The 65,150-nt window shown below is 35.8% G+C and overlaps 3 protein-coding genes across 4 annotated transcripts; 2 read left to right on the forward strand and 1 right to left on the reverse strand.

The window, feature by feature from the left end:
* Positions 1-6,322: 6,322 nt before the first annotated feature.
* cip2a (cellular inhibitor of PP2A) lies at positions 6,323-33,794 on the forward strand. Of its 2 annotated transcripts, none has more exons than XM_059327420.1 (22): positions 6,323-6,422; positions 7,908-8,010; positions 10,834-10,981; positions 14,178-14,290; positions 15,737-15,831; positions 17,271-17,367; positions 20,612-20,734; positions 21,012-21,157; positions 21,617-21,692; positions 21,837-22,073; positions 24,891-25,053; positions 25,223-25,370; positions 26,104-26,203; positions 26,291-26,409; positions 26,884-27,043; positions 27,299-27,373; positions 27,551-27,661; positions 28,978-29,174; positions 29,791-29,904; positions 31,168-31,250; positions 32,114-32,253; positions 33,437-33,794. In XM_059327420.1, exons 2-22 carry the CDS (start codon positions 7,909-7,911, stop codon positions 33,581-33,583), a joined length of 2,694 nt encoding a protein of 897 aa, XP_059183403.1. In that variant the 5' UTR covers positions 6,323-6,422; position 7,908; the 3' UTR covers positions 33,584-33,794. The 2 variants fall into 2 exon arrangements, with proteins under 2 accessions (XP_059183403.1, XP_059183404.1); XM_059327421.1 differs by having other exon boundaries at positions 24,894-25,053.
* A 3,066-nt stretch (positions 33,795-36,860) lies between these two features.
* On the forward strand, positions 36,861-48,063 carry chrnd (cholinergic receptor, nicotinic, delta (muscle)). Its single transcript, XM_059327155.1, has 12 exons — positions 36,861-36,929; positions 39,222-39,367; positions 39,666-39,710; positions 39,817-39,926; positions 40,941-41,096; positions 41,709-41,818; positions 43,099-43,299; positions 44,275-44,386; positions 44,761-44,875; positions 45,697-45,907; positions 47,273-47,391; positions 47,881-48,063. Exons 1-12 carry the CDS (start codon positions 36,872-36,874, stop codon positions 48,061-48,063), a joined length of 1,566 nt encoding a protein of 521 aa, XP_059183138.1. The 5' UTR covers positions 36,861-36,871.
* A 2,976-nt stretch (positions 48,064-51,039) lies between these two features.
* On the reverse strand, positions 51,040-58,979 carry LOC131962416 (V-set domain-containing T-cell activation inhibitor 1-like). Its single transcript, XM_059327417.1, has 6 exons — positions 58,913-58,979; positions 56,376-56,702; positions 54,698-54,970; positions 53,181-53,486; positions 52,161-52,253; positions 51,040-51,146 (listed from the first exon to the last, which is right to left on the reverse strand). The coding sequence occupies exons 1-6, from the start codon at positions 58,977-58,979 to the stop codon at positions 51,040-51,042; spliced, it is 1,173 nt and encodes a 390-aa protein (XP_059183400.1).
* Between the last annotated feature and the right edge of the window lie 6,171 nt (positions 58,980-65,150).

Here is a 65,150-nt window from a genome sequence, read left to right on the forward strand (position 1 = left end):
GTTGAAGGAGAGGGTTTGGTCAAAGGTGACACCGAGGTTACGGATGTGAGGAGAAGGGAGAAGTTATGGGTTTGTTTTGGTGAGAGATTTGTGACAGATGATACAAACTCCTCCTCCTGACCTACAGATCCCTCCTCGCCCTCACCTGACCTCCTCCACCCCGACACGCCATCCTGAAACCGAAACCTGAGGTCCTCTGACCCAGATCTGCTCATCAACCAGCTGAAACCCAACATGCTGCCTCCCTCCTTGGACATTTTCAAGAAACTTCTCCAGCACCATCTCTCTCTTCAACATTATGGACTCAGCTAACCCCTCTCAACCCGTCATCAGTGCCAAAATTGTTTTTATCACCCTACTGAACTGTATTAGGTGTGACATTTCGGTGTGTGGGAGCCATTTCCTGACTCTCTCTTCTCTCTACTCTTGACTGTTACCTGTGAGACTCTCAGCTGTTGTGAGAAAAGGAGTCTGGTTGTTATCAGATGAGCATCATCAGCTTCAGACTTTAATGCTTAATGCTAGTGTGTGTGTGTGTGTGTGTGTGTGTGTATGTATAGATATATGAATGTATTTTCTGTTCTACTTAATCTCTTTTTCTATTTTTTTAAATTGGTAATAGTATTTCTAATTTGTTATATGTATTGGATTATCCCTGTGTGTGTGTGTGTGTGTGTGTGTGGGGGGGGGGGGGGGGGGGGGGAATGGGGGAAATAATCGAAAAGGACTTGTAAACTATACAAACAAAAGTCAAAGAAAATGGGTTTGAATGTCCTTTGAAATAAAAAAGATTTAACAAAAAAAAAAAAAAAAAGACTAATGCTTCAAAGCGGAAACTCCTGACCTATTTAAGGAAGTTCTACATGCAAATTCACCAGTCATCCAACTGTAGGAGAGTTTCAGAATCTCTCAGCTTTGTTTTTACTGACATGTTGTTTACCAGCATTAACAGTCATGCAGAGAGAGACGTGTCACTGAGGAGATAACCACTTAAACCACAGCTGAAACACAATCAAATGGGTTCTTCAATAATCTTTTTATATGTTCCAAGCATATAATGTTCTCAAACTTGTGCTTTCTGTCAGGTTTTCTCCTTATTTTTGTTTCTGTTTCTTCAGTTTCCCAATACTGTCAGTGAAAGACAAAAGTTTAGAAACCTCTGGATCCTTCTTTGTGTATTAGCTCACTTTGGATAAAGCATCTGATAAATAAAATTGTAAAACTAGCAAACAAGTCAAATTGTTGACTGTTTTCTGCAGTTGCAATTGAAATTTTTAATAATTCTTGTGTGCAATGTATATAATTATAAATATATATATTGTGAACAGTATATATATATATATATATAAATATATATACATATATATATTCATATAAACACAAATATATCAACACATTTTTTAATAGAAATATAGAAAATAAAAAATATATATAATCATATAAAAACAATGTATAAAAATATAGAAAATAGGAAGAAAATTTTAAATTATATATATTTATGTGGGGAGTTAAGGATGCCTCTTTTATGAATAAATGATACCTTGCACAGGGCATCAAATATGTAAATAAAAGGACTTTATCATAAATGCTATCCCTCCCATAATTCAGTTCTCACTCTTGGCTCCAGCATCCGTACAATGATTTGCGAGTGTAGACCATGTTGAGTTTGGTTTCGCGTATGTTGTACACAGGTAAAAGGGACGCAGCCCAAGAATACATTTATATAAAAAAAAAGCTAACCAATGAGAGCCTGCGAACATACAAAGACAGCATTTCAGCCGTGGCATACAGAGTACAATGATGTGTACGATTTCCCAAACCAGTAATGAAACGCACACTGCAAAAAAATAAAAGTTGGGTGAACTCAAAATTTCAAGGCAACAAACTTCGATAAAATTTTAAGTTGGACAATTCAACTAAATATTTTAAGTTTTGTTTTTGAGTTTGCTCAACTCTGAATTCAGATTTTTGTCAACTCAACTGTAAATTGTACTAACTTATAATTTTACATTGTAATAACTTTTAATCCTTACTTCTGCTAACTTCTGCAATGTGCTGAATTGGCACGATTGTAACGCCGCTATGAAATGTTAGCTAATGTTGCAACCCCAATGTTGAGTTAGCATTGATATGCTAATGGCTACTCTTGTAGCTGTAACAAGCAGCGCCGCTAGCATCAGTTAGCCGCTAGCATCAGTTAGCCGCTAGCTTTCACTAATGACCGAATTTCACAACAAAGAAATAAGAGTTAGCAGAACTATTGTCCCTTGTTGTGAACCCCAACTTAAAGATATAAGTAACAACAACTCACCAACTTGTTTTTGAGCAGACAACTGGCTTCCTTTGTTGTGCTAACTTACATTATTGCCCTAAATGTCAATTATTTATATTTCCAAGTTTTGGTAACTTAAATCACTGTTTCAGGCCAAAAAATACAAGTTGGCTTTTTTCTTTTTGCAGTGCAGAGCACAATAATAAACACAGTCCAGCTTCTTAACATAGACATGTCCTTGTCCTTGTTGTTGAGGTGAAGGTTTCTCAGGCAGTTGCAATGAACTTTGCTTTCATTAGTGCAACTTTGGTGCGCAGAGAAGGTCAGAGTTGCAGTTGTTCAGGATTCCTTGTGGGCAGGAGGCCTCAGAGGGAAGGAGGCCTGACCTCAGCAGGCTCTGCAGGAGATGAGGGAGGAACCCAGGGTCCCCTGCTGGAGGAAGCTGCTTCAGCAAGCAGGAGAGAAAGAGGCAGAGAAAATAAATAATATGTTAATACAAGCAGGAAACAACAGTTTAGCAGCTTAACCCACAAGAACCCACGGTGACACGGGTGTCACAAACACTTTAAATGTTCTAGTAATGTTCATGTATGTTTTCTTAAGTACATAAGTGTGTTTTTCAGTGTTTTACAGCCACAGTGGCTTGTTGAGAAGCCGTCCAATGAGGCAGTTTTATTTCTATTTATTTATTATTGATTTATTATCATTTTGTTACTTAAAAACAAATCTGAAATGGAATTAGTTGTCTAACATCACTATTCTGGTCACAATTATGATATATGTTATGGAGATGAAAACAAAAAGGCAAATGGTTATTTGTTTTATGTATTATTGATTTATTATTATTTTGTTACTTAAAAAAAGGAAAAATTGTGTCTCTGTAGGCAGAAAATGTGTCTAATTTATTCATTTAAAAATAAGAAATGTCATAAACATAAATACCATAAACGCCCAATGTAACGTATATATGTCACATCACAGATCTTTGACATTTAGGGGTAGTATTTCTTTAAAACATAAATGTGTTCTATGTGGTCCACTTGGTCTGTGGTATATCCCCCATAATGTTCCATTAAGGATTACTGGGTCTGGTCTTTCAGGATTTGAGAAAACCTTTCATCAATAAAACAAACTGCACTTTGTATATTGTTCAGCTCTGTCAGTTTTTGAGGTGAGGGTCAAACAGGAAACAAAATATCTGTGTGAACAAACCTCAAAATGAAACAAGTTCTCGTCAGCTCTTGCAAAAGTTGTGTTGAAGTACTGTGAGCTTCTTCCTTCCGTTCTCTCAAACCAGTTTGCTGCTCTCAGTGTTTGGACATTGAGTTTACATGAACGTGGTTTTGTTGTGCGGTCGTCTGTGAACTGGTGGTCGTCGCTTTATTCTTCAGCTGCAGTGCATCATTGTATCCGCTTTTATTCAGCTTAAGTTAAATACTAAGCAACATTTTTTCTTTTCTTTTTGTTTCTGCAGACATCTAGACTAAAAATCTGTGACATTTTCCTGACAGTGTTTATACTTTTACATGCGAAAAAAAAAGTAAAATAAAATATTTTTGTATGTATAGATAATCATATAAAAAGTATAAAAATATAGAAAATGTGAAATAAAAAAAATATATACATATAAACACAACTTGTGGAAATGTAGAAAATAAATACATATAAACAAAATATTTTATAACAATATAGAAAATGGAAAATAATATATATATATATATATATATATATATATATATATATATACATATATAAACAATGTATTAAAATGGAAAACATATATAAACCCATTTTTTAAATATAAAAATATAAATATAGAAAATAAAAATATATATTATCATATAAAAACAATGTGTAGAAATATAAAAAATGAATATATATATATAAATAAATAAACTATTTTATAACAATATAGAAAATGGAAAATAAAATATACATATATAATCATATAAAAACAATGTATAAAAATATAGAAAATAGAAAAAAATAAATATAAACATAAAAAACACTATGTTAAAATAGGAAATAAAACTATATATAATATGTTAATATAAGCAGGAAAAGGCAAACAACAGTATAGCAGCTAAAAAAAAACATGCCAAAATCTTCATACATTTGAAGGATTTACACAACGACTTTTTCATCAAACCACTTTGATGTATCATTTTCTGTTCGGACAAAAAGCAGACCACATCCTGTCTCTGCCTTCACACGCCTCCACTGCTTACGAGACACTTCATATTTCTCTGTGACTGGTTTTTATTACAGAACGAGCATCATCTTTGGACATTAATCTGTTTTTTTTGTCGCACAACTTATAAAAAGCTACATATTTGACGTGAATGCATGCGCCTGTTTGTTAAATCTGTGTTAGTTTGTGTGTAAACATGCAGAAGAGAAGAACAAAGACGCATAATAAAAGTGGAAAGATTCAGTGGTGGGTTTTAAGAGTGCATGGTCTGATCACAGTTTCCTCACACACATACAGAAGCAACTATTAACAGCTACAACAATCACAAAGACGCCCACCAGAATATCTTGATTTTAAATTTTGGAATGGGTCATATAAATCTCAATCCACTGAAATATATCTCCAAAACATTGTCATGTTATTGACATGGTACAAAACAACAAATTGCATGGATAATAACAATATGTATGTGTGAGGATAAAGAATAAGAACTGAGGGTTAATGGTGAAGATGCATATCAGGACCTTTGCTGAATCACACCATGTCTGTTTCCTGTCGCCAACTCTATTGCAGCATATCTAAAAAGGGCAAAATCATGATAACAAAGAAAACTGAATGAAGAACAGAAATACTTTTGTCTCTTTCAAATACTTTGTCCTCCAAAAAAGAGTTTACTTTTCAAACTGCAAAACTTCAGGATGTTTGTTTATTGTTAGTACGTTTTTTAAAATTAAAATTTGTTTTTTGGTTGTCCTCTAATACATGCAATTGTGTTGACTCTTTATTGGTTCTCACAGGCAGCTATTAATATGAATTAAATTATATTTATGGAATTAATATGCAAATGTCTCTTCTAATACAGATTGATCTGTAAAGTCAAATACAATCCAACTCCAGTGCAATACAGCCCTACAATAAAATTATTTTTGTGATATGAATACATTTTTTGTGTCAGACCTGCTTATTTAACTTAATTTCTGGGACAATACCTTCTGGTGTTGTTGTACTGCACTACAGCTAATATTTTAATTTTAATTTTAGAAATAAGATGGTAAAAAAACCCAACAATAATAAACTTATCTTTTTTGTGTGCATGAGTCTATATTTTATTTTATTTTTATTTTTTATTTTTATATAATATTTTTTCATATTTATTTTACATTATATTGTATTGTATTATTTTCTATTTTTTATTTTCTTATATTAATATTTACATTTAATTGTATTCTTTTCTTATATTTTATTTACAAATATTATTTCATTATATATATTTTTAACATTTTATTGTACTGTATTGTATTATTTTCTTATATTTCATTTTATTGTATTTAATTATAAAAAAAATTTCATATTTATTTTTTACATTATATTGAATGTTATTAATTTCTTAAATTTAATTTAATTTCTTTAATTATTTTATATTTCATATTTATTTTATTTTACATTGTATTATTTAATTTAATTTCATTTAATTTCATTTAATTTCATTTAATTTCATTTAATTTCATTTAATTTAATTTCATTTAATTTCATTTAATTGTATTGTCTGTACCGGCTGATTCTTGCTCCGCCCCTTTACGTTACGTGACTCGTGCGGTCTCGTCCAAGACATGCGAAATGGGGGAAATATCTTTTTTTGGTAATTTGTTTTACAATAGAAAACTTACATTAAACTATTATATATTGTTTGACTTATAACAATAATACTAATAATAAACTTCATGGTATGATTTATCGATCAATATAACTTTTATCGATGTAAATGTAACTTTTGTTCCCCCCCTTTTTACCCCAGATGGTCCGTTCCTTTCCCGTTCAAAGCTCGGAGCGGGAGGAGGTATATTTATCTCTATGAGAGGAGGTAGCTGTTGTTAACCGGTTGTTGTTGTTGTTGTTTTTCGGGGAAAAGAAGCTCCACAGGTAGTCTACACCTGCTAAACAAGCCCGAAAATATCAAACGTAAGCACTAAACGTTAAGCCACTTTTGAATTAGTTTAATATGCTGTTTTTGTGTGACTGTCAGATCGGCTAGTTAGCTAGCTAGCGTTAGCATATTCAAGATGGACGTCACTTTGCTTTGAAAACACGTCTCCCTGTTAAAATAATCGCCTCAGTCATTTTTCCAAGTTTTGTAGGAAACACAGAAAACTTCACCAAACGTGTAACATTTATTGATCGTTTCACTCAAAAAGGATGTAACAAAGGATGGCTTTTGGCATAGTAATAACACTGTGTGTAAATTATGTAACTTAAGAGAAATAAATGACTTGAGCAATTCTTTGAACATGCCTTTGTGACTTAAGCAAGATATGGTGACACTTTATTTTGAAGGTGTCTACATAAGAGTCACACAAGCCTGTCAGAAACATGACATGACAAGTATCATGAGCATTGATGTTACTTCAAAGTGTCATTAATGTTCATGACACATCCCATGTCATGTTTATGACACGCTCATGTCACTCTTATGTAGACACCTTCAAAATAAAGTGTTACCATATCTTGTTTAAGTCACAAAGGCATGTTCAAAAAAAATCACATTTTATTTTGACTTAGGCATAATGAATCCACACTTGACATAGGCCATTATCTTAACCCTCCTGTTGTCCTCGGGTCGAGGAAGGAAGAAGAGGGAAGGACGCAAAGGGAAGTAAAAAAGGATGGAGGAAAGAAGGAAGGAAAGAAAGAAGGATGGAGTAAGGAAAGAAGAGAGGAGGAAAAGGAGAAAGAATGGAAAGGAGAGAGAAAGGAAGGAGGATGGAGGAAAGTAAGGGGAGGAGGAGAAGAAAGGAAGGAAAAAATAAAGAAGAAAGGAGGGAGGCAGGAAGGAAAGAGGGCAGAAAGGAGGGAGGAAGGAAAGAAAGAGGGCAGAAAGGAAGGAGGAAGGAAAGAAAGGAGGGAAGGAAAGGGGGGTGAGGGAAGGGAAGAAGGAAGGAGGATAGAGGAAGGGATGGAGGCGGGAGGGATGAAAGAAGGAAGGAAGGAGGAAAGGAGAGGAAATCAGGAGGAAGGAAAGAAGAGAGAAAGGAAAGGAGATAGCGGAAGGAGGAAAGAAAAGAAGGGAAGGAGGGAGGAAAGGAAGGAAAGAAAGAAAGGAGGGGCGAGGGAAGGAAATAAGGAAGGAGGATAGAGGAGGGAGGAAAGAAGGAAGGAGGAAAGAAGAGAGGAAGGCAGGAGGAGGGAGGAAAGAAGGAGTAGTCAAAACAGATTGGGTCAATTTGACCCGGAAGGACGACAGGAGGGTTAAAGGGGTAAAATCACATGATCTGATCAGCTGAGGATGTAGGTGATTTTACCATAGGTGACCAGCGTCATGAGGAGGTGATTTAGGCAAAAAAACCCAATTTGGACAAAAAATTACTGAGGCGATTATTTTAACAGGGTGACGATTTTAAATCTGTTCTTTTTGCATCGCTGTTACCTAAAACTAGTTTTGCTCTACAGGATGGACATGACGACGAGTTTGAAGTCTTTGTTGCTGGCTATCCAGAAGTACAGAGACGGCAGGACGGCTCCAAACGCAGCGCAGCTCCAGAAACAAGTGGAGGTGAGCTCTGATGTCCCTTCATGACAGCTTCACTTTGAGCTTGGTTTATGATTTGGGACACAAATATTGATTGAAATGGCTCAAGAAGGCTGGTTAATCAGAGGTTGAACAATGTGCATCCTCTTACAATTAATTGGCATCAAGGGTGTAAAGGAGGACATATTTAACTATTAAAGTCCAAATATTCACCAACAAATCACAGAAATAGAGAGGATATCAGAAGGATCTCATGACCCAAATTTGGACAACATCCTGAACGTTACTAGGATTATACGTTACTAGAACATATTATAATATCACAACATGCCCACAATACAGTTATTGTATTATACTCTGTACATTGCAAGACAAACACCACGATAACTAAATAAGAAAATAACCCCTTAAAAGGGAAGAAGAGATTATGTATTTATTCACTGTATACTGAATGCTCGTGGTTAGTTTCAGAGTTTATGGGGACACAAATGTTGGTTGAAATGGCTCAAAAAGCTGGTAAATCAGAGGTTTAACACTGTTTATCTTCTTACAATAAACTGGCATCCAGGGTGTTACAAATGGAGGACATATTTAACAAATTTACTCCAAACATACACCAACAGAATACAGAAATACATTGGATATCAAATCAAAATTACTTTATTTATCCCCGAGGGGAAATTCAGTTAGTCTGGTAGAATCTCTTGAAGAATGAGACAGCCTGATGGCTGTAGGAGCGAAGGATCTTTTGTAGAGGTTTTGTGTAGCGGATGATCTGGGTATTTCAGGATGGCCTGGAACATGTTGACATTGCATCTCTCCACCACCTCCTCCAGTGTGTCCAACCTGGCTCCAACCACAGAACCAGCTCTTTAGACCAGTCTGTCCAACCGCCTTCATCTCTGTGTGTGATGCTGCCTTCCCAGCAGACTGCAGCAATAAACAACACACTACCACCACAAACTGATAAAACATCTGCAGCATCTTACTACAGATGTCAAGAGATTTGAGCTTCCTGTATACACCTAGATATAACTCCTTCTGCAGGGTTCGTTCGGGTGCTTGAAATCCTTGAAAATGTTTGAATTTAAATGCTGTATTTTCAAGGTTTAAAAAATGCTTGGATTTTGGATTAAGTGCTTGTAAATGCTTGAAATTCTTAATGTATTTCTCTTGCAATCTGACTATATCCATCTATAGACTATAGATAATCACATGTTCAATGTAAAAAATAATGAGTAGCCTATCTGAAATGAAGACCGTTCCTCCTAAAAGTGTAATACCATCACTGTTGGTATGGTTCAGTGAAACCTCCCCCTTTTAGTATGCTCGTACGGAGTTGGGTAAAAGGGCATTTGTTTACTCTGCACCTTATGCTGGAATATGCGCCAGAAAGAATGGAAATTAACTGAATTTGTTTCTTTGAGCACTTTTAAATCCAAACTAAGAGTTATTGAGGCCAATTCCATAACATGCACTTGTTTCTCATGACTTGTTTAAGGTCTGTATGCTATGTAAATATGTAACTGTATGCTGTGTTTGCTGCCTCTTGGCCAGGGCTCCCTTGAAAAAGAGCTTCTTAATCTCAATGGGATATTCCCTGGTTAAATAAAGGTTAAAGAAAAAAAAAAGTACTCATCTAAAACATGCAACTTACAACAGGTGTAAGATACTGGAAATGCTTGAAAATGGACCTCGAAAGTCCTTGAAAAATGCTTGAATTTGACCACTGCTAAAGTGTACGAACCCTGCTTATAACTCAACGAGCTGAAACAGTGTGCAACAAAATGCAAAGAGTCATAGCTTTGCTCCCCTTTGACACAAATACTCTGACATGTGCCAAATGTTTTAAAGAGGAAACAACTATGCATCACTCAAATATTTTCAATCTGAATGAATTAAGTTTATGAACTGACTTTCTTCCCCTGCTCTTTGTGCTGTTTGTTACTTCCCCTTTTGAGTTTCCTCACTAACGGCACCAGTCTATTACTCCCCTGACAGCTCAAAAGAAGCTGATCTGCCGACACCCTCCAAAGTATTTCGTACCCTACCTCACTTAACTTGCACTACCTGGACCATAATACACAAATCAGTTCAGGGAAATGCTTTTACTGTTGTTTATTGCACTTCACATTTGTTTACTTAGTGTTCATGTTAATGCCTGGTACAACTAAAGGTACATTTGTTTGGACAAATATAATGATAACAACAAAAATAGCTCATAAGAGTTTCATTTGAGAGCTGATATCTAGACATTTTCCAGACAATCATATAGACTATTTTGGTTTTCTTGACAATGATTTTGGTTATTATCAAGAAAACCACGGAAAATGTCTAGATATTGGCTCTTAAATTACACTTATGAGCTATTTTTATTCTTATCATTATATTTGTCCAAACAAATGTACCTTTAGTTGTCCCAGACATTAAAATGAACAAGAAATTGAAGAAAAAGGGTGGTCTAATATTTTTTTGCATGGCTGTATATCTGTATTTGCACTACTAGTATTTACAATTGTCTATAATTGCACTACATGTTTGTCTTCTGTCTTGCTCTGTATGTGTATGCATATGGATACTGCAGTCTTACCACAAACGTTTCATCCTTTATCTACTGGCTTGACAGCTTCCAAATATAGAAATTGTCTTCACAACTTCCCTTTAGAGACTATTAAGGTTAAGCTTATGGGGTCAAGTGAGAATAGCCTTAATGGTTAACATCTTGGTAGAGCTGTTGTAGCTTCACTGAAAGTTGATGAAATGTTGCACGCCATCCCTTTGTACATGTAGACCAGCACAGCCAGAAGTGTACCAACATGTGCATGTTGTGTTTGTGTGTGTTTACAGGAGGTGTCGGGCCTTAAATGTGACCAGCTGCTGTCTTCAGGTCAGGTCCTGCCCCGGGAGTGTGTGACTGGGCTGGTGGAGTTGGCTGGAAACCCCAACACCAGCCCGACCCTGACGAGCTCCATCATCTCCCTTCTTGCAAAACTAGGTACAAACTGGATACATATATATCATCTTACATGCACCAAAACCCAAATACTCTGGTAGTTTTTCCTGGTGCAATCACCCAGGAACAAGAGGCAGTGTTGAATCATTTTTGCAAAGTCCCTCTGACACAAACAATAGACTTCAGTTTAGTGCTGGGCGATACAGCCAAAATGTTCTACCCTGACATGTAATTTTATATCTTGCAGTGTTTCCCCTGCATTCATTCGTATTCGAATTACGTGCGCCGCTGCTGAAATTTCACACGATCGTTAATATCAATGTGCCACTAATGATTTCTACTCGCACTGTGTGAGCACGACGTTATTTTTGACTTGTTTCGAGTCATCAACGAGCACATCAAATCCTGTTGTACCCTTTTAGGACATCAACGTAATGGTAACGTTCAAGCTTATACACGGTCTATATAGCGAGTAGCGCAGGTAACATAACGTAACGTAACAGTGTAGCTCCTTAGGGCAGTGAGCAGCAGTGTTGCCAACTTAGCGACTTTGACGCTATATTTAGCGACTTTTCAGACCCCCCCGAGTGACTATTTTTCAAAAAAGCTACTAGATACAAATGACAAATTTTGCAACTTTTTCTGGTGTCATTAGAGACCTTCGGAGACTCTTTCTTATTCTTCTTATCGATCCCTCGGCCCCTGCAGCTCGTTAAGAAGAGCCGCTGGCCCCTGCAGCTCGTTAAGAAGAGCCACCGGCCACCGCGGCTCATTAAGAAGAGTAAGAATGAGTCGAAGCGGCCCAGTCCTCCTGCAGCAGTCTCTCCCAGCTGGCTATGTTAACATGATGTTAACCCGTTAGCGTCCAGTCTGCAAATCACGCATGCGTGAAGTCGCTGGTTTACAGTCCGAGTCTGTTTTGGGTCCCTTTAGCTGGCCCCGAGGCCGGATTAAGGAGGAGGGTTGGGACTGTGACAGGAGACCGTGCACTTGCAGTTCTAAACATATTTAGGGTGTTTTTACTCACTTTTTGTCTTCCCCACAACGTTATTCCTCTCTCCTACAGCGTCCATTACAAGTACATGCACACTGTCAATTATGCAAATTAGGCGATGGCGTCATTTAGTGACTTTTTGGACAGCCAATAGCTACTTTCCTTACTGAGGAGTTGCCAACACTGCTCATGGCCACAGACACAGCAGCACCACCGCTGAAAAAAATTCTAGGGGAAACACTGTCTTGATAACGATATATATTTGGATATTGCATCATCTCACTGCTGCTGGTAAAACCATCAAGTCAGCTTTTTCCATAAAAGCATTGCTTTCAAGGTTTTACTGTAATTCTTATAACGTCAGCAGGAAAGGGAGAATATTAGAATACCAGTAAATACAGTGTCTTTGCATCATGAAGTATTCTGTGGGTGAGGTGACAGAAAAACAAGTTCCTTGTTTTATCTGTTTTATCTCTTAGAAAGACCACTTCTGTATTTTAATACCTGTGTGGAAATAGAGAAGAAACAAGTGGGTGTGTGACGACTCTTGAGGCAGAACTGAACTGCCAGCTCATTCAAAACAAAATCTACAGTAATGGAAAAAAAATATTAGACCATTGTTTTCTTCAATTTCTTGTTCATTTTGATAGTTGGTACAACTAAATGTACATTTGTTTTGACAAATATAATGATAACAACAAAATAGCTCATAAGAGTTTAATTTGTGAGCTGATATCTAGACATTTTCCATGGTTTTATTGGTAATGATTTTGGTTATCATCAAAGAACCATGGAAAACGTCTAGCTATCAGCTCTCAAATTAAACTCTTATCAGCTATTTTTGTTGTTATCATTATATTTGTCAAAACAAATGAACCTTTAGTTGTACCAACTATTAAAATGAACAAGAAATTGAATAAAACAAAGGGTGGTCTAATAATGTTTTCCATGACTGTATGTATCTTCTGCAAGATTAGAAACAGAAGTTCTTCTAATATAGCTTGTATTTCATGTTTATTTAATAAAAATAGAAACAGTACAACAATTCAAAGTATCACAGCATTTATAGCTGCTGCTAATTTACAATGTCTGTCACTAGAAGTGCCTTTTAATATAAGAAAAATAAGCCATGTTCACAGAATACAAGTTAAAATGAGAAGATGTTGTTCTTTCTGTGAACTGTACTCACATTGCATGCTTGGAAAACTTTTAATAAACCTTTTGTACCTCACGCGCACCAAACCACCTACACATGACCTTATGGTTTATTAGCTTTCAATAATTCCTAAAGTTAACATAAATAGAGCAGCCAAGTTCCGCTTTCTGCATGTTGGTTTCTCACAATTGCGATATTGTTTCCACCTGCCTTGAGAAAGTCATGCACGTCACACACCACAACTAGGAAGTGTTTGTCTTTGTAATTATCTGTGAGCCTCTGTAAAGCTTTTTCATTCTAATATTTAAAAATTCTCAATGTTGTAAATGTAATTAACTTTGATCTGTGCAAGGTTATAATAGTTTCGGATTTTTCATTAGTTTTAGTTTTAATTTTGTTGTGAATTTTTGTTTTGAAATTCAGTTAGTTTTAGTTAGTTTTAAGAGTGAGTTTTCTAGTTTTAGTTTAGTTTTTGAAAATGCTTAGTTTTAGTTTAGTTTTTATTAGTTTTAGTGTTAGTTTTAGTTTTTTTGTAATGGGCTATGTAATGGGTGCCAGATTCAAAGTGGTCATAATAAATTTTGCCTTTATTTCCTTTGGTTTATCATCTCAGCCCCAATAAGGTTATTAACTGTTTTGAATTTTGGTTGGAGTGTAGACATCCCAGTCTCAGTAAACATATTCACCATGTGTTGCATGTTGAAATAGAAAAACTGAATTATGAATGAAAAAATTTGACAAAAACAAAAACTAAGGGCATTTCCACTATAATTTTAGTTAGTTTTAGTTAGTTTTGTAACCACACAATACAGTTTCAGTTAGTTATCGTTTTTTTAAAAACTCTAGTTTTTATTTTTATTTCAGTTAACGAAAATGTTTTTTCAATTCTAGTTTTCGTTATTTCGTTAGTTTTCGTTAACTATAATAACCTTGGCTCTGTGTCTCAAACAGCTGCTCATGCTGTGTTAGGTCTTTGAATCTAAGGAGTTTTGGCGTGGAAAGTGTTTGAAAAGTCATTAAACTTGATGCTTAAGAAGGTGCATAAACCCTGTTTCTCTTTGTCCCCTGCTGTGCTCTCTGCTCTTCAGCCTGTGACGATGACAGTCAGGAGACTCTTCACAGCAGCTACAACCTCACCAGCACCCTGGCGTCTGTCATCCACTGCCACAGCGCCACACCTGGAGCGCCCCTGGTACTGCAGGTAAGACCTTCAGTACAGCTGATTTAATGTTTTTCACTTCATCGTCAGCACATTTTCAGACATTTTCAGCAAACATTTTATAACCTCTGTACCGTAAAATAAAAAATAAAAAAGCTTTGAGTAACAGATGATGTCGTCTCTAGATTAGAATTTGTAATATGTAGAGTTTTACAACCTTATTAGCAGAGTTTATTTGTTTATTTATGTAAGAATTAGAGGTGGGGGAAAAATCTATACAGCATAGTATCGCAATATTTTGCGTGGCAATATTTTATCGATTCATGGCCGCCAAGTGGGATATAGTATTTTTCATAGAGCTGCAACAATTATTCTATTAATCGAGCAATAATGGAATATTAAATTAATCGTCAACTATTTTCATAATTGAAAATATATAAAAAAATTTTGAGCAGTTTGAGTTTGAGTTTGAGCAGTTTTTTTAAAGACAATAAATCCGAATTCTCAGATTTCAGCTTCTTCAATGTGAATATTTCTGGTTTCTTTGTTCCTTTTATGACAATAAACTGAATATCATTTTTGGTTTGTGGACAAAACAAGAGATTTGAGGACAGATTTGAGGACGTCATCTTGTGGTTTGGGAAACACTGATTGATATTTTTCAACATTTTATTGACCAAACAATGAATCGATTCATCGTTTAAATAATCGACAGATTAATCGATAATGAAAATAATCGTTAGTTGCAGCCCTAATTTGTCAATGCTTTTTTTTTGTTTGTTTGTTTGTTTTTGGAGGCCGTAGCGGGCTCACTGTTAGGATTATACTGAATATGAAGATATTGGGATCATATGAAACTAGAAGATCTAAGGAATATATAGGCATTGTGTTGGAAAGTTGTCAAAATAAAAAGTTAGGCTTTTTTTAATGTTGCATTCAAGAAAATTGAGAGCAGTGAAGCTTTAAGCTTTTTAAAGTTTGATAAAATGCTGCAGTTGTTGTCGTCCAACATGTTTGATATCAGTTCAGTTCAGTTTGACTGAATACTTTGTTGGTCAGTCTGTGGGTTTGACTCTCATTGTGGAGAAATGAAAAGACTGAAGTGAGATGAATAGACTGAGAATTTTCTATTATTGGACAAAACAATTCTTGACTGAATTTAATTTTGTGGACACAAAATGCAGTTAAATCACAATATATTGTTTTGCGATACTCACCATATCACAGAAAGCGTCAGAAAGCTTAAAATCGCAATACTATTGTATCATGACTCAAGTTTCGGGATAAAATCATATCGTGGGGCCGATCCGCTGGTTCACACCTCTAGTAAGAATAACAGCAGGCAGGTAATGAGGCACATTTGAATGAAGGTACAGTTGGTCATTTTTGAGCCATTTTGAGAAAGAAAAAACTCTTTAGAGACCTTTGGGTGAATAATTAAGTAATAGATGATTTGTTGTCGTGTTGTCTCGTGTGTGTATCTTTCAGTGTTTGCAGGTGCTGCAGAAACTGACGTACAACACTCGCGTCTTCCAGTCGACAAACTACATCCACGAGCTCATCGCTTTTCTCATGACCAACATGTAAGAACCACACCTGTTATTTAATGAAGCTGAAGCATGTATATTTTTTTTAGCAGAGATAAAAACACTACAATAATACAAACGCCCAATACATTAGGCCTCTCAAACCAAACAAAAACTAAATCATAACACAGAATATGTTATCTGCCAGTATCTCAATATTTATACAAATATATTTTAGTTACATATTCAATCATTTAGGAGGTGTTTCATATTAATGTTAAATTTTTTCCCAGCACTTTTGGAACGTATACTACGTAGGAACTTTGAAATTCTCCATAACAGAAATGTCTTTGACACTTTCCAGCCACTCATCCTGTTTACATCGGGCCAATATCAGGTCACGAGGGAGGGGAATAATTAACGATGATCGATTAATGGTCGTTAAGAATTTGGATGGTCACGTGTGATTTTTAATCGATCTGTGAATTTTTTTAATTTTAAGGCAAGTCAAAGTCAAGTCAAAGTTTATTTATAGAGCACATTTAAAAACAACCTCAGTTGAACAAAGTGCTGTACAGTTGTACGATAAAACACACATATACACAAATATAGTAATAAATAAAAAAAACAATGAAAACTATAAAATAATACTAAAACAATAAAATAGTAATAAAAACTCCATTTAAAAACAGAGTTAGAGTTAAAAAGGAAATAAAATAATAAAAAGTAAACAATTAATTAATTCATTTTATCTCTGACTGTGTATCAGTATCACTGAACTGAAACACGCCGAGCGTTCAGTTCTGCGGCCGTACGTCAACAAGCCAATGAGCTGAGAATTAAGTTGGATAAAGCTAGTTTGCAAACTGAAAGTTGCAATAACAATTATAAAACACACAGAAATACAAGAGGATTAATTGGAGCAAAACTATCTTACTGTATCAAACCTTGGTAGCATGGATTACTGAGTTTAATTTGATCCAAAACTTACTTAAACACAAAACACATTTAAATATGCAGATTACTGTGAAAACTAACCTCATACTTCTTCGGGGGCTAAAACTCAAAACATTGAACTCCTTGACGTTATCTTTACGGTTTAATCTCACCTGAGTTAGTTTTACCATCAACAGGAAGCCTCTTATCATCCTTTCAAAATAAAAGCATCCGTTATCAAAACAGGCTTTTGCATAGTACCCATGAATAAGCCCATGTACTTATCACGACTTTCTATCTTGCTGCAAGTAAAAACCTCAGCCATGTCAACGTTTTCTCACCTCACAACGTCTTTAATGTTCCCCCAAAATATTTTTTCATGAATGCGTTGACATTTTCCCCGTATAGACTTATTTTTCTTGATCCCAGAAAACATGCAAGTGGTCAGCCTGCATGCTCCCACACTGCCTCCAACAGCAATGCCCTTTGCAGGGAAAGCAAGTTTACTTTTTTCTGCAAAGTATTTTGTGGTTATTTATTATTTACTTTGCATCCCACAGCCAGTCTCACAATGACGACCTGGTCATGCCGTGCCTCGGCCTCATGGCCAACCTGTGTCGAGACAACCACTCCGTGCAGAGCCACATCAAGTCTCTGGTGAGTCTGAATGAACACAGCAGATAACACAACATGTCTGTGTACAAACAGGAATGTTTCAATGGCATTTTAGATAAGATAAGAGATAAGATATGACTTTATTCATGCCGCAGTGGGGTAATTTAGTCGTCACAGCAGCTCAAGATACAGACACTTAAACTCAAACAGGCTGTTCAGCAGCTGATCAAAAGTTTAAGACCATAGCTTTAAAAAGTCAAAATCTGTGCAAAAATATGGCTTTCATGTCATTTTCTATCAGACATTCATACTGTTTGAATTTGAATGCAGTTTTCAATAAATTGCCCACTCTGTTTTTTTGTCTCTTGCTTCTGTTCATTCTTTTTGCACTTCAAAGCTCTACTTACAGCCTGGTTATGTTCCACCAACGGAAAAATGCAAATACTTGATATTTTTTCCCCGGTCGTAAGATTTTGATCAGGAGTGTAGATATAGAAGACAGAATAAAGAATATAAAAAAAAGACGTATACATAGATTCTGTACACATTATATACATACAATTCTGCTATTTGGCACTTATTATTATTTATATATATTTTTTGTGTTTGTTTGTTTCCTGAAAGTACTTTGCATTTTACAGATATTGCACATTGGAAAAAATATATTTTAGCATGTTAAATAGGTTATTTAACCTAGAAATAGGTTATTTAACCTATTTAACAGTTGCATGTAGGACTATATATATAAAAATATATTTTAGCATGTTAAATAGGTTATTTAACCTAGAAATAGGTTATTTAACCTATTTAACAGTTGCATGTAGGACTATATAGATTAGTAGATCAACAGAAGATTAACTGCGTACTATTTTACTAATTGATTAATTCATCTGATCTAAAATCTGTGTTTAAGAAGTCCTAAAATTTCTACTTTTTAAAAAAATGAGAAGTAATTTTGAGTGCAGCACTGCTATAATTGAATAAAAGAGCCCTTTTTATAGTAATTGTCCATCTATGGTTCTTTTTTATAATGATTAATATACACATCTAATATAAAAGTATAAAGAGAACAAAACTTTAAAAAATGAGCACAAAATGTGGGGAAAAACTAAATAAATGGTGTTAAAGAGTTTCAGTTTCACTCAACGTCACAATACTGAGAACTATTTATGATTCCGGACATTTTCTTTCAAGTTTTTCTCTGTAATTCCCCCGTATATATATATTAATTTGCATGTTCTTACTGTAAAAAAAAAAAAAAAATATGATGCCAGTATGACAGATTATTATCTTCAGGCATCTCGACTGTAATTGCAGCATTTTTTTTTAACTTTCCAGCCAGGGCTTGAATAGAGCTTCAGCTTTTAGCATGTTCTTTTTATTAACGTAACAGTTAATTTATTTACTTTTTTGTCCACGTTTCTTCTGATATTTGTTTTAATTGAACCTCTGCTCCTTTCCAAAGGTCCAGAGTGCTTCAGCTTTTAATTCTCAAGTTTTTTGTTTCTTGTGTTATCTGCCTAAACACTAAACATTAAAGTTTATGAGTGAGTTAAAAAGTCAGAGAACGATGTTTTCAAACCGAACCTGTCTGGCCTGTTTAATCCTCTGGGGTCTGCGAAAAAAAAAAACAAGTTCATGTGGAGCGCTGTTGTCAACTTCACTCCAAATTACAGACTTGAAACTTTCATCAATTTTTTGTTTGATGCTCCTCGGTCATGTAAAACCAAAGATATAATAGTTTAAATCTGATAATCAGCTAACGCTGTTCCTATAAATATACATGTTTTTATGGGAATTTCTTGTATATAGTTGTATTATATTTGAATTTCATCTTTATATGTTCATGTTTGCAACCTATGTTTTACATTTATAGGTCCAAAACAGTTCATTGAGCATATTTTATTTTATTTATTTATTTATTTATTTTTTAATTAGTTTATTTAAAAAGGGGACAGTGCAATTTATTATTTTTATGATTTTATATTTTAATTGTTTTTTTTATTAATTATTATTATTTTTAATTGTTGTAATTATTTTTTATTTTAATTTTCTATTATTATTTGTATTATTTTAGTATGGCCTCGAATGTTCCCGTGAAGTGACAGTTAGACATCACAGTGCTCAGAATTATCTTTATTATTGCTCATCATTTTTTAACACATAAACCACAGAGGTCCTGGAGTCCCTGCTGGTGAATATATTATTTTTTTAAAAAGGGGACAGTGCAATTTCATAAAACACATGATTACACATGGTTAAAAAAGCCAGAGTTAGCCAGAAGGCTAGTTTTCATCTGTAGTCACCTGGCCATGATGTAAAAAAGCAGAGAATTATGAAACAAAAAACAAACATGTACACTATACAAAATACATATACAAACACTTACGATACAATTAAGAAAAAAATACAACATCACGTACAACATCACAACATAAGATTTTATCATAACATCAAAACAACACAACAGGCTTATCTTTTAGTGTTAGCAGCTGTAGGTGTTGATAAGGTTTTAGGAAGCTGCCTAGCAACACCCTAGAAACCACAAGGAATGCCGCTGAAACACAATAACACACACAGCATGACAAAGGCATGCACAATGTGAATGTTTCACTGATTCAAGCACTCAAATTTTATTCTGAAAATTTACCCTTTTCTGTCTTTAATCATTTTTGTCTTGACATTTCTGATGTTTAAATGTAATGGATTTGACAAAATGTCAGAAATTTAAATCTTTTTTTAAGCTTAAAAGACAAATGTTTGGATACAAAACAGATTAATTTAGTGCTGAGTTCAGCGAAGAGGAATATGTTCCTCCTTGTCAATCTGAAACAGACAGTAGTGACAAATAATCAAAATCATTATCAAGAAAACCATAGAAAATGTCTAGATATCAGCTCTTAAATTAAACTCTTATGAGCTATTTTTGTTGTTATTATTATATTTGTCAAAACAAATGTAGCTTTAGTTTTACCAGGCATTACAATGAACAATTAATTGATGAAAACAAGGTTGGTCTAATAATATTTTCCATGACTGTGTATAAATTAATCATCTATGTGAAATGTGTAACAGTCACTAGTGGTGATTTGTGGTAAATTAAACCCACTAAATTTGAGAATTTTTGATACTGAAGTAAAAGAAATCGACCAATAATTGTGATATAAAATTACGCCTCTATTTCTTTAAAAAAAAACTGCGTTGCCATCGGTAACCTCCCAGTCAGGAGGTTTTTGAGCTCCTCACAAGGTAGCAAAAACACATGTGTGTGTGTGTATTCTTGCAGGACAGGGTGAAGTCTTTCTACCGAACTCTGATCAACTTTCTGGCTCACAACAGTCTGACTGTGGTGGTTTTCACGCTGTCCATCCTGGCCAGCCTCACACTGAATGAGAAGGTTGGAGAGAAGGTAGGTGGGAATCACTCGCTGCATTTACATCATTATTCAACCCATATTTTCCATTTTCCAACAGTTATTACTTAGGTTACATTTTACCCTGTTTGACCTGCATGTTCATGTGACTTGTGAGAAAAACTCTTTTTTTTTAGTACGTGTTTTCTTCCTCACAAAAATGATTAAAGTTTTTTATATTTTTTTATTCCTTCTGTTAGTTCCTGTTTTCATTTATAACAATAAACTAGTTCCGCTTATCTATCTTCTCTGTTTGTGTGTTTTTTTTCTGCAGCTTTTTGATGCAAAAAACATCCACCAGACTTTCCAGCTCGTGTTCAACATCATCGTGAATGGCGACGGGACGCTGACACGAAAATACACTGTTGACCTTTTGGTTGACTTGTTGAAGAACCCCAAGATAGCAGATTACCTCACCAGGTACACACACACACACACACACACACACACACACACAGACACACACACGCCAGGGTCCGTACAAATGACTGAAAATTAAGTTTGGAAAATGCTTAATTTTAACTGTTATGTTTTTGAAGTTAGGGACTAACTGAATTTGAATATAATCCTTAAAAAATGCCTAATTTGAAGCACAATTTGGTGTGTTTTCCTTTGATCCACACAATCACTCGTAATTATGATCAAAACAATCAAAGTTGAAAACTTCTGGTAAAAGAAACAGTGCCAATATGAACAAACTTTATGTAATGCAATTGCATTTATAGTAGCAGTTTAAATGTGACAATAAAGGATTTGAGAGGCTGAAACTGCTTGGAAAGTGCTTGAATTTTATATAATAAAGCTGGATTAACCTTGTTACATGCACGCTCTATTTAACCTCCCTGTTTACTTTTTTCTGTTTCATTTCTCCTTCTCCAGGTATGAGCATTTCTCAGCATGTGTGTCTCAAGTTTTAGGGCTGCTGCGATCAAAAGACCCCGACTCTGCAGCAAAGGTGAGACAGGAGATCATTTCTGCACATGTTGCACATTTTTCTGCATAACTAGAAAAGCATCGTTGGTTTATAAGATCAGCTGTTTGGTCTATATTGTGTCACAGAATGGTGATAATTATTCCTCTATTTCTTATCGATCTGCAGGTGTTGGAGCTTCTCCTGGCGATGTGCAGCGTCTCAGGGCTGCGTTCGCTGCTGTGTCAGGTGGTCTTCAGTCCAGCGGGACCCAAACTGAGAGCAGCAGGCCGGAGGCACGGCGCCGGGCTGGACGGACGCAAAGCAGAGCCGGGGCTCGCCCTGGTTCAGTGGCTGAGCTCGCCTGTGGAGGGCGCCGAGTCCTGCTCACTCCAGGCCCTGCAGCTGCTGAATGAGCTGCTGGAGGTAACACACACACACACACACACACACACACACACACACAGGCCTACACACACACACCTTCACACACACAATCACACACACAATCACACACACACACACACACACACACACACACACTCACACACACACACCTACACACCTTCACACACACAATCACCTACACACACACATACACACAGGCCCACACACCTACGCACACACACCTAAACACACACACATATACACAGGTCTACACATCCTCACACACACACACACACACACACACACACACACACACACCTGCACCTACACACACACACACACACACACACACTCACACACACACACACCTACACACCTTCACACACACAATCACCTACACACACACATACACACAGGCCCACACACCTACGCACACACACCTAAACACACACACATATACACAGGTCTACACATCCTCACACACACACACACACACACACACACACACACACACCTGCACCTACACACACACACACACACACACACACACACACCTGCACCTACACACACACACACACACACACACCTTCTCATGCACACACACCTTCACACACACACACACACACACACACACACACACACACCTACGCACACACACACACACCTTCACACCTTTTCAACACAACATTCTCAAAACATTCTCTCTCTCTTTTTGTTTATTCTCCAACCCCAAGAAGCTCTACTCCATCTTTACAAACCTCCTGGTCCCTCCAACTCCCCCTCCTACCTCCTCCCTCCTACCAACCCACTTTGTCAACCATTTCCTGAAGAAGATTGAGGACATACGCTCGTCATTTACCCATCCAGTCTCACAACCTGCCTCTCCTCCCTCCCCATCAGTGTCTCCCTCCCTCTCAGCATTCACTCCACTGTCTCCTCCTCAAGTGCTCAGCCTTGTAACCTCTGCCCGTCCTACCACTTGTCAGCTGGATCCTATTCCCTCCCACCTGTTTCAGTCTATTGCTCCTGATCTCCTCCCGTTCCTCTCCCATCTTGTCAACACTTCCTTGACTACTGGCTGCTTTCCTAACTCTCTGAAGGAAGCGAGGGTGAATCCTCTCCTAAAGAGATCCACCCTCGACCCATCCTTAGTGGACAATTACAGACCCGTCTCTCTCCTGCCGTTCCTCTCCAAAACTCTGGAACGGGCTATCTTCAATCAGCTGTCCTCCTATCTGCATGGGAACAACCTCCTTGACCCTCACCAGTCTGGTTTCAAGAAGGGCCACTCAACAGAGACTGCCCTTCTCGCTGTGACTGAACAGCTTCACAAGGCGAAGGCGGCCTCTCTCTCATCTGTTGTGGTTCTACTGGACCTTTCTGCAGCTTTTGACACTGTGGATCACCAGATCCTCATCTCCACCCTTCATCACCTGGGAGTATCTGGCTCCGCCCTCTCTCTGCTCAAATCCTATCTCAAGGACCGCACCTTCCGTGTAACTTGGAGGGGTTCTGTTTCAGAACCCTGTCTACTCACCACCGGGGTCCCTCAAGGCTCGGTCCTTGGTCCGCTCCTCTTCTCGATTTACACCAACTCCCTTGGCTCCCTCATCCACTCGCATGGCTTCTCCTATCATAGCTATGCCGACGACACCCAGCTAATCTTCTCATTTCCCCAGTCTGAAACACGTGCAGCAGCACGTATCTCTGCATGTCTGGCCGACATCTCCCAGTGGATGTCCTCGCACCACCTCAAACTCAACCTGGGAAAGACTGAGCTACTTTACCTCCCAGGGAAAGGCTCTCCCACCACTGACTTCCACATCACTGTCCAGGACACAGTGGTTGCCTCCACAGAAACCGCCAAAAACCTTGGCGTAACTCTTGACAACCAACTGTCCCTCTCAACAAACATCACCGCCACCACCAGATCTTGCAGATTCTTGCTGCATAACATCAGGAGAATCCGCCCGTTTCTCACCCAGAAGGCAGCTCAGGTCCTGGTCCAGGCACTGGTCATCTCACGCCTGGACTACTGCAACTCCCTCATGGCAGGTCTGCCTGCCAAAGCCATCCGACCTCTACAACTCATCCAGAATGCAGCTGCTCGATTGGTCTTCAATCTTCCCAAATTTTCACACACAACACCTCTCCTCCGCTCCCTCCACTGGCTACCAGTGGCTGCGCGGATACGCTTCAAGACTCTAGCTCTGGCGTACTCTGCTGCTAACGGTTCAGGTCCTACTTACATCCAGGACCTTGTCAAACTCTACACCCCTGCCCGTCCTCTCCGCTCTGCATCAGCCAAACAGCTAGCGACTCCCACCTTGCGTGGGTCAACTCGCCTCAAAACCTCTTCCAGACTTTTCTCTGTCTTGGCTCCCAAATGGTGGAACAAGCTCCCCACCGACATCAGGACCTCAGACAGCCTGTACATCTTCCGCCGCAGGCTGAAGACCTATCTCTTCCAACAATACCTCGGTTAAGTCATGGTCACCTAACAGATATATATATATTAAAAAAAAAAAAAAAAAAAAAAAATGTCTTCTTCTTTTCTCTTCTTTTCTTCTTTAACATATAGCACTCCTTAGCAATGACAGTTAGCTCTTAAAGTTATGTACTTACTCGATTCCTATGGTCTATGTCTAGTACCATCAGGTTGAATGCACTTATTGTAAGTCGCTTTGGACAAAAGCGTCTGCTAAATGACATGTAATGTAATGTAATGTAATGTAATTGCATTTTTAAAAGTTTATTTCCCAGCACTAGATAATTGAGGCTGTACATGTAGCTACATAAATAAATCTATATGTATCATGTCTCTCTTCCTCATGTTTCTCCTCTCTCTCGGTCCAGGAGGCGTTGGGAGCAGAGAGCGTGTCTGAATCTGTCCTGAGCTTCGTAGAAATGTTGCTTCCCGTTGTTTTGGGGTTACTGAAGGGCCTCGATCCTGCTCAGGGAGACGCTCACCTGAGGAAACACTGCCACCGCATCACACACGTCACCAGCCTGCTGCTCAATATCCTTCACTGACTGAGCCTGAGCTTCGTCTTCAAATAGTAATTTCCGAAAACCAGAAAACTTGTAATGCAAAAAAATATGGTGTTAATGTAAATAACAAAGTGGGGAAGTTTCATACTGAGATCTATGAGTTTAGAAAATGACCCTATTCACCTTAACTGGTCCACTCCTGTGTACCGAGGACTCGGCCAGGTCTCTGGTGTCCCGGCAGGTGAGCGCTCCGCTCTGCCTCTCGCAGGTTGAATCTCTCCTCTCGTCTTGTCACAACATCAGCCCCCTCAGCTGCCACCCGCCAGGCTGCGACGACGACCTCAGGTGAGTCAATACTCACAGCTACAATTCATTACCTGATGCAGAAGAATGGCATTTAATAATCAATATTTATGTTTAGAAACTGAGAGGGTAAATGAATGTGGATCCAATATGAATCACTGTTAGGTTGAATTTCTTATTGATTATTAATTTCTCTCTCTCTCTCTCTCTCTCTCTCTCTCTCTCTCTATATATATATATATATATATATATATATATATATACTTTTAATTTTGATGATTATAACTGACAACTAATGAAAATCCCAAATTCAGTATCTCAGGACTTCAAGTTAATTAATTTGTACCCAGAGGTAGATTTTGTTTGCAGTATAGAGTCCTCATACACACACACACAAAAGAGGCACATATCACAGATCATTCAATTTAAGACAGTGGGAGTTAAGAAATGGCAAATTAAATAAAAATTTAATAAAATGGAATTAAAAAAGTTAAAAGTTCTTACAGGTCCAAACTATACTTAGATATTGATGTGAACTAAAATACGAATAGCAAGAAAAGAAGACAGAAAAATCAAATAAAACTAGTTTAGGTTGTAAAAACGTAGATAAAGGTTAAAATGTATACCGTATATAGAAATAGTAAATAAATACATAAAAACAACAATAAATAGACATCTGTGCAAAGCATAGCTATGACTTGTTCCTCAGTGTAATGGCTGCAGGGACAAAATGGTCCAATGGTCCAAACGTATCAATGTGTGTTTTGTGTTTCAGTCAGGTGTGTGCAGACGCTCTGCTGAAGACTCTGGAGTTGATGAGTAAACTGAGACAGCAGGTGAAGGACATGGAGACGAGCTTCTACAGGATGTTACAGGTACACACCGTCTCATAATCACCTGTTTCTGTCTCTCCTCCTCTTTGTTTCCTCTGTGACCTGTTGTTCTCTGTGTTTGTGTTTCAGGACCAGAGGATAGTGACGCCGCTCTCTCTGGCCCTGACGTCCCACCACAGAGAGCGCGTGCAGACTGGACTCTCTCTGCTGTTTGAGGCCACTCCTCTCCCAGACTTCCCCTCTCTGGTGTGAGTCCATCGCTATGGAAACACGTTTACCTGCCCCTTTAAAACCATCTCACTGCTCACCTGTTGCATCATGATAATTTAAATTATTTTAATTTTTTTTATTATTTTGATCATTTTCATTAAAAAAATATATATTATTTTAAATTTGGCAACCGTTTAATAACTTAGATTGCATCATAACATAATTTAAATTATTTTTAGGATTTTATATTTTAATTATTTTTTTATTAATTATTATTTTTAATTGTTGTAATTATTTTTTATTTTATTTTTCTATAATTATTTGTATTATTTTAGCATGGCCCTCGAATGTTCCCGTGAAGTGACAGTTAGACATCACAGTGCTCAGAATTATCTTTATTATTGCTCATTATTTTTTAACACATAAACCACAGAGGTCCTGGAGTCCCTGCTGGTGAATATATTAGTAAAATATTTCCACTCTTCACTAATCAAACTGTATTTTTTCTAAAGTCTGGGTGAGAGTATGGCCGCCAACAACGCCTACCGCCAGAGAGAGGCTGAGCTGTCCGTCAAACGTGTCGCCGTGCAGGAAGTCCCGCCTTCCAGCATCCTGGACTCTTCCAGCCGGAGCGTTCACAATCTGGTGGAGAAGATACAGAACGGCTTGGAGGTAAAAGAGTGTTTGTGTTGGAAAAAATACTGCCAAGTTAGATTGTAAATACATAATTTCATTTGATTTTTATAGAACTTTTTATCAGTTTGATTGTTTTAGTCTTACGAATATCTTTTCTGTTCTATTTCTTTCTATTTGGTATTTTTAGCTTCTTCTATTGTTGCACTTACTGGTACTTTAAATGCAACTACAGTTAACTTTTTAACAAAATTTTGTTTTGTTTTTTCACTGATGTGTGCTTGTTGTTTGCAGCTGCAGGAGCAGGTTAAAGACTCCCACGTGTCCGAGATCATCGATGTTTATGAACAGAAGCTCTCAGCGTTTGCAGTAAGTACATTTAAATACGAAGATATAGAAGAACTTACTGTGACAAATACTGCAGTGTGTTAAATTATTAAGCTTATTATCAGTTTATTGTTTATGGCTCTATCTGTCTTTCTGTTTAAAGCTGCTGTTGTATTTTATTTTATTGCATTGAGAAGTTTATCTTTGTGTCCCCGTTAGTCGAAGGAGAGTCGTCTGGAGGACTTGTTGGAGGCGAAGGCTCTCGCTCTTTCTCAGGCCGACCGTCTCATCGCTCAGTATCGCTTCCAACGAGCTCAAGCAGAGGCAGAGGTAACACACACACACACACACACACACACACACACACAGAGCTACAGAAATATGGCTGAAGTTGCACCTTTTATTTAAATTTGTTTAACACAAGGGTGCAGGTAACAAACATCAGACTTAAGGACTTTAGGACAATTTATTTCAGTCACTTGTCGAGCACAAACTTTTTACTGTCATCAGCCTCATAAATCTGAGAAGTTGCTACTTTTTTTGTGTTTCATGTGATTAAATGTCTTTGAGGTTCTTGACCCGGAAAAACACAACAAAAAAAAAACCATCATCTTTGACTTTAGAAAGGTGAAAATAGCAATTTAGCTTAGTTTTTTAATACTGGATCATCCAAATAGAAATAATAGTTAATAGTAAAATCTTAATCTCTGCTGGTGAATATTCTTTGTGAAATGTTTCAGCTCTCCACTAATCAAACCATTGATTGCTGTGAGTATGAATGAATTCTGTAAACTTAATTTTTCATGACAGCTTTGAGAGTCTAGAAAGTTTTATTTTAGGGACCTTGAAAAGTTTTTACTCTTAATAACTGTACAAACCCTGAGTCAATCAGCCACCTCATCCACATCAGGACATTTGTTTTGCTATCCATCGGGCTTAATCCTATTTATTCTTACGTTTCTTCCATGTTTTTTCCGGTCGACTACTCCTCTGAGTTTTGGGCGCACATACATTAAAAAGGTATCAAATCGACCGGCTCGGCCATGAAAAGTGTGCTATGACTTTTCTAAGGGTTTCGACAAACAGTTTTCAAATTATTCTGCAAAAACACATTCAAAAAATCCCCCCAATGTTACCTAATGAAGAGGCTAGAGTTGATGACATCATAGCTAGAGTGCAGAGGGAGAGAAAACTTTGTCAAAAAATGCATTTGAAACCTGCGCTTGAGACCTATACTAATAATTTATACATGGAGATGTAGGAAAATTTGTCTTCTCACTCACATTGGTCTGCTAAAGCCGTCAGAGTTATAGTTTGGGTGTAGGTTGCATAGATGCGCCACCAAAACGCACCCACAGCAGCATAGACTGCCATGTTAAAAAACAATTTCTTCAATTTTCTTCACACATATGTTGACGTTCAGGAAGAACTCAGGATGTTCAAAGTGAAGTCGGTTTACTGATTGGAGCTATGGTTTTGTCAAAAATGCTTTCTGTTTGAGGGGAACTTTCACCTGTTTTTCTCTCTCTCTCAGTTGCGTCAAAAGTCACCGAAACAGCTGCAGTTGATTGCTCTGCTCACAGGCCAGAGTCAAGCACACTCAAAATTTCTTAAAAAATGTTGTGGATTTGTTTGTTTCCCTGCAGGCCTGTAAGCTGGGCAGCCTGCTGAAGGAGGCAGAGCGCCGGCGTGAGGAGCTGCAGAGCGAGCTGAGCAGCCAGGTGCTGGAGGTGGAGCGCTCCAAGGCCGACATGGAGGAGCTGCTGCAGCACAACGCCCGGCTGCAGCAGGACTCTGAGGAGCACCAGGCGCTCAAAGGAGCCTACAACAGCCTGCTCAACAGGTCGGAGAAACACACAACACATTCTTAAACATTTAACACCAACGGGAGCTTGTCTACCTTTAAATGCTGATATAATTGCTGTAGCGGCACTCTGTTTGGTCTTCTTCTTAACTGCACCACTTCTAGAGTCAGTCGACAAAAACACTCTTTTTCCACGCGAGCGACTAGACATGACAACTTCTTTGTCTTTTAAAATGTTAAATCAAAAACAACAAAGTAAATTACAAGCCTGACGCTCGGTCAAAAGACTGTGTTGCTTCCACCATGTTGACTCTAAATGAACCCTAAGATACACAGTCAGTTACCATAGTTACCACTATATAGTGACATCACAATGTAAAATTTAAAGCATAGAAACATTTTTAACCCTTTAAACATTACTAATTGTATATTTTAAACTAACATACTCTAAGTATTGCATGAATTACAGTGAAATTATCATCATTCTGTTTTTTAACTTAAATTATTATTGCTGAACTGGCCCTTATTGGCCCTTACAATCGCAACCAAATAAGACAGAGCAATAATTATTTTTGCATATAAACTGGAGGTTTATATTTGTATAGGCTCTATATATCACGCATGCATCTAACAGGTTGATCCGTTGTTGTTTTAGGTTCAATGAGAGCGAGCGGTTGCTGAAGGAGCTGCAGGCGGCTCACACCTCGCTCACCAAACAGATCGACTCTCTGAGGAAGAACCACGAGGCTCTGCAGCTGCAGCACGAAAAGTAACACACATCTGCACCTTTGCATGTTTACAGAAATACTGCACAGGGCTGGTTAACCACTTGGTGTTCTAGGTCCTTTTTTTTAGATAGAAGTGGTGACAGCTTTCATCTGAAAGCTGTGAAGCTGAGGTTTCATTTGAGATGAAGCTCAGCACTGTGTGTGAGACAATAAGTTGTTCTGGTCACAATTATCTAATTATATTCATGTTATGAATTAGTTATTTATTTATGTAAACCTATTCCGGTGTATAAAGGGTCATAACATTAGTGTTCGCTTTCTGAAGTCCATTACATGTTCAACTATGTCCCACAAGTTGTTGCAGCAATTTTTGTGTTGATACCATTTGCTACACACATTTGATGCTGAATAATGCAATTTTTTTCATACCGAGAATAGATAAAAATGGTCACAAGACTGAATATAGAATATAACATCAATATATCAAGACAACAATTGGAACAACATAGAAGAATCCATCCTGAGATTGGTTCAAAAACTGGTGCTTTTGTAGATTTCTGCATTTTCAGCGATTAGATGACGAGCACTTCTGTTCTTCAAACTGTTGATAAACCTTATTGTCAATATAGGAAAGCTGCATATCCTCTGAATGCTCTAGGTCTCTAGTTTATGGTTATAAAGTTTCATGAGGCTGTGATTATCCTAGAGGTCACAGCAGCTCATTTCATACACTGAGGTCCAGACTCAAGAAACGCCCTCACTGCTACACACTCCGAAAGGAAAAAAAAACGGCAGAAATTCCAGCAGGCCTTCTGAATAATAAGTAGTTAATATAAGTAAATATATATCATCAAACTAAAAATCAAAATGTCCTAATATATACATTTTCCTTAGTAATTTCTACATAATTGGACAATGCTTTATTCTCTGATCTTTGCATGTGGAAGCAAAGATAGAGCAAACCATGGAAGCAATCTTTTGCTAACATGGAATATTCAAACCTAGGCCTCGGCGTGCCATTTTTATTTTTTATTTTTTTGTACAGCGTCCTTGGGTGCTTTGAAAGGCGCTTTAAATATAATGCATTATTATTATTATTTCATGCAGACTATTTACTTAATTAACACATTAGAATATGCCCTATCTTGCTATATGTTGTTTTTGAGGTATGAAAATATCAGATTTTGGTCTTGTTTCCCAGCCTAAATACTGCAAGAAGCAAACCTTTCACTTTTCAGTCACCAGTTAAAATCAAAGCTTCAGGAAGCAGCGTTCTCTAACTTTTTGTCTGTGTGTTTTGTCAGGATGGCGTCGGTGCTGGAGGAGAGAGACGAGGAGATCAGATCCCTCCATTCAGACGTCCAGCAGAAAAACAGCGACATCGCAGGTTGGTTTAGCATCAGCAGCAGCTTGTTAAACCTTTGTTTAACAAGCTCATGGTGTTTTGTGGGATTTCTTTGCTTCTTAATGTGTCTGAGAGCATCAAAGCAAAAGGTTAAAAGCTACTTTGAAGAATTGAAAAAAGAAAACGTACTCTGGTAGGCTGGACACGATAGTTCGCAAAAACTATAATGTCCATTTTTGTTTATCGAACGATAAGTCGACATATTGAATCTCGTGACAGGCATATATTCTGGTTTGTTTAACAGTTTTTTGTTTAAGATAAAATTCCAATGTAGAAAATATCATAAAAATAAAGAAAAACCATTGCATGAGACGGTGTGTCGAGACTTTTGACTGGTACTGTAAGTGTGCACAGTTGTCTTTAATTAGAGCTGCTGGGATTCATTCAGTGTGTTGGTTCATTTTTCATCTCCTGTCTCCTGAAATTGCGTAAACAGACTTTAAGTTTGCTGAAAGGAAACGCTTATTGAATCTCCTGTTTGCTGGATGTGGTTTCAGGTTAGCAGTGTTCCAGTGATTTTACATTTATTTCCAGGAATATATCACTCTTTTCTCAGGACTTCTCTTATAAATAAAATAATAGAGCATATAATGATTATTTGAACTTTCTGATGTTTTTCTTCCATAGTCATCAGTTTATTTCAGCAGTATAACGGTAGAAATGGACAAAGACAGTGGATTTACACTGTCTCAGCCTATTAACACAAAAAAATGTCCTGTCTAGTTCCTCTTTTTTTTTTGTTGTTGCAATTTGCAAAAAAAGCCCTGGGTTCCTGCAGGTAGAAATGTCCAGGAAACAGGAGCAGGTTTTGGGAATAAATGCTTCTCCTCGTGGTCCTCCTTCAGGTCTTCGTGGTGAGCTGCAGGCCGAGGAGGAGAAAGTGCAGGAGAAGGATCAGGAGAAGAGAGATCTGGAGGAGACGGTGGATGTTTTGAGGAAGGAGCTGAACAAGACGGAGCAGGCCAGGAAGGACGCCAGCATCAAGGTGACGAGGAGGAGAAAAAACTCTGCACAATGCATTTTTATTAAGAAACAAGAGACACGCACTGAATTTACCAAGCTACCCACCCCACTCCGAAACGTTCCTACCTGTCTGTATCAGTCCCGACCCCACATGATCGCTCCGTATGCGCACGCCGAACTAAATACTATCAACCTGTACCGGCCGAACATAATCTATTTGATCAAATAATCATCTAGTGATATTCTCAATAACTTTAAATGATTCCTTGACCCAGAAAATGTCGATTTTCACACCAAGATTGACCTTCTAAGTGCCTTGGAAGATACAGGTGCATCTCAATAAATTAGAATATCATAGGAAAGTTTATTCATGTCAGTAATTAAATTTGAAAAGTGGAAATAACACATTAAATAGATCCATTACACACAGAATGAAACATTCCATGTCTTAATTTATTTAATTTCTTCTAATTATAATGATGATGGTTTACATTTAATGAAGACCTAAAAATTCAGTGTCTCAATTTTTTTTTAATATCACCACATGCTCTCCATCACCATAAGTTCAATTTTTAAAGCGAGATGGCAGCCATATAAAGTCTATGAGAACCAATATACTGTATTTTCCAAGCCACTTAGAAGGTCAATCTTTGTGTCAAAATTAAACATTTTCTGGGTCAATGAATCATTTAAATATATTGAGAATATCACCAGATGATTATTTGATCAAATAGATATGTTCATTTTGTGATTTTATATTAATATATGTCCGACCGCTTAGGAACTGAGTTGGAAATTACATAAATACATGGCCAAAATGAACATATCTGTTTGATCAAATAATCCTCTAGTGATATTCTCAACAGCTTTAAATGATTCTTTGACCCAGAAAATGTAGATTTTAACACCAAGATTGACCTTCTAAGTGGCTCGGAAGATATATTGGTTCTCATAGACTTTATATGGCTGATGCCGATCCGCCATCTTGACAAAGTGGCTCCCATCAAGAATTGAAACCTATAATGATGGAGAGCATGTGGAAAAAATTTGGTGCTTTTGTCCGACTTGTCCCCTTTCTCCTCAAATCTGGTTCAAAGCCGCCTGACTATAATGTTTGTTATTAAATTAAATATGAAGTCGTTCACCTCGGTGGGTATAAATCATGTCTGTAAATCCTTTTTTCCCGGATGTGTGCCGCCCTGCAGGCGTCGTCTCTGGAGCTGCAGAAGAGCACGCTGGAGACGAAGCTGAAGCAGAAGGAGGACGAGCTGAGCAAACACTCGTCCATGATCGCCATGATCCACAGCCTGAGCAGCGGCAAGATGAAGAACGACGTCAACCTGTCGCTGTGACGACGATAAGATGAGGGACGGGAGAATGATAGGTTTTTAAAACACTCTATGAACTCTGATTTTTAAACCTACTGGCTTTTTTAAACCTAATTAAACTTAATGAATTATACTAAACTATTATTTTTAAAGCTGTTTTCAAATCTTTGTATGTATTTTTATTGTTGAATAAATGATTAATCTGTCGTACTGGATTCGTAAATCCAGATAAAAACTTTTTATTTTTTATTGTGTGTTGGATCATGTCAAGGGGCATATATTAATATAAAAAAAATAATTTGTGTAGGTTACATGCTTACGGAAGAGGATGGGCCAAAATAATGAAAAAATTATGTGAGGAGGAAATTTCTTTTCATCATGCAGTTTGAGAAAAAAGTTTAGAGAAACATTGTTTTAGAGAAACGTCTCGACTAGGGATGGGAATAATTAATCGATCTGTTAATGGTCGAATTTGGTCGATCACGTGGAATTTTTAATCGATCTGTGTATTTTTTGATTTTTATCTCTGACTGCGTATCGGTATCACTGAACTGAAACACGGCCAATGAGCTGAGAATTATAAAACACAGAATACACAAATAAAAGAGTATTAATTTAAGCAAAACTAGCTTACTGTATCAAACCTTGCTAGCATGAATTACTAGGTTTTATTTTAGGATCTTTATGTTAAATAATGTTGATGTTAGAGAGCAGATTTGTTTTAGACATGTTTTAGGGATGTAAACTACTTTGATTGTGAATTCTTCAACGGAAGAATGAGCATTTATTGGTGCATCAGGATGCAAAGTGCAAATTTCCTGTGGTAAAGTTGCAAAACCTCTAAAGCTGTTGGAGCTTTTTGACCCCAGCAGAGTAAATATTGTAAATAATCATGTAAGCGTGCTCCATGAGTAATAAAGGTTCCCGCTGAAAAGGTGAGTTCACAATGCATGCTTTTTCTTTTCTTTTTTTATGCAATTCATTTTTTATTAACTACTTAATATTCAGACAATTTTTTTCTTTATTTTAGGACTATACTGGATATACAGATATATATGATGAGAGGTGATCTAAGGAATCATCGCACGACGCTGCGACTCGCACATCTTTTATGTTAAATCTCGACCTGAAAAGTGAAAAAAAAATAAGTAAAAAGGACAGTGGTGGAAGAAGTATTCAGATCCTTTACTTCAGTAAAAGTACTAATACCACACTGTGAAATGACTCCACTCCGCTCATTTTAACTACCTAATAAACTTTTAAGTGGTTTAATTAATAAAAATGGGTAATCATTTTAAATGTATCATGTTTTTCATTTTCAATCTTGACCTGAAAAGTAAGTAAAGCTGTCAGCTAAATGTAGAGGAGTAAAAAGTACAATATATGTCTCAAAATGTAGTGCAGTAGAAGTATAAAGTTACATAAAGTGTACATAAAAGTACCTCAAAATTGTACTGTAAGTCCAGTACTTGAGTAAATGTACATAGTTACTTTCCACCATTGCTACCTGCCTCTTCTAACTTATACATATCAGTTAAGAGTCCTCCTTCAGAAACTGTATGAGGATTAAAGGGATAGTTTGTGCATTATCATACAAACCTTGGTACAATTATTGTCAACGCCCTCCTGAGGATAACCCTTTAAGGCAGGGGTGTCAAACTCTGGCCCGCGGGCCAAATTTGGCCCCCAGTGTAATTTTATTTGGCCCGCGAGGCAATACCAAATTATTATATTATTATTGTACTATAAAAGCTGACCCACCGGTATTATACGGCACATTTACCGCTAATACTAGATTTATTATTGTTATTTTATTTTTAAATGTATTAACCTGTTGAAAAACTTTATTTTGATATTTAAATCAGAAGGATGCAAATAGAAAAGAGGCATATGATTTTTATTTAATAAATTAATGACATTGATGTGTTTTTTATTTGAAATTAGATTTTGCATGTCTGCACTATTTAGTTATATATTGTATGTTTATAAGCGTTGCTGGTTCCATATTTAATGTTAAAACAAAACATGTTTGTTATATATTAAAAGGTTTCTTTGTTCAATGTTGGCCCGCGATTTTATTCAAGTTTCAAATTTTGGCCCATTGTGTATTTGAGTTTGACACCCCTGGGTTAAGGTTTTATTGATCGGCCCCTAGGTGGCACTGTGGTGGCAGTCTAATTTCATATTTGGTACCGTGGCCACACTATAACACTTAAGGCAATGAAATTCGTAGGGGTGGTATAGACTGGCCCCTGTGACGCAGCATGCCCCGACGGCCCGTTCAGTACTGCGCGCAGTCCTCGTTTATACATGTTATTGCACTGTTATTTTTATATATTTTTAACCCTTGTGTAATGTTCATATTGTTGTTACTCAGCCAGTGTTTGTGGGTCTGATGGACCCGTTGCATTTTGTGGCTTTTAATGCCTCACAATCAAACACTTTTACGTTAAAATACTGAACAGATGTTTATCTTATCCAAATTACAAGCAGTATAAACAATATATATGGTTAATATTTGCCCTTTACCTTTGTTAGGTCACATTTATAACTTATTATGCTCTGCTCTCATTTTCTCGCACATTTGACCCTCTGATGTTCTGTGTACCTACACTCTGTCCTCCTCCTGTCTAGGCCTGCTGTGTGTGTGTGTGTGTGTGTGTGTGTGTGTGTGTGTGTGCGTGTTCTTGTACTTCCTACATAGTGAGGACCAGAACACATTTTTAACCAACAGTGTGGGGACATTTTTGCAAAGTGAGGACATTTTGGCCGGTCCTCTCAAAAATGAGAGTTTAAAAAATTAACTGAAACTGTATTGTGTGGTTACAAAAATAACTAAAACTAACTAAAATTATAGTGAAAATGTCCTTCGTTTTCGTCATTGTCAACTTTTTTCATACATAATGAAGATGGATAAGACAAAGGAAATGAAGGCAAAATTTACTGTGACCTCTTTTAAACATGGTATTGTTTAACTGTTATTTTTAAATTTTAATATTTGTTTTGCTTTTTATTTATTTTATTTTTGCTGTGTGAAGCAATTTGGGCTGCATGTTTGTATTAAAGTTGCTGTATTAGAGTGAATGAGAAGTTGAGCTGTTTGTTGTGATGTTTCTGTCTCTGACCTCCTGTTTCCCGTACAGAGAGGAGGTGAGGGCAACCGGCTCTCCCCCTCTCTCTCTCTCTCTCTCCCTGTTTTCTATTTTCTCTCCTCTGTGTTTCTGCAGCTGCTGCCCGTCACTCACTGGTCTGTTGGCAGAAGGTCGCCGGCTGAAAGGACTCTGAGCTTCTTCTTCTTCTTCTTCAGCAGCCATGAAGCTTCAGGCTGCAGCTCTGAGCTCCGTCTTCCTGCTCGCTCTGCTCTCATCTGGTGAGTTTTTAACTTCACACATACATTAAACTACAGTTGTCAAACTGCCTTTGTCTTAAAGTTTAGTTGAGCTAAAGTTGGACTGATTCTCAAGGCAATTTTAGTATTAAAGCAGCAAGATAGCAAGCCACTTGTAAATATCTCTATTTATTTTCAGCTAAAACATTCACAATTTTCTGCACTCTCCCCCTCAAATATTCGCCTACAATGTTAGAAAATACTCTTTAACACTTTGTAACGCTAAACAATATGAACTCTTGGAGTTGTTAGTTTCATAATAAGTTGACAGAAATTTATTCTGCAACATTTTTGGTCAAGTATTATTCATTTTTAAGTCCTAGAAATGCCAGAGAAATCATTACTTCAGCTTCTCACCTTGCAGACATTTCATTATTTTTCTGATAGGTGAACAAAACAAGGAGTTTCAACATGTCAACTTGGGCTTTAAAAACTTGTGACAATCTTTTTTTTTTTTAAACTATTTAATGATTTTCTAGATAATCGGTTAATCATGAATATCACCCACAGAATAACTTGTTATACTGCTGGTTTTACTGCTGGTTTTATCCAAAATTAAGTTGGGCTACAGTTTGTTTGATGACTCTTTGAAGGCCGATACTGACTCTTTTAGTATCTTATAGCAGCAAATATTCAGCGTCAGTTGTATTAATTTGATTTTAGTGCATAAACACACACGATTTTCTGCACTTTTCCCTTTGCTTACTGCTTACAAGGTTAGAAATTCCTCTTTAAATGCTTGTAACACAGGTTATTTAAAGCTCTTCTCAGTGAAAGTATTTAAACTCTGCATCTATCAACAAGTAGTTGATCAGCATAAAATGAATCTGCAAAAATGTTGATAATTGATTGTTTTAAGTCCTTTATAAACAAACAAATTCACTGGTTTTGGCTTCTAAAATCTTCATATTTCATAATTTTCTGAGGGTATCATAATAATTGGCTAAAACAAACAGGTTTAATACATCAACTTGGGCTTTAGGAACTTCTGACAGACATTTTCTTGCAATTTTATGGCCTTTTTTGCTATGAAATTATTAATAGATTCATTATAAAAGATAACCCACACATTGAGCTTTTATTTTGAACATGTGTTTTTGAAGAGCCTTGCTGGTTATTTTAGTACTTTAATATAAATATCTCTATTCACTTTATTTCTATGCTAAAATGATTTGCTTACAATGTTTTAAAAAAAAAACATTTTTAACAACTTTGACACTGAAACTCCACTGAAAAGTTGTTAGCAGCTCTTCTAAGTGAAATGACATAAACTATATAGACTCCTTAGTCAACAGACTAATGAAAATGTATCAACAAAAGTTTAAGATTAATCCTTTCTAGCCTTTTTTAAAGAAGAAAAAGTGCCAAAAATTCATTATTTTCAGCTCCTCAAACAGAGACAATAAATTTTATTATTTCAACTTTGGTTTAAGGATCTTTTAACAGACATTTCTGCTTTATTATTTTACATTGATCACAATGAAAATACTATAGTAAAATAGTAAAATATGCAACTTTTTAATGTTAGGAACCTCCAACTTGTAACTTGTATCAGTCAAAGTCTCTGACTGCTTTGATTTCATTAAAAAGTCAATATTTCTGACAGTAAAACACAAACAAACACGGCGGTGTGGTGAGCTGGAAGTGTTTAAAGGGAGAAATGTCTGCCGGTTACTCTCAGTGTGTACATGACAGCTGGTGTTACAGCAGCAGAACACAGAGCAGCTGCCATCATACCCTGAAATATGACCGGCATGGAAGTATCCACACACTCTCCGACGCTGTTTGTTTTCCTGTGTGTGTGAGTTACATTACACAAGTATTACTTTAGTTTAGAAACTGTTTTGCATGAACTTTCTTTCAATTGCAATTGCTTCAACTACAACAACAACAGTGTGTAAAGGAGTGAAAACAAGCACAAACCTGAAACATCTACAGCAGTAAAATGCAATATGAATTCAAAAACACCAGATATAATAACAAAACACTTGCAGAGAACATTTTACACATACAACACACATTTTACTGCACAATCTGTTCTAGATTGTACATTTTGCTGGTTCTGGACGGGTTTCATGAATGCATGACGCTGCATAAATGACACATGAAAACATGAAAAAATGCATGTTTTGTTGACTTAAACGTGTGTGTGTGTGTGTGTGTGTGTGTGTGTGTGTGTGTGTGTGTGTGTGTGTGTGTGTGTGTGTGTGTGTGTGTGTGTGTGTGTGTGTGTGTGTGTGTGTGTGTGTGTGTGTGTGTGTGTGTGTGTGTCAGAGTGCTGGGGCAGGAACGAGGAGGAGCGCCTCATCAACTACCTGATAAAAGAACGAGGATACAACAAAGAGCTGCGTCCCGTCGAGAGGCAGCAGGACGCCGTCGATGTTTACCTCGCACTCACACTCTCCAACCTCATCTCTCTGGTACAGGACGTGTGTGTCTGTGTGTGTCTCTGTGTATCTGTGTGTGTCTGCGTGTGTGTCTCTGTATATATTATACTATTGTACGACACCTTTATATATACTAAAAAATGTGTCCAGGCTACAAAAAGCAGTTTTTCTGCAGTTATAGCAGTAAAAACAGTTATTAAAGTATAGTTAATGAGTAATTAAAACAATTAAATACACTGTTTTGATACTCCTGTTTATCTTAAAGTGAAACATGAGAGAGAAAAATTCAGAGTTGATTCTCTCTAATCTCTTATTTGTTTCTCATTTGTAGAAAGAAGTCACAGAGACTCTGCTGACGAACGTATGGATAGATCACGTAAGTAAACACTACTTTCTCACTTTGCCTTATAGGCAGCTTTTTCTTCCTGAATACTTCCGATAACTATCGATGTGTGTGTGTGTGTGTGTGTGTGTGCTGATAGACATGGACTGACTACCGGCTGTCGTGGAATACGACAGAGTTTGACGGCATCGAGATGCTTCGTCTGCCGACCAACATGGTGTGGCTGCCGGAGATCGTGCTGGAGAACAAGTGAGATTTCCTTCTTGTTTATTGGAATATTTGGAGACAGAAAATCATCCAAACGTGTAATAAACACAGCGTACTTCTGTCGTACAGCTCTGACACAATTACTGCTATTATTTTAAAGAGCTGGCAGCTTGTTGGACTCTTCTTATATCTAAAAAAAACCCAGAATAATCACGTGATTACAAAGGAAACTTAAGAGGAATTAATACACTTGTGATAAACTCTGCTTTGTGGTGTGCCCCAGGGTTCTGTCCTTGGTCCTCTTCTGTTTGCCTTGTATATGCTTCTTCTCGGACAGATAATAAGACACTATGCAGATAATATTAAACTCTTTATCTTAAATCTTTAAATCTACATTTCAGATGCACTTGAAGAATTTGAAACTAAGCCCGCACCAGCTGTTTTTAAAAAATTTGGCTTGTAATGGTGAAAACTCTGCATGATAAAGGAAACTTAAGAGGAATTAATACACTTGTAATTTTACTTAAAAATAAAACTATAAATTAAGTGTAACAGTGTTGCTTCATCTAAAACTCTACTTTGTGGTGTGCCCCAGGGTTCGATCCTTGGTCCTCTTCTGTTTGCCTTGTATATGCTTCTTCTTGGACAGATAATAAGTCACTATGCAGATGATATTAAACTCTTTATCTAAAAAATTCTGTTTTAAATGACTGATTATCATTCAGTTTTGTTGGCTGTAAGCGGCAAAGTATTACAAGTGTAGTCTTGTCTTAAGGATTGGCTGAATGTCTTTGAATCTACATTTCAGATGCACTTGAAGAATTTGAAACTAAGCCCGCACCAGCTGTTTTAAAAAATACTTTTTTTCGGCTTGTAATGGTGCAAACTCTGCATGACAAAGGAAATTTAAGAGGGATTAATACACTTGTGATTTTACTTAAATATAAAACTATGAATTAATGGTTGAACTACAAATTGTTGCATTGTCAAACTAATGGCATATTTAGTTCAACCTCTTCTCTGACTTTAATCCTACCTGCCCCCTTTCTTCACCAGTAACGACGCCCAGTTCGAGGTGGCCTACTACAGTAACGTACTGGTGGATTCTACTGGTCTGTGCTACTGGTTACCTCCCGCCATCTTCCGCTCCTCCTGCTCCATCAACGTCAACTACTTCCCCTTCGACTGGCAGAACTGCACGCTCAAATTTGTGTAAGATTTGTGTTTGCATAAAGGCTGTGGTGTATTTAAGACACTTGTAGAAAACTTGTCTGAAAAAGAAAATTTGTACAAGGTGAATGGTAAAGAAAAACTACAGTTTAAAATGTTTCTTTTTTGAAATTTTGGAACATCCAAATATTCTTTAAACAGGCAAGTTATCAGATTACTCCACATTTTTAACTGGAACTATTTTCTGTTGACAGTATTTGGATCAAACTTATCAAAAACAGTTTTTTCTAATATGTTTATGTATTTTCAAAATATTGTCTAGTCTAGACGACAGATTAAAGATCAGAATAATGAAGTGTGAACATACTGATCAGGATTTAGATGTCAATTGTTGGATCACAAGATTTGTGCAGAAATCCACCAAACAAACATCAGAAAGTTGAGCTTCTAAACCACAAATCAAGCGTACTTTAAACCCAAAAATCACAAATACTCACAGGATAGTTCAGACTAACTGCAGATGTTTATGCAGAAAATAACACTTCTGTTTTTCATGCAAATTCATCACTTTTAAGCATTTTGGCTTTTCCCAAAGTTTTCCTCAGGATGTTATTGATCAAATTAAATGTTAAAATTTCCCGTGTTGCTTTGCAGCTCTCTGACCTACAATGCCAAAGAGGTCCGGATGCTGCTGAAAGAAGAAGCAGATGAAACGAGCAAATGGACGGTGGAGTGGATCATCATCGATCCGGCCAGCTTTACAGGTACGTATTGTAGATACTCCACATTGCCACCTCCTCTCACTCCCTCATCTTCCTCCTCCATCTACCTCTCTGTACTTCTCACCACTATGGGCAGCAGAGCCTTCAGCCGCTTACTCCATGATTTCAGTGCACATCCTTTATTTTCCTTTGTTTTACTATTTTCTGGCACCGCACTTTCTTTGTTTTGTTTTATTTCTTGTGTCTTGTTTTTTAATTCCCAGTTTTGTCTTGTTCAAACTATTGTACAGTGTCCTTGAGTGTTAGAAAGCCACTTATATTAATATTTTATTCATTTATTAATCCCTCTGGAAGGTTCCCTCAGGAAATTGCACTTCCAGCAGCAGCACAACACCAATACAATAAAATAGAATAACAGTTAAAGAATGTTATAGATGTGCAAAATTAGAGAATGCAAGAGACAATAAAAATATAAATACAAGGGGATAATATACAAGAAGAAATACTGTATGATATTTACATGAGGGGGTGCATAAACAGTGCAAAATGAGTGCAAGTGTATGAAACGGCCATGTTGTAGTTGATGTGGTGTAGTGCAGTGATTCACAACCGGGGGGCGCCAACGATCAGCAAAGGGCAAGGCTTCATGCAAGTTTGAATATCTGTGTTTTTCAAAAGTAAGTAATTTAGCATATAAGTCAGGGATGGGCTACTTAAATGCTGCAGGGGGCCACAATTATTCATGGACACTACCACAGGGCCACATATAGGACCGTGCACTTAACCAGATATGATGAAACTGCAATTTTAAATATGTTTACAGTGCAGTAACTTAACATATTTCTTGCTCAAATGCATGTATAACAGTATAAATAGGAATACAAAAGGTTTGAAGCAAATAAAAAATAACCACTTACTGTCATTTCTTTTTTTCAGTGCAGCAGACAGCAGACCAACATTTATTGCAAGAAGTATTTTTGTGCATTTTTACACTGCACTTTTAAGATTTCATGCTCAAATGCACGTAGTTGTACTTAGGGCCACTTCAAGTGAGGGTGCGGGCCGTATGCGGCCCCCGGGCCTCCCATTGCCCATCCCTGATAAGATAAGTGTAAATTTAACCTCTAAAAACCGAAAGTCTACACAAATTTGGTGTCCCGTGAAAGCAGAAACTACTCTAATTACAAAGACGTGTCACTGTGCAGCGAAAACCCAGCAAGCTAGATGTCAAATATTCTCCTCAATGGAATATTACTTTAATCCTTATATTCTCTGCCTATTCTCTCCGTGTTTTTTTTAATTTCTCGCTGCTTTTCCCACAGAGAACGGCGAGTGGGAGATCAACCACCGGCCGGCCAAGAGAAACACGTACAAGCACATTCCCATGGAGAGCAACAAGCACCAGGACATCACCTTCTACCTGATCATCAAACGCAAACCGCTCTTCTACATCGTCAACATCATCATCCCCTGCGTCCTCATCTCCTTCCTGGCCTCGCTGGTCTACTACCTTCCCGCCGACAGTCAGTACACACTCTGTTTACTCACCTAACTCACTATGCACAAACTTCTACTTTTATATGAAGGTGAATGAACGTTTGTTGGCTTGTGAGGAAACATTTTCCTTTTTTTTCATCTACATGTTTAATTTCTTTTAGGGTCAATGATTGATTCAGTTTGAGGTTATAATGACGAGGGTTTTTTTCCTGAATTTAGATTAAATGCACAATTTAATAAACCTTGTATTCACATTACTACACATTTACTATAAATATTAGCTGTTGCTTGTTTTTTTGTCTCGTTATGTTATAATTGTGTTGGATAAATAAGGGATGGAGGCTTAAATCTGCAAAGAACGAACATCTGGTTTGATATTTCAAATCAAATCAAATAGCCTTTATTGTCATTATATAGGCAACTATACAACAAAATTGAGTGCCACTGCATAAGGTGCATAGTTATGACAATCATAACACAAAACAACATGAGTAAAAACATTTTTAAAAATGCCGAGCTAAACAAGGACAAAAACAAGAACATGTGATGTAACAAATTAGTATAAAGATAAATAAATGGCTACTGAAAATGCTATAATTTATAGATGAGGTAGATTGAATGTTTTGCACATATCAATTGTATTACACATATTTTATATGTCACTGAAATTTAAAGCGTGCTACTTCCTAGTTTTATAAAATAACAATCATCTTTTCCTCTCAAAACATTAAAAATTTCCTCAATCTGTTTTCAAGCTAGCCAACACAAACAGAGCTCTCCTGCAAACTGGCCTGGAAAATATCTTGGATATTTGAGGTTTTGGATTTTTTAGAGAACAGGATTCATGCAGTCACCTGATGTGTGTGTGTGTGTGTGTGTGTGTGTGTGTGTGTGTGTGTGTGTGTGTGTGTGTGTGTGTGTGTGTGTGTGTGTGTGTGTGTGTGTGTGTGTGTGTGTGTGTGTGTGTGTGTGTGTGTGTGTGTGTGTGTGTGTGTGTGTAGGTGGTGAGAAGATGACCTTGTCCATCTCGGTGCTGCTGGCTCAGTCTGTCTTCCTGCTGCTGATCTCTCAAAGGCTGCCGGAGACTTCCATGTCTGTTCCACTTATTGTCAAGTAAGAATCACCCAAAAAAGACACAGAATTAGAAAATTATTAATTAAGAAAATAATTTTTTTAAAAGACACAATTTTTTTTTTTTTTTTTATTAATTAAAGGGACCTTCCATTCATATAAAACTCACATTAAACTTTCATATCAAGGTGGGGGGCACAAAATATCATTACAAGGGCCGCAAGTTTGAAACCCATGTCCTAAATTATTGAGATGCAGCTGTACATTTAACTCTAACAGAATACAAACCTGACCCTCTAGAGTCAGAGCAACAAACTGACAGTGATGATGGTGAACGGCCCTCTAACGAGTCGTTCTCTCTTATAAGGAAAACAAATAGTTTCTTTGAGTCAAGTTTTCCCTTCTGCTGCTGTCAGATACTTGATGTTCATCATGGTGTTGGTGACGGTGGTCGTGTTGAACTGCGTCGTCGTCCTCAACCTGCACTTCAGGACGCCGAGCACACACGTCATGTCTGACTGGACCAAGAAGGTGACACACACACACACACACACACACACAAACACACTCATTATAACACACAAAAAGCAGACACACACACACTCCAATGTGCCTGAAAATGCACACGATACCATTACGTTTATTTTTGTTGACAAATGCAAATATATAAAATAATATACGAAAATAACTATTAAACAAAATGAGTAAAAAGTTAAAGTAAAAAGACGTGAAATTAAATATATAAAATGTTAAAAGATAGATAGATAGATAGATAGATAGATAGATAGATAGATACATAGATAGATAGATAGATTTATAAAATTACTTAAATAATATATATATATATATGTTTATATTATCAATATAAAAATGTGATATTTATATTATTTACATAAAAAGACTCATAAAATGAATTAAATAAAATATCAGAAGCAATAAAAAAAACTTTAAAATAGTGAAAATAAAAAGATATGAAATTAAATATATTAAATATATTAATCTCAAAACCAATAAAACCATTTAAAAAAACACTTAAAATAATATAATAGCTAGCCATTTTCCATGGTTTTCTTGACAATGATTTTGGTTATTATCAAGAAAACCATGTTAAATGTCTAGATATCAGCTCTTAAATTAAACTCTTATCAGCTATTTTTGTTGTTATCATTATATTTGTCCAAACAAATGTACCTTTAGTTGTACCAGGCATTAAAATGAACAAGAAATTGACGAAAAGGGTGGTCTAATATTTTTTTCCATGACTGTATGCATATATAAAAGGTGCTTTTATATATATATATATATATATATATAGTATATATATGAGACTAACCTTTGACTGACTGGTGCAGTTCTTCCTGGAGCGGCTGCCCCGCATCCTGCGCATGTCCCGCCCCGCGGAGGAGGAGCCGGCCTGGGACGGAGCGCTGCCTCGCAGGTCCAGCTCGGTGGGCTACATCGCCTCGGCCGAGGAGTACTACAGCGTCAAGTCCCGCAGCGAGCTGATGTTCGAGAGGCAGTCGCAGAGACACGGACTGACAGCACGAGCCACACACGCAGCAAGTACGACCAGCCAGCACTCAGCACTGGTTAATAACCCTCTGGAGTCTCCAGAAGCTCCACATCATGACTTGTTGACTCCATCCAGACTAGAAAACAAAGCAGCGTGGAGCCCTACTGTAAATTTACCTCTAAAGTTCTGGCTGTAAACTCCATGAGGCCAGTTTCAGTTTGATGATGATATACCAAGTAAAACTGGAGACAAGCTCAAATATATTTAGTATAAAATGATAGAACTGGATGGAACCCTCTTATATGTTAGATTTAACACATTTGTTCACATTTGCAACATTCAATTTTTTTTGCATGAGCATGATAGTGTTTTGAAAGTAAAAAAAAGATTCAAAACCACATTTTATGTTGGACTAAAGGACTAAAAAAGACACAAAATGACCAAAAAAAGACACAAAATGACCAAAAAAAGACAAAAAATGAGAAGACAGAATGACCAAAAAAAGACACAAAGTAACTAAAAAAGACACAAAATGACTTACAAAGACACAAAAAGACATGAAAAGGATTCAAAAATGGACAAAATAGCCCTATAAGACTCCATAGAGTTAAACCTGCAGTAACTTTTTGGCCTCTGGGTGCAGCAGGAACAAGCTGTGACATCTTTTTTAAGTTGATATGAACATATTTTGACCTCCAGCAGTCACAGATCACCATGATTCAGTAGGACTCTTTGTGTTTGTGTCCGCCTGAAGTGTCCCAAGGAAACCAATATTCAATATTCAGTTTATATTTTAATACCTTTTAGGACAGAAACAATCAGTCTGACACAGAAATAATCTGCAATAATCTGTATTTGCTTTATTTCTCAAGCAAAAATAGTGACAAAATGGCAAAAAAGTGTCCAAGGACACCAATATTCACTTTCTTTTAGCTCTATTTTGGTCTCCACCAGCTCCTGAGGGAAATATCTTTATCTTTAGCTGCTAAGAGCTCTACTGTGTTCTCCATTTAGTCTCTTTTTACAGCTTTTCCTCTGAAAACGATGCTGTGAGAGCAGTGAGAGGGAACCAGAACAGTAAAGTTGCAGCTGGACAGATAAACAATGAGCTGAAACTCACTATAAAGCTCCATAGAGCCAGATATTTGTCACTTTTGCTGAATGCATTGTTCTGTTTTAGTTCCATGAAACCAAAGATAATTTCCTTCTACCTTGGACATTAAAGTTCCTCACCATAACCCATTTTCAGACCAGTTTTAACCTAATTTTCTTGGTCTTATGTGGGACAAAAGGCCATGATGAGCTCTGTGCTTGGTTTGCTAGAACTGGGACGTTGTCACAGATTTGCTCACCTTGTCTGTGTGTGTGTGTATTTATGTGTGTGTGTGTGTGTGTGTGTGTGTGTGTGTGTGTAGTTGTGAAGCCTCAGGACGATGGCGGAGTGACAGATCAGCTGTACGCAGAGATCAAGCCGGCTGTGGACGGAGCGAACTACATCATCAAACACATGCGCAACAAGAACGACTACAACGAGGTGAGAAAGAGAACTGCAGAGAAAAGCAATAAAAAAAACTTTGAAAAAGCAGTAAAAAGCGAAAATTAAAAGATATAAAATTAAACAAATAAAATATGTTAAAAAAAAGAAGCAATTAAAAGAAAATAATAGTAAAACACAAAAAAAAATTTAAAAGACCTTTAAAATTGTTTTTGTTTTTTAAATATATTTAAAAAATATAACAATCAAAATTTGTAAAACATGTAAACCCGGTGTGTGATCCATTCTGTCCGCAAAATTAATTAAATAGAATATATTAGAAAATACAAAGAAGCAATAAAAAAATTACTTTAAAAAAGCAGAAAAAAATGTAATTAGAATAAATAAAATATGAAAAAATTAGAAAAGAAAAGCAGTAAACAATATGTTAAAAGACTTGAAAATATAAATAAATATATATAAAAAATATAAGTATCGAAATGTGTCCACAAACATGTAAACCCGGCGTGTGTCCCGTTGTGTCTGCAGGAGAAAGATAACTGGAGCGGCATCGCTCGGACGGTGGACCGCCTCTGTCTCTTCCTGGTTACCCCGGTGATGACCTTCGGCACCATCATCATCTTCCTGATGGGCATCTGTAACCACCCGCCACACCTCCCCTTCAAAGGAGACACACACGACTACAAAGAGGAAAACCCACGCCTGCTGTAACACACACACACACACACACACACACACACACACACACACACATTAGACAACACAAGTTTGGGTTTAAATCCAGAAGTTTGTTGCTTCTTATTCTTATTATTTTTCCAGGTAGCTGTGTGTGTTTTTTCTTTGAAATTTGAAGTGAAAAAGTATTTCAGTTTGTTACTATTTTAATTTTATTTGTGTGGTTTGAATAAACATTTACACTCAGCACCTTTTGATTTTGATTTTTGTTTCTATTATTTGGTTTTGGGTTAAATATTCCAGTCCGACATACTTTATAATCCGTTTTAAATATTGTTTGTACAGTTTTTCAAAACTCAAATGCAGTATAATATTATAGAAAATAAAAAACGGATTAAAAATATATATATATATAAAATATAAAAGTAAAAAGTGAAAATTAAAAAATATGCAATGAATTAAAAAGATATGTTAAATATCCGAACCAATAAAATAATTAAAAAGCACAAAAACAATATAAAATGACTCTTAAAATTAATTTAATAAAATATCAGAAGCAATAAAAAAATAACTTTGCAAAAGCAGCAAATTGTGAAAATAAAAAGATATTTATATATATATATATATATATATATATATATATATATATATATATATATATAAAATATGTTAAATAAAGTAGCAATAAAAAAATAAAAAATCACAAAACAATATCAAAAGACTCATAAAATTGATTAAATAGAATAGAAAATGTCTGAAGCAATAAAAAAACTTTGCAAAAGCAGTACATAGTGAAATAAAATGAGATGAAATTAAATATATAAAATATGTTAAAAGAGCACAAAAACAATATAAAAAGACTCCAAATTAATTAAATAAAATATAAGAATTGATTCAAAAAAGTAACTTTGAAAAAAGCAGTATATAGTGAGAATAAAAAGAAGATTAAAAAATGTAATATATAACATGTTAAATATCAGAACAAATAAAAAAGCACAAAAACAATATAAAATGACTCATAGATTAAATGAAATATAAGAAGCAATAGAAAAATAGTTTGCAAAAGCAGTACATAGTGAAAATACAAAGAGACAAATAATTAAATATATAAAATATGTTAAATATCAGAACCAATACAAAAGCACAAAAAAATAAAGTAAAGGATTTAGGAACAGCCTTTTAATGCTTAAAATAATAAATCTGCTGTGGAAAAATACAGCCGGCTAAGTGAAAGTGAAATTCTCTTTCCAAATATCAGGTTTCAAGCTGAGCGGAGGCTTCGTGTGGAGTTGTCTGACAGGTCGGAGCACATTATGAATATTATTATTATCACCACTTAATAAAAACACCAGCAGTGGATTAAATACCAACATGTGTTTGTTTAAAGGTTTCCTCCTCTCACAAATATCTTTCACTTCTTGTTCCTCCTGCTGGGTTTGTTTGAGCTTCACAGATTTCACACCAACACTTTGTTATTATTAACGTTTTATTCTGAAATATAAAGATACAGAAACACACAGTCACAGTATTAAAAAGGGATATTTATGACACATTCGTCTGATTAACTTTGTTCATTGAAATCATGTCAGAATAATACAGAAACGGATCCTTCTTTACTGCATGAACACAGCTTAATGTCATCTATAAAATGTGAGAAAAGACAATAAGAAAGCTGTTACACGGGAAATAAAACATCAAACTCACAATAAATGAAGAAAATCTGCATCAGAATCTCGTTTTGACTCGAGCCAAGCATCAATAGTAACTTAACACATTATAACATAAAAAGTTTTATGTCATAACATTAACTTTTTACATTTTATTGAGAAACATTTCATGTTATAACGTGATACTGAGCTATTTTTTTTTATATCCTGCCGAAGAGAACAAATAGAGTAAAAAAAAAACCAAAGCACCAAAAACAACATTCTTACAAAATGACAAGATAAGTTTGTGGAAAAAAATAAACATAAAATACTAAAGCTTGACTGTCAAATATGACTGTTAGCTTTTGGTAGCTACATTTTTTGTTGCTTAATAAGTGAATATTTTTGTGATTCTTCTATTCTTCTGCTGCTGTTGAACTTTATTTAACTCTTTTTCTGTAATAGAGACTCTTTGTTGTGGTTTTGTGGTTGTCTGGTTTCTCTTTGTGGTCATTTTGTGTCCCTTTGTTGTCGTTTTGTGTCTCTTTGTGGTCATTTTGTGTCTCTTTGTTGTCGTTTTGTGTCTCTTTGTGGTCATTTTGTGTCTCTTTGTGGTCATTTTATGTCCCTTTGTTGTCGTTTTGTGTCTCTTTGTGGTCATTTTATGTCTCTTTGTTGTCGTTTTGTGTCTCTTTGTGTTCATTTTGTGTCTCTTTGTGTTCATTTTATGTCTCTTTGTCGTCATTTTTTGAATATGAGTGAGTTTCTGCTGGAAGTTTCAGGACTGAATTTAACAATAAATTCCTAGTCTCCTAGCAGGTGAAACAAAGCTTTCAGGACCTTGAGAAAAATATAATTTTAACGGGTTATAAAATGCGGAGAAAAGCAAAAATAATAATTAAGAATTTTGAATAGAAAAATTTAAATAGAATATTTATAGTTTGATTTATATATAAAAGCTGCACAGATGAATATTTAGTTTTTCTCTCAATACCTGAATCAATGAATAAAATCAAAATAAATCAGATTATTTAGTATCTGAGCTATTTTTTTATTTAGTTTGAAAGAAAAGAAGCCTTTCTAAAAATGTCCCTTTAGACCCCTTTTCCTCTATTTACAATAAAACATTATTTCTGACTTAATGTTATTTTGGTTGGACTTTATATTTAAAATGTTCATGTTTAAAAAGTTTAAAAAGTTTTTCCATCATATTTTTTTCACACTAGATGTCAAAATTGATGTCCAGTTTGCACTAATTTTTTATGACAATGTACCACTATCAGTATGTGTCAGATTAGTTCTCATGCACTGTCCTGTTATCATTCGTAGCTGCAGTTATTTGTTCTGTTTCATTTCGTCATCATATTTAATCTTCTGCGTCTTCCTCCTCGACTGACTCGGCGTTCACCTCGACGTTCAAAGCCTCCGAGGTTCCTTCTTCCTTCTCTCGTGCGGCTCTCCTCAGCTGTTTGACTGTCAGAGAGAAAAACATTTAGTGGTACAAGTTTGAATTCAGGATTTAAAACATGCAGAAAACTTTTTTTAGCAGCCCGAAAGATGCAGTTGAGGTGGTGTGTGCAGATGAGGGCGGAATCTCTTTGGTAACACTAAGGTTGTTTCTCTTTCTGGTCGTTGTGTATCTCTTTAGGTTGTTTTGTTTTTCTGTGGTTATTTTGTATCTCTTTGTTGTTGTCTCATGCCTCTTTGTGGTCATTTTGTTTCCTTGTGGTCGTTTTGTGTCTCTTTGAAGACACAAAACAACAAAGAAACACAAAATGACCACAAAGAGATACGAAATGACCACAAGTAAACACAAAATAACCACAAAGAGACATAAAATGACCACAAGACACAGATATCATCAAACAGACCCAAAGAGACACGAAATGACCACAAAGACACACGAGACAACCACAACAAAGAGACACATAAGTCCCTATTACATAAATAGAGTTAAATAAAGTTTAACAGCAGCAGAAGAATAAAAAAAAACCACAAAAATATCGTAAGAAAATATGTAGCACAGTGTATTTATTTGTTTCCACAAACTTATCTTGTCATTTTGTAAAAATGTTGTTTTTGCTGTGTTTGTTTTTTTACTCTATTTGTTTCACCAGGAAATAAAAATTAGCCTAGTATCTCATATAATAATATAAGATGTGGTCATTTAGTGTCTCTTTGTGGTCGTTGTGTGCCACTTTTTTCATTGTTTTGTCTTTGTGTTCAACCTGTGCCTTTTTGTTGTGTTTTTGTGTCTTTGTGGTTATTTTTTTGTCTCTTTCTGGTCGTTTTGTGTCTATAAAGCACTTTGAATTGCCCTGTTGTTGAAAGGTGCAATACAAATAAACTTGCCTTGGCTATTCGTCAAGATAAACACACCCTGACCTGAATCTATCTTAAACATGACCAGAATGCAGATGGATGTGATCAGTTTTTAGGGTGTGTCATGCAGCATTTTGTTTCTATCCAACAAGTTGAACGACTTACTGTAAAAGCCGGCTAACGCCAGCGCTGCATATGAAAGAATCAGCAAATAAATGAGTCCAGCGATGACGATGGCATAGATGTACCCTGAATAGTCTGAAAAATGAAGAAGAAAGACATCAATCAAAACTCAACACACATCAACGGGCTCTATTGGATTATATTTAAGACCATTAAAGTCAGCAGAATTATTTCTAAGCAGGTTCTGTTTACATTGTACTCATGGATGAACTGACAACTAACACTAGATTACTTTACTACTGAAGAGAACCTAAAAATTACATAATTCTCAAGGGGGTTCTGAAGCCTTTTCCACATATTTTCACTATGCATTTTTTTCCCCTTTAGCATAAAATGTCTTGCTGCACCAATATTTGTCACGCTGCTTTCGTTTGTAGCAGCAATGGGAGCGCTCCCATTGCAAAGGGTTAAAAAGGTTAAAAACAGATCCTGACTGGAAGTGGGAATAACTCTATTATGTATTTTGTGCAAAATAACACAGTGATATTGACATATGGGAAAATGCAAGTTGCATTTGTTTTATCAATAAATTAAAAAAAATTGGAATAAAATTTAATTTATAAATACAACACTTTTACAAAAAAGGGGGGGGGATCGTGTCTCCATTTATTGTCCTGTTTCCAGCCTCTCCTGTCCTCTCCTCTCAGCTCTGTGTAAACAGCCTCTCCTCTCCTGTCCTCTCCTCTCTGCTCTGTGTAAACGGACAGTGAATATTTGTCTCTGAGGAGCAGAATTTAATGTTTTTAACAGGATCTGGTTCGGGCAAACGCTTAATTTTAAATGACACATGGAGAATAAAGACATTCTGACACTAATATCAACATTTAAAGCTTTGTTTCGGTCAGTTATTCTAATGGAAACTCTTATAACCTGTGATCCATTCAAGGACAGTCGGAAAGCTCAAATTCAGAATATAATGCCTGTTTTTACAGTTTCTTTCTACGATAAATGAAAACCGTTTTGGGGTTCAGATCTCTAAAGGGCCACATTATGTGTAATCACCTTCAGTAACTGTGACGTCCGTCCAGGTGACGTATGTTCCTTCAGGTGTGCTGACCTCACAGGTGTAGCTTCCCTGGTGCTCCGGCTTCAGGCCGTACAGGTGCAGGTGTCTCCACGCGGAGAGGTTGTTGTAGACGTGAGGCTGCCACTGGTCCCAGACCTTCAGCTGGGACCTGGAGATGGAGAGGATGGGGACGCTCCTGTCCCGTCCTCTCAGCCTCCAGGTGAGGTTAAAGCTGCGAGGCGCGGCGTGAGGCAGACTGCAGGAAACCATCACAGTGTCGCCCAGAGAGACCGAGACAGACGCTGCAACAAAAGGTAAGAAAGACAGTTTAAGAGCATTTCTCCTATGACATGACTTCTTTCAGAGAAGTGGAAAGAAATCATTCAAAACAAACATTTCAGTGTGTATTTTACTGTATTTTGTAGATTTCTATTGCAGAGTGTGGTACAGTGAGCGAAGTCTAAACCTTCGTTAGAAAGCTCCCACTCTCCTGCACAATATAACATGTTTTACATGCTCTATATTGTTGTTGCTGTGAATTAAATTCAATATTTTGACTTCAAATGGTCATTTGCATTAAGAAGGTATAAAAACCTCTAAAGGCCATTTCCTCAAAATGAGTTATTTTCATAAATCTCAACTTCAGCTCCACTTACAGACACCAAACTGACCAGTTTTATTCCTAACTATATTGTGAAGGTTTCTACAATCACTCATACCCTGATTTATAGAACATTTTGTGCGTAAAAACATAACAAAAATAGTTTTTTTAATGACTTTCGACAGTACAAAAGGAGATATCCTAATTTCCTTCCGTAAAAAGACTTGAATGTATTATATCAACAAAATAAAATAATTTAACTACTTAAAAGAATGTTTACATAATGTTCATATTTATGTCCTGGAAATATATGCAAATTAGTGCATAATTAATCAGTTCACACCTCATTTGCATATCTAAACATAACATTTCAGAAAACTTGTAATGAAAAAGAACATTTATTATTTTATATTTTTATATATTTTATATTATTAATAATTAATTAAAACATAATCACCAATTTCTTTTTAAATAAATAAAAGTCCTGAAAAGGTTAAGAAAAATAAATCCAAATATAATAATACAAACATTCTAATATATATATATATATATATATAATTGTTTTTTATTACTTAATTAAATCAAATGAAGCCCTGAAAACCTTAAAGAAAACGCATAATAAATGAAAAATCGTCAAATAATTTAATTCAATGAAATCCTGAAAACCTTAAAAACCTAAAATAATTTTTAAAAAAAACTTCAAAAATAAATGTGTTAAAACAAATGAATCATAATTTAATGAGTTCACGCCTCATTTCCATATCTAAACATAACATTTTAGAAAACTTGTAATGCAAAAAAACATTGTCTTAATGTAAATAACAAACTGGTGAATTTTCACGGTGATATCTAGAAGTTAAAAAAATTACCCCATCCACCTGTAGAGTAAATTTAACAGCAAATATGAATTACCTTCGTGTTTTATGAAAGCTGTTTTACTGTTTGAGTCGCAGGAAACGCAGCAAATGTACGTCAGATTTGTGGCGTTGTTTCCCGCCAGCGTGAGTGAACTCTGGACGTTGTAGAAGCCGAGTTGGTTTTTCTGTGTGTGTGTTTTGTTGTGCAGGAGTCGAGGGTCGGTGGGAGGATCCGTGGACCAGGAGACAGTCGGAGCCGGGAAGATTCCTTCAGCTCTGCAGGAGACCGAGTCACCGACCAGCTCCACGTCAACCTCCCGCACCGGAGCTACCAAACAGTCAAGATAGAGAGGTTACAGCTAAATAAACCAAGAAATTAACTTTTATTTAACACATTTTAGGTTCCTGTACTGTACTTGAATATTTCCTTTTTATGCAACTTTATACAACTACTCCACTGTAGCTCAGAGGTCAATGTTTTACTTTGTAATTCTCTATATTTGTAAAGATTTTTAGGTCTTTAAATTTATTAATTTTTGAATGTTTTCAAGACTTAGATTTATTATATATTTTTCAAAAGATTTTTTAGATTAACCCTATAAAGCCATGTGTATCATATTAGATACAGTGATTTTTGAGACTTCTACATCATCAAAAACCTGATGTATACATGTGTTGAAGATAAACAAACTGAACAACAAATTGCACAAAAATACCGGATGTAGCAAAAATGATATGCAGGTTCCACGAATGGATCAGTCATTGCTGCATTAAAAAACTTCATATCAGCAGATGTATGATGTTGTGTTACATAGAAAAAATATGTATTTTGCATGTTTGAGGAAAAAGGAAAAGTTAAAAATGTTGTTGTTTGATGTTTTTGTTAGTTCAAGAAAAACAAACTGTGAGCAACAAATTGCACAAAAAGACCTGATGTATCAAATATGATACAAATTAGAATTCATATATGCAATTTATTTATTTTTTAAAATTCGTCAGCAAGTTAATAAGCACTCGGTTTTAAAAAAAATTGAATTTTCTGGCAATTATTTCATGGTTCAGGCTTTATAGGGTTAATGTGTTTTAATGTATTTATTTTTAAAGTTTTTTTTAGGTTTTCAGGATTTAATTAAATTAAATTATTCTTTGTAGATTTTTAGATTATTATGTTTTAAATGTATGAATTTTTTAAAGGTTTTTAGGATGCCATTAACTCAATTATTTTTAGAAGATTTTTTTAAAGATTATTATGTTGTTATTTATTTATTTTGGACAGTTTCCAAGACTTTAAGTAATTAAAAAAAAAGATATATATATACCGGTATATGATTTTAGGATTATTATGTTTTGATTAATTTATATTTGAAGATTTTCAGGACTTTTATTTATTTAAACAAAATACGTCATTATGTTTTAATTAATTAATTAATTAATTTTGGTTTTCAGCACTTATTTATATTTTTAAAAATCTTATGTTCTAATTTATTTATTTTTGAAGGTTTTGAAGACTTTAATTAATTAATTAATTAATTGAATTATTTAAGATTTTTATATTATGTTTTATGACTCGTTTTCTTTAATAATATTGTCTCCTTTCTGCAGCCAGTGCAGTCGCCCCCTGGTGGCCGTTAGAAAGAATGCAGGTTTACGGCATTTGTGCACTATTTGACGACTCTGCTTGGCCTCAGTCCCTTTAGTGCATAAAACAATGAACAGTGACTTCTTGCATGCACCTTTCAGCACCAGAGAGATGATCCCGGACTCGTCGGTCCGCGGCGCCGTCATGGTGATGCAGAAGTATTTCCCCTGGTCGTGCGGCGTGACGTTCCTCAGCAGCAGCGTGGCGTTTCCCTCCAGGACCTGGTCCACGAACAGGCCCGTCCTGTCTTTGTACTTGTCTGCAGGAGAGTTGTGTCCGACCACGAAGCTGGTGTCTCCGTAGCGCGTGCAGCTCACCACGGCCTTCCTCTTGTACCACATGATCCTCGCGCCTTTACCGTCAGACTGAAACTGACACGGCAGCACGCATTCCTCCGAGCTCAGGCAGGTGATGGTCAGTTCTGCAGACAGGAGACACATTCATTCATTTAATTATAAAATGTATGTTAATGAATGGTTTATTGTAAAAAAAAATAAATAAATAAATAAATTAAAAAGCATGTTTACCAATGAAAAGTAATTCTGTAATGTATTTCAAAGAGTGGTTTATTGTAAAATAATAATAATAATGTTAAGTATTCATTCTTTTAATGAAAAAAATAATATAATAATGCTAGCAAATTATTAGTAATTCTATAATGTATGTAAATTAGTGGTTTATTGTCAAAAAATAAGTAAGATAAGTCAATTTATTGTTTGCTTTTTCTGATACATTTTGTGTACTCCATGAGATTACCCATATAGATAATGTTAAATATAAACAAATATTGCTCTGGATATGTGGGTGTTTTTCCATTGACAGACAATGGAAAAGCACATTCTGGAGATTCAATCATAAAACCTCTTTTTTTCTCTTCAACCTTTTAGATTTCGAGAATGCTGTTTTGAAGACAAACAAGCTTCTCGTCAAAAGTGTTCAGGTAACATTTCTGGTGTAAAATTGCACAGAAAAAAACTTTTTAACCCTCTGGAGTCCATGAAACCACCTGCATATTACTTCTTCCTGATGTGAAGACATAAAAATGAAGCAACATTGAGTCTCTCCATCAGCTTCCCTCTAAAGTTCTGGCTTGAAACTCCATGTCAGATTTTTTTTGATGATATTCAGCCAAGTAAAACTGGAGATAATGTCAAATATATTTACTTTAAAAATATAAAACTAGATATTATCCTCATTGTACCTGTTATATGTTATATTTGCAACCTGTGTTCTTATTTGCAACATGTACATTTCTGTGTGTGAAACATAATTTTCAAGACCATTTTTTTTTTTTTCCTTTGTTTCTTTTGGGTTCAAAATTTTGATCAAAAACTGATACCAACATGGCATGGTGAAGATTTTTTAACAGATTTTAACGGACATAATAGCCGAAGATTTCAGAAGGTTAAAGCATCAAATGATGTAAAAGAAAAAAAAACAAAGAGCAGGAAATATTTAAATATAAACAATCATTGCTCTGGATATGTGTGGTTTTTTCCATTGACAGACAATGGAAAAGCACGCTGCACTCGTGGCCAGTGTCCAAGGTGAAACATGATATGTTGGTAATTTAATCCCTGCAACATGTTGTGTACTGTAAACTTTCTCCACCATGTGATATTACCTGATATCTTAGTTGATGGAGGATAAAATACACACACCTTCTGTGCAAAGGTTTATTCTAAAGCTCCAGTTGGCTTTGTTAACTGAATCAAGTGGATATTTTCCAAATATTTATTATTATTTTAATAAAATGACCCCTTTGTTTTTCCCTGTTGAGTTGAAGTGGAAGGAAATTAACAAAAAGACAATTATTTGTATTAAAAATATGGAAGATAATCATTTGATTTGAGCTTCAGGTAAACTTCTGAATATTTTTGTTTGTTTGTTAAAATGTTCATAATATAATAATAATTATTATATTTTTTAATTATTTAATTAATTAATAAATGGTTAATTGAGCATTAATTAAACTTCAGTATTTTACTGTACTAAAAATAAAAATGTTAACAAATTATTAATTATATAATGTATGTTAATGAACGTTTATTGTAAAAAAAAAAAAACAATTTAAAAAAGCATGTTTACAAATGATTAGTAATTCTATCATTTATGTAAAAAAAATATAAATTAAAATATTTTCTTACAAATGATTAGTTATTCTATGATTTATTTCAAACAGTGGTTTATTCTCAAATTATTAATAACATCAGCAAAGTATTAGTAATTTTATTTTTTATGATTTATGTTAATGAACTGTTTATTGTTAAAAAAAAATAATGTCAACACATTATTTGTTATTTTATAAGTTTTATATATTGGTGGTTTATTGTCAAAACATAATCAACAATGTCAACAAATTATTAGTAATTATACAATTTATGTTAATGAGTGTTTTTAAAAAAAAACATTAATGTGAACTTATATAAGTAATTCTATAAGTAATTTAAATTAGTTGTTTATTGTCAACAAATAATTAAAAATTTCCACAAATTATTAGAAATTCTATACTTTATGTTTATGAGTGTTTTATTATTAGAAAAAAATGATGTCAACAAATATTTACTTATTATGAGTAATAAGCAGAGTTTATGTCAGGTGTATTTTCTTTAGTATTTCATGTCTGCTCACCTTTTCCTTCTGCTGGGGAGAAAGTCCACAGGAGAGAACAGAGGAGAAGATATTCATATGCTGCCATCTTTAATGACCAAAGATCTTAATGTTGATTAATAACTTCAGTGTTTCTCCTTCGTGTCCCAACAGGAAACTGAACTTCTCTGTCCCGTCGAGCGAGTTAAACCAAGGAGACAGCCTCCTCCCACATGATGCTCTCACCTGAAACCAAAAGCTCTAAAAGACCATTCTGTCTTCAGCACAATAACAGAAACTTTTGGATTTAAATAGCAGATAAAGTACAAAATCCCTCTCGCAAATTAAAGGATTAAAGCTATTAATTAAATATGACCTAAAGGGGAGACACTACAGCTGAATAGGGTCATTTTTTAATTTATAGAAATCATCATGAAACTTCCCCAGTTTGTTATTTACATTAAAAAACTTTTTTTTTTTGCATTACAAGTTTTCTGAAATTGTATGTTTAGATATGCAAATGAGGCGTGAGCTCATCCAATATGCACTAAGATATAAATCTGATAAATATGTTTTAATGTATTTATTTTTTAAGTTGGTTTGTTTTAAGTTTTTTTTTTTTTTAGGTTTTTAAGGTTTTCAGGATTTCATTTAATTAAATTATTATTTGATTATTTGTAGTTATGTTTTTTTTTAAGGTTTTCAGGGCTTCATTTAATTAAATTAAGTAATTCAAATATGTATTTTTTTTTTTTTTTTAGGATTTTTGGATTATTATGTTTTTATTTATTTATTTTTGACAGGTCATTTTTGAATCTATTGATTTATTTTGGTTTTCAGGACTTTTATTAAATTTTTAAAAAATATGTTATGTTCTAATTTATTTCTTTTTGATTTTCTTTTTTTATTAATTAAATTATTTAAGAGTTTTTCGATTATTATCTTCTTATCTATTTCTTTTTGAAGGTTTTCAGGACTTTTGTTTATTTAAAAAAAATATTTTTAGTTGTCATTTATTTACTTATTGTTAATTTTTTAGGGGCTTTCATTTATGTATAATTTTCTTTCAATTAATATTATTTATGGTTTTAATCCTCTTTCGGGATTCCAGAAAATTTTGTCATATTTTTAGGGAACAAAATCTTATTAAAATATAGAATACTAGTTGATTATAATAATATGGCAGCTTTAGTCCACTCTTTGTGTTATATTTTTCACATGATTTTTCAATTATCAGGGTTGCAAACATAAAAAAAAAAATGTAGCAAACTAATGTGATATTTTAGACTTGCTTAGCAGATAAACTAAAAACCTTTCACTTTAACTTCGCACAAATGTCAGGATTAAAGCTAGTTATTAAATAAAATAAATATGACCTAAAGGTGCTCTTAAATTTAGGAGTTCTGAGTGTAGAAACAGATCTGAACACGCTTTTGAGGCATTATTTAACAAAATACTAATTGATATCTGAAGCAACATGTATGATTCCATAATTTGGCTTCAGCTTTAGTCGACTATTTGCATTTAATTTGTGCATATGATCGGATGTTTTTGCAATTATTAAAGTTACAAACATTTATCCTTGTCAGTGTGACACAAAAAAATTCTCCTTATTAGACAGAATTTGTTTTCTACCAATTTCCTGTTATTTCACCCCTATTTATAAATTTATACATCAGAAATATAATGCTGTTAACTCCGTTCCAAGTGCTTCTTGATATTTGAACATTTCCATATGGATGATTTAATGTTTTACAAAGTTTTTGCAGAATGAGCTGCTGTGACCTCGAGGATAATCAGCCTCATGAAACTTTACAAACACAAACTAGAGACCTAGAGCTTTCAGAGGATAAATACAGGTCTTGCAGAAGTCTCCAAAATGTCAAAAGTTTTTGAAACCAAATCCCAGCATGGATGTTTTCCTCAAGCTCTTGGTGTCTTAATGTGGTGTTCTGGAGGGATTTTTATCATTTTTATTTCTTCTGAAGTGCTCAAAAATGTTTAAATTTAGCACCAAATCAACCCAAAACTACTGCAACAACTGCAGGCACAATTGAGCATTGAAATGGACTTTATGTACTCGTATCAAATGTTCCCATTCCTGCTTTAAGCTTTCAACTGTTGAATGTGTACCTAATATCAGCTTTCAGATGATGTGCATCACTTCTATGTGACATCTACTGTTGACCTGATATCTCTCCCTAAAAAAACAAAACTAAGGAAGGGTGGAGTGTAAGAGGTTCATACTCAATTTAAAAAAGTCCTTTTAACATTGAGAAACAAGGACTCTTTTTCCTTTTCACTTGCAGGGATCTTAAAGTTTGCAGAAAAAGAATAATGTTCCGATAGTGTGGATGTATGGAAAGTGAAAACATGCAAAAACATTTACTTTTTTTATTTTGAGTATGACAACTCACTTTAACATTTTACTAAATAAATAAAAAATGACAAACTGTCAGAACTGTTCTATAAACCAAACAGTTTACAACAACTGATGGAACTGTAGTGCCCTCTGTTGGACAACATTGTAAACAAAAATCACAGTTTCTTCATAAAAACATATATATAAGTATATATTACAGACAAGCACATATAGTCTAACCATCTACTAGCACATATAGTCTAACCATCTACTGTTAACAAACACAAGCAGCATATCATTTTAACACACAGAATTAATAATACATGTGCAAAGGGTTCGTACAAAGCCGTGTTGTGATCAACCACAGGTGAATCTTAGGTTAATTTGTGGACTTTAACTGATGTGGATTAAAATGCAACAGCATACTGATTCATCTCACAAAATGGCATTTCACCTTCATTTTGAGTTCTCTGATAAGGAACATCTCCCAGGATGCCTTGCGTTTATGGGACCTTTGGTGCACTGTAAAGACCTGGGGCCTCATGTATCAACGTTATGTACGCACAAAAACATTGCGTACGCTGTTTTTCCTGCTGCTTACTTGTGCAATAATAATATGTTGAAGTCTGTATGTTTTTTAAGATTGTATATTTTCTTAAGTCTATATATTCTGCTATTTCCACTATTTTTATATATACATATATACCGAATTTCCCTCCGGAGATCAATAAGCTACTTGTGATTCTGATTATGGAGCGCACACATTTTTCACAGTTAACCTGCTTTAATTACTGTGTCAAAGTGCCGATCGCCGACCGTTTCCCCTTTGGTTTAACATGGAGATGTTAACGCTGCAGGTCACAGAGATCCATGACGCACAGATCCCTCTCCTCGGATAAAAAATGTGTCGGAAATCCTTTCAGAATAAGTCAGGTGTGGTGCATGTTTGATCCCTTATGTGATGTTTAATTGGGACAACAAGTTAAGTGTGGCTATAAACTGATGCGTAAAAATGATTTTGGCAGCTTTACGCACTGGCAGCTCTAACGGCTCTGACTTCATCCAATAACGGTGGCGTTTAGAAGGAGCGTGTGTGGAGGGACCTTCTGTCATGGTGCAGCTCTCTGATCCGGCTGGTTAACAGCCACAGTGACATCTTGTTGCTGATCCCAGAGCTGAGGCACTAAAAAGCTAATTTTCCTGCCTCCACCCCGGAGATCACCACGTCCACCTCGCGCGCAGTGGCAGTAAGTTGATTTGTATTTGTATTCATTTTGGGGAGGAGCCGGGGCGTGGCTGGTGGCTCGTGCATGTGCGCTCAGTTCCACGCTGGTTGGGATGTATCAAGGAAAGGTGCTGAACCTGGTGTAGGAACAGATTGATACATGTGGAGGTGAGTTTGCGTACGTACTTTCCTAGTTTCGGGAGTACGCCATCTTTCAGTATGAAAGCTACGCACTCTTTGATACATGAGGCCCCTGACCTCCATCCTCCTCAGGAGGGGACACCAGAGGCCTAATTTGCAAGACGCCAAATTATTGAAACTCAACCTGAAATCAAACATCCTTCCAGGCCCTCCATCGAAAAGGACGTAGCTTCATCATTCGGAGCTGTATGTTAATCTTGCTTTATACAGACAGTCAGTCTTATATGCAGCTAACTGTACTAACCTTTGATTTGTTCACACAGATTTACACAGAATAAACTTCAAATTGGCTTTTAACAAAACACAACTTTGTAGAAGGTGCAGAGCAGCACATGGCCAAAAGCCCAGGCCATCCCTTCACAGCAGGATTATGACTTTTTGTGTGACAAGACACACAGACATGCACACACACACACGCACGCACGCACACACAGTATTCCTATCTCACATCACTTCCCAGATAGATCCCAGATTTGTTTTCATACAACCCCGTCAGAGTGGTTTAACCTTGCAGGACTGGGTTGGTGGCCATTCTGTGGGCTGGTTGTCACATGTAAAGGAATTTGTTCCTGTTTCTCGCTGGTGGGAACACTTCTTTCCTGCATTTTTTTCCTTCAAACAAAAAGAAAATAGAATTCATTTGTAAAATCCATCAAAGTGAACAGTATAAAATGATATATTCAGTGGTGGAAAGTGAAAGAAGTACAGTCAAGTAAAATAATCTAATAATATTATATTTGATGCAACAATGACAGAGACTGCTGCATGTTTAGAACTTATAACATCAGTCTTAAATAAATAAATAATGTTGAATACTTACACATTATCCTTCTGTGAGGGGTACTCACATCTGTCACTCATTCAGTGTGGATCCGTGATCAACTCAGTGCCACGTGTGTGTGTGTGTGTGTGTGTGTGTGTGTGTGTGTGTGTTTATAACGGCTACTTTATGCCCACTGAGTTTGTTTGCAGTGGTTTACTTTGTCCCTCCTCATTATTGAAGCTTATTTATTGAAAGGAGCTTGTTATTTTTTTTCATATTGCCTCATTTAGATATTTCCTCCTGTCCCATCCAGTCGCTTGTGATTTTTGTGGTTCTCCCTCTGGATAACTTTAAGATACCCCGAGTCTGCAACTGTGTCCCATATCTCACTTACCTGACACCTTCAGTCCATTTTCTTGCTAATACTTGTGTACGAAAGTAAGATTTGAGTATTTTTAAACTGTGGTGTGTGTGTATATGTACCTGTATGTAGAACACACATAATCACTACAAACATACACAATAAATAATTAGCAGGTGAAAGCAGAGTGTTTTCTTACCTTCTGTAGTAAACCACGAGGAAGCCTCCCAATAACAGCAAACCTACTCCTGCTACTCCAACCACCACACCGACAACAATGCCTGTGACAGACGTTTGACTCCCTGAAATAGAAAAAGTGTCAGTGAATTAACTTCATCCTCTTTGCCCTCCATTTGTGCCCCATGTGCTCTACACCGAGCACAAAAATATAAGACAAAGAATCCCCACATACACCAAACTATCAGAGCCCGACTATCACCTTATAATAAGCTGCCTCTTTGTGGTCCAAATACTGAAGCAGTTATTTTCTGGTAAAACTTTAAATCACAGTTTTTGAAGAAATCATTTAATTGTAATCGATGACTTTTCAAATGCAACCTTCCCAACACTTTCACCACCTTAGTGATGTCTGAGAAACATCCTGGAAACTAGTAAAACAACAGTTAGTCTGGTGGAAAAAGTTGCCAAACACTGACTGTCAAATAACAGTAAACAACCATGATTTACAGATCATTTCTAGAAAAATACAGATAATGTACACTAAATATATGTATATAAAAACTTTTTTTTTTTTATTATAACGGTAAGGGTTTGGCACATAGACTGTATATGAATAATGGCAACTTTTGCTGAAAGACATTTTATTTATTTTTTTATTTATTTTTACATTCAATGTAAAGTTTTACTGTAGGAAAACCGAAAGTTACCTATATTTTAAATTCAGCAATATAATGTTTAATTTATTTTTTGTTTATATAGAATTCACTGTAATTTAACATTCAAGACCAAGCATTTGAATGATACTGTAAAAAAAATCTGTAATATTGCCTTCTAATAATTTACAGATGTTAACCCCCGTTTTATGGTTTATATATGTGTAGTAAAAGTAAAAGCAGTTACAATAGCAGTTACTAACTAGAAAATTTCAACTGCAGCAGCTCCTCCTGTGACATTTGACACCACTGAGAGAGAGAAAAACAGAAAAAAGTGCCAAACAGTAGCTACTGTTTGGCACTCTTTTCTGTTTTTCTCTCTCTATCATTGATCCAACTTCACTTTGAGCTTCCTGACTTCTTCCTGAACGTCTACATATGTGTTTCTATGTGTAAATTATTTTAAATTATATATATTTAAATTATTTACTTGTCTTAAAGAAAGGGACTGTCTTATTGTTCCCGCGAGTGCTGA

Source organism: Centropristis striata, chromosome 23, assembly GCF_030273125.1.
Source record: "Centropristis striata isolate RG_2023a ecotype Rhode Island chromosome 23, C.striata_1.0, whole genome shotgun sequence".
Taxonomy (NCBI): Eukaryota; Metazoa; Chordata; class Actinopteri; order Perciformes; family Serranidae; genus Centropristis; species Centropristis striata.

What these genes read in the sequence shown, in the direction of transcription:
- LOC131962416 (XM_059327417.1), bottom strand. Translation starts at nt 58,979, where the DNA reads ATGGCAGCATATGAATATCTTCTCCTCTGTTCTCTCCTGTGGACTTTC. An exon ending in AGCTTTCATAAAACACGAAG is followed by an intron (nt 53,487 to 54,697) that starts GTAATTCATATT and finishes CTTTTGTTGCAG; the next exon opens with CGTCTGTCTCGGTCTCTCTG. An exon ending in GGCGTTAGCCGGCTTTTACA is followed by an intron (nt 51,147 to 52,160) that starts GTAAGTCGTTCA and finishes TCTCTCTGACAG; the next exon opens with TCAAACAGCTGAGGAGAGCC.
- cip2a (XM_059327420.1), top strand. Translation starts at nt 7,909, where the DNA reads ATGGACATGACGACGAGTTTGAAGTCTTTGTTGCTGGCTATCCAGAAG. An exon ending in GCTTTTCTCATGACCAACAT is followed by an intron (nt 15,832 to 17,270) that starts GTAAGAACCACA and finishes TGCATCCCACAG; the next exon opens with CCAGTCTCACAATGACGACC. An exon ending in TACAACAGCCTGCTCAACAG is followed by an intron (nt 29,175 to 29,790) that starts GTCGGAGAAACA and finishes TTGTTGTTTTAG; the next exon opens with GTTCAATGAGAGCGAGCGGT.
- chrnd (XM_059327155.1), top strand. Translation starts at nt 36,872, where the DNA reads ATGAAGCTTCAGGCTGCAGCTCTGAGCTCCGTCTTCCTGCTCGCTCTG. An exon ending in GAGATCGTGCTGGAGAACAA is followed by an intron (nt 39,927 to 40,940) that starts GTGAGATTTCCT and finishes TTTCTTCACCAG; the next exon opens with TAACGACGCCCAGTTCGAGG. An exon ending in AACTGCACGCTCAAATTTGT is followed by an intron (nt 41,097 to 41,708) that starts GTAAGATTTGTG and finishes GTTGCTTTGCAG; the next exon opens with CTCTCTGACCTACAATGCCA.